Below are 72089 nucleotides of genomic sequence, written 5' to 3' on the forward strand. Positions count from 1 at the left end.
TTGGCCGGCAGGCGCCGTTCTCTTGCACAAAGGACCCTTTTTTCGATTTCAATCTTTCCAAGAAGATTTCTGTAAAATCTCATGGGCTCATTTGTAAATCTAAAACTAAAACTTTGAAAACTAATCTATTAACTTTGAAGACGCAAAACAACTCACAGAAAAATCCTAAGAACACAAACTAAGATGTTATGGACTCCTTAAGTTAAGATCTACAACTTTGTAAAAAGATCTTAAAGTATTTCCACATAATTTTACCTGAAGATTTAAATCAATTTTAAATATCTTTTAATTATTCCAAGAGCTTGAAGAAAGAACTGCTCATGAAATTTAGATGGTAGCTTCAGTGCTAAGAGTAAAGTCTTTCACAAAAATTTCATGCTCTGAATCCAATCACAACTAGTTGTTTCGAGTCCTTTTGTTATATGCTAGATCCACTCAAACTAGAATTTAATCTCTATTTCTTGCATAGGAAACATCTGCAAAATTTACAATAAACTACTCATGCAAGTAAGTTTGTTTCGTAAAAAGTTGAGCACCAGTTCTTGCATGGTTTGTTCTATACAAATAAATCTTGATCCTAGCATTAGCCATTTAAAATATATTTTCATGATTAACCTGCTAAATAAAAATGGGTAAAACGTTTACAGTGAGTTTGTACTTAAGTAACGAGCTCTGCATAAAAATCTCAACTGCAGAAACTACCTCTACGAGTAGTTTTGCTTAAACAAAACTTATTGTTAAAAATGGCCGTACGACATGACAAAATCACTCGCTCACTTAATGAACTCAGTTACTCCAGATAAGTACTTGATAAATGACTACCCAGGAAAAAGAAAATAAAGTGCTCGACTACTTAACTTTAGTTTTGTTGAATGAATACTTCCTCGTGAAATCATTATATCTTGTATCAGTAAAACCACTCATACATGTGCATTCATATAGATTCGACTACTCTCGCCGACGAGATCTATGATCTGGTGCCCGAGTCCAAGAGTGAGCAGCGCGAAGCTCAGGTTAATCTAACAGAAGTCGCTGAAGACCCGAACCAACGTTCAGAAGAACTCCTGACTAGTTTTGCCTAAGAAGGCAAGCTCAGGTGCATGATCCTAATATTTAATTAATGCAACTACTATTCCTTTTTACCTATGCATTTAAGTTCAGAGGAGTTGATTGGAACCCTAGATGCATGATCCTAGGCACCAATATATTGAATACTAGAATTGAAAGTCCGAGTAGATGCTTTGCTAATAGATCGGATTACTCCATTTGAAGTGCATGGTAGCCGGTTCATCTTTATGGATGATGGTTAGTGCACTTGAGCCGGATTAATTCGGGCGGTTCTGCCATAGCTGGTATCAAAGCAAAAGGTGTACACCCCAGTATGCAACAAACCTTGAAAATAAGTTTTCTAAAACTTGACCATAAAACTCTTATTTGAAAAATGCGTTGGACTCATTAAGGATTATATCTAGTTTGTAAAGCCCTATGGGAATGTGGGAATATGTCTAGGTGGCAATATGAATTAGGATATCTATGTGAGTTTTCTATGCTAACCGCGAGTACGATAGGATAAGAACGAAGAGAGCTTGACTAGTTATTATAGGGAGAGACGTACTAAATTAAGCCACTGAATTAACTCCGTAAGACCAAGTTAATGGCCACTGTGAAGTTGTGAGGACGGAAAGGTCATGCATGCTGCATATCCTTAAATTCAAAAAAAATTGAGTTATGGACGAAATGGGCAAAATCCACCCCCAAAACAGCTAAAATACTAACCAAAGCTCATTTTGATTCCTGTGATTTTCTGTCCGATCTAAGAAAATCAATTTATTAACCATAACAAATGACCTTATCTATAGGAGTTCAACCCGAAAGTTGTTGAAAATTGAGTAAATAATCTCCTGTTAAAAGTTGGTAATTTTTGGCCAGATAGATTTTTCCTAGGTTTACAAAACACTAGCCCTTGGTTTTCTAGAATTTCCAACTGGACAGTAAGATAGAAATATAAGGATATAGTTATCTTAGAGTCTGATCTAGCTTTGGGTTTGACCAGCAAAGTTGTACACGAGTATCTTAGGTATGCTCTGGTAACTTTTGAGACTTTTTGCACATCACCTACAGAAGTTATGCTCAGTTTTGTGCACTGTCCAGAATTTGTTTATTTGGTTGAGCATCAGTTTTCGTTATCTCACCCTTTGAACTTTTGAATCAGATGGCTGATCTGGTTCTTATGGTGGTTGATGAGAAAGGACATGCACACTCAGTGTGCCTGCATTGGGAGGGCTTCCCCTGCATCTTGTGGGGCGTGTTGAGCGCCGCTGGGTACCCGAATCCGCCTCTTTATGTGGGGTAGGAATTCATGGAGACGGGTGTCCGTCGGTGCCATGTGTGCATGACCATTTTCCAGCACACACTCAACCCCGCGTGGCTCGCCATTGAGACAGAAGTAGTCGGACACCGCCTCATTGACTCGTGGGAGGCAGCAGCAATGAAGGCGCTTACCACATTTTGTGAGCAGCACCCATTGGAGGTGATCTTGGCTCCAGCTGGTCTGTTTCCGGCAGTTGGCGAGAGTGACCCTCTGTGGGTGGACAGGTTGGCACATCTAGGCCACTTGGTGGATCTGGTTCCAGTCGAGACCATAGTCTTTTCAGTCCAGTGAATGAATGCACTCTACTGACTGTAGGCACTTTAGAGTAAGGGAATGGCACAGGTGATAGACCTTGCTTAGTCCTTCCAGTGGGCAGTTAATTTGAGGGATGAGCAGGTGCAGGACTTGGTTGAGGAGATTGGTGATCGAGATGCTAGAATTGGCCAGCTTGAAGGCCAAGTGCAGACACTAGAGACCACCGTGGGTGAGCACGAGGCAATGATCGAGTTCTTGGAAGAGCAGATCCATGACCACAACATCGATTTGGAGGATGCCAATGGACATATCGACATGCATCATGCACAACAGGCAACCCTTCACGTCCACCGGATGTGATGGACATTGACAGTGACGAGGAGCCCAAGGAGATAGAGGGTGTCTCTGACCTTGATTATGATGTTGTAGTCCCACAGCGTGCACAGATGGGAGCTCACTCCCCCGCGCGTAGCAAGTCGTCTGTCAACAACCTTGAGGACTACTAGGCGACGACTTCGGAGTACTTTTATATATACTCCTCTTAGTGTAGCCTAACTTTTTGGACAGGTGGTAATAGGCTAGCTTAGAGATGAGTACCACCAGATATATGGAATGTAGCCTAGCAGCTAGAGCACTCGAATTAGGTAGGCTTTAATGAAGGATTGGATGTATGTGAATATTGGCAGGCAGTTGGAAATCAATGTTGCAATGGTCGGATGTGTGGCTCAAGTAGTCGGGAATATAGTCGACGTATCGAAGAAGTAGTCGTATTAGTCGAAGATACAGTAAAAGTAGACCATGGTGTAGTCGTAGTAAGCGGAAGTATAACTTAGGCAGTCGGGAATGCAGTCAAAGCAGACATGGATACAGTGTAGTCGAAGTTGTAGTCGTGCTAGACAGAGGTGCAACTGAAGCAGTCGGAGGTATAGTCGTAGTAGCTGAAGATAAGGTGGAAGCAGTCGGATATGCAGTTGAGGTAGTTGAAGATACAGTGTAGTTGAACTGTAGCCGTAGCAGATGATGGTATAGTTCAAGCAGTCGAAGATGTAGTGGAAGTCGAAGTAAATGTTGTCAAAGCAGTTGAAGATGCAGTTGATGGTGTAGTAGATGTTGTCGAAACAGTCGGCAATATAGTCAAAGAAGACGTATGGTAGTCGATGTAGTCGATGAGGGAGTCATAGCAGTCGACAGTTGTGGTCCTAGTATACGGAAATGCAGACGAAGTAGTCAGTGATGCAGCCATAGTAGTTGGATTAGTAGTCCTAGTAGTCGAAAATGTAGTCAAAGACGGAGTAGTCGGAGGTGTTTTGAATGCCACAGTTTTAGGCCACTAAATTTCTTAATCACCACCAACCTTTGAAAGAATTTAGATAAAAAGAATGTGAGTTATGAAATTTCTCATAACCAGACGCAGATCGCACACCCATTTGTATCAACCCTATCAAGTTCTACATTTTCCCGTACTATCTTTTTGAACCATGGGAGAATTATGAAGCTTTTGCTGATATTAAACCTCCATGTTTGAGATGGTTGGGGCAACCCATGGAAATCCTGATGGGTTCGGAGTGAGCAACAGCAGGTCGCAGCAGACGCCGCCACCGCCACCACCACCTAGTCTGGTGGATGTGATGGCCGCTCAAACCGAGTTACTCCGACAGATTGTCCAGGGGCAGCAACCCCATCATCAGCAGCAGGGTGTGCACAATGCACCCCAACCTCAAGTTGCTGGTTACTCGAAATTCTTTGGAGCGCAACCCCCTCTATTTAACAATATGGAGGAACCATTAGATGCAGACGCTTGGATTCGTACCATTGGATCCAAGTTTGCCTTATTGACACTGCCATGTTTTGAAGCCAATAAAGCTCGATTTGCCGTGCAGCAGCTTCGTGGTACTACGCGTATATGGTGGGACAACTATTTTGCCATGTTTCCGGCGGATCATGTTGTCACTTGGGACGAATTCAAGAATACGTTCCAAGCCCACCATATCCCTAAAGGTCTCATGGAAAGGAAGTTGAATGAGTTTCTAGCTCTTACTCAGGGTACCCGCACTGTACTTCTATATGCTCAGGCGTTCAACAACCTTTCTCAGTACGCGGGTTATCATGGTGACTCGGATGCCAAGAAACAGGATCATTTCTGTAGAGGTCTTAATACCAAGCTGAAGGAACGTCTAAATTCCATCAGAACGGACACATACAATGAGCTGGTTAATTTGGCAATCACCCAAGAGGATTGCATTTTGGCCCATCTTGCAGAAAAGAAGAGGAAGGCTTCAGCTGGACCGTGCTCAGCCACCAAGGTATCGTTTAGTGCAGAATGCAGCACCTAAAGCTCTTCATAATGCCCCTCAGCCAGGACATTGGATTATTAGGCCCCCTCAGCAACAGGGTGTGGCAAGACCCCCTGCTCCATAGCCAAATGGTCCAAGGCTGAATATACAGCAGCCACCCCGCTAGAGTAACACAAAGCGATGTTTCCATTGTAGGAGTTCTACTCACTTTGTTCGAGATTGCCCTTAGTCCAGACAGCAAGCTCAGGGCCAAGGCTGCAATACCAACACCAGAAATCAGGGCAAGAAGCAGACTATTCAAGTCAAGCGAGGACGGATCAATTTCACCACCCTTGCAGAGCTTCTTGATGGCGCACCAGTGATGACGGGTATATTTTCTATCCACTGCAAGCCCGCTGTTATATTATTTGACTCTGGTGCATCGCATAGTTTCATTAGTGCAAAATTCGGTGCAAAAGTGGGTTTGGATTTCTGTCACACAATAGGGTCATACATGGTAGCTACACCAGCTGGTAATATTGCTTCAAATCAACTCATAAGAAATGTGCCAATTAAATTGGGTAGCAAAATCATCAAAACCGACTTGATTCTTTTGGCACTTGAAGGCATCAATATTATTTTGGGAGTAGATTGGATGACTCGGCATGGAGTAACCTTAGATCTTCCCTCCCGAGCCATTGAAATCAATTCCCCAACCCAAGGAGCTACCACTCTATATTTGCCTTTCCGAGAATGCACAAATTCATGTGCTCTCATTGAGGTCCGCTCTGAAATAGAAGGAATTCTGGTGGTACGTGAGTATGCCGATGTTTTCCCGGATGACTTACCCAGCATGCCACCAGATCGAGATATAGAGTTTGTCATTGAACTGCAGCCAGGCACTGCACCTATCTCTAAATGACCCTATCGAATGCCACCCAAGGAATTAGCAGAATTAAAAATACAGATGCAAGAACTTCTTGACAAAGGTTATATGTTCAAGTGCCTAACCTTGGGGTTGCCCAGCCCTATTTGTGAGGAAGAAAGATAATAGTTTGAGGTTATGTGTAGACTACCGGCCTCTCAATGTGGTGACTATCAAAAACAAATATCCACTTCCTCGCATTGATGTTCTTTTCGATCAGTTGTCTGGAGCAAAAATCTTTTCCAAGATTGATCTTCGTTCTGGATATCATCAAATCAAGATTCAACCATGAGATATTCCAAAGACTGCTTTCTCCACTCGATATGGACTATATGAGTAATTAGTCATGTCTTTGGGTCTCACAAAGGCTCCTGCCTACTTCATGTATCTCATGAATTTGGTTTTTATGCCGAAGCTTGACAAGTTTATCGTGGTTTTCATTGATGACATTCTTATCTATTCTAAGGATAAGGAGGACCATGCTAAATATTTACACATTGTTCTCCAACGCCTCAGAGACCATCAGCTATATGCTAAGTTCTCCAAATGTGAATTCTGGTTGGATAGTGTGAAATTTTTAGGCCATACTATCTCCAGTAATGGTATCTCAGTTGACCCCAGTAAAGTTCAAGAGGTGATGGATTGGAAAAATCCCACTTCCGTTCATCAGATTTGTAGTTTTCTTGGTTTAGCCGGTTATTATCACCATTTCATTCCGGATTTCTCCAGAATTGCTAAACCTATAACCGAACTGTTGAAGAAGGGAGTAAAATTTGTGTGGCATGAAGACTGTAAAAAACCTTTCCACACTCTTCGTGAACACTTGACTACAGCCCCAGTCTTTGTGACATTCAGGTACTTAGGATTAAAACACACTAGATGCTAGTAGAAAGTATGTATGTTTGATCTTTTGGATGTGTGCTAAGACTTGAATGCAAAGGGAAAAGGGTATTTGTGTAATTCTGGAAAATTTAGGTCCTTTGGTGCAAAATGGGTGAGAATGGGAGGTAAAATCAAAATATATGAAGGTTGTTTTGCAAAAAGTCAAGAACTTACTTTTAAAACCGCAAATAGAGGTGAAACTACCCAAAGGATGCAAGTGTAGTGTAGATTTTAAATAGGATTTCTTTAAAGTTTAAACTTTTACCAAGTTTTATATTAAATTCAAATCCTTAACTCTTTTGAAGCTGAACCTTAAAGCAAAGTTGTAGATCTTGTTGAACTCTACACTTTTGCTGTTGGGCACATTTCCATTTGAGCTATGGTTTGAAAGTTAACTAGGCTTTGCAGTGGAGTCCCTGCACTTTTGGGAATTTGCAACTAAGTCCCCCTTCATCTACCTCCAGTCCCCTCTCTCTGTTTTTCTCTCTGCCCGACCCCCGCCGCCCTCACCGGCCATGTGCCAAGCACTTGCTGCCCCCGCGCCGCTTCCCTCTGCGCCACATGCCGCCCCAGCCACCGCGCCGCCGCTCTCCACCCTGCGCTGGACCCCTCCCTGCTTCTCCACATCACGCCGCCATCGCCGCGAGCCGCCACGCCTCCTGCCGGTTGCCAGCAGCTGCTCCCGCGCAGCTGTGCCTTCTTCTGGACCTTGAGCACGTCCTGGAGCTCCTCATGAACTTACTCTTGCACTTGCACACGCCCATTTTGCCTACCTTTCTTCTACCCGAGCTCTCCACCTCACCGAAGCACCGCCGCAGCCTCGGCTCACCGTCGACAGCCGCCGCTGCCGCTTCCCACCCCTGATCCAGAGCTCTAGCAGCACCACAGCAACCCACTGAAGCTCACAAGCCCGCCCAATTTCATTCTCCAGCGCTAGATCGCCCGGACCACAGCGCCGGTGAGCTCGAGCTTCCACCGCCACTCGGCCTCGTCATCGTCCCGATGATCTACTGCCTCTTAGCCTTGGCCAAGCACACCACTAGCACCACGTCATCGCGTAGAAGCTGTCTAGCCACTTCCCCGCCGCTCTCCTGCCCTCCGGCCACCGGAACGCCGTCGACGTCCCTCGGACCTCAGCCGCCCACCTCTGTTCGCCGTCGACCCGCCACCTCGGCCCTTCTCTTCCCCAACACCGGCCACCCCCGTGACCGCCGTGAGCTCCTGAACCTTTTCCCCCACTTGCCCCTCGCCGCCGGTGAGCCCCCTCGCCAGAATTTGATCGGCACCGATCGGTTTTCCTGTGTAACCCGGCTAAGGACCCAATTGCAAGGATTTGAATCTTTCCAGGGGCCTTTCTGTTGGAAATCAGTACCCACTCTCTAATTCAAATCAGCCAATTTGTAAAATCCATAGGAATTTGTAGAAAAATCCAAAAATTACCAAACTAACTTTGTTGTATTCCAGAAGTTTAGCTCTACAACTTTTGTTAGTGGAGTTCAGTTTGAAACCAAATATTTTTAGAGTTAATTTAAAGATTAACAAAAGGGTATCTTGTGTGTAACTTTTGCATGTTAACTTTATTTCTTATGAATTTTGGTGAGTAGCTTGTTTAGGGTATAAGTGATCTTGTGTGAAAAATTCACCTATATTACTGAAACCTAGTTTGAATTAATTTAAACCTATGCAAATCAAGCTAGAAATAGTTTAAATTTATTCCAGCATGTTACTAAGGTTTTCATGCTTAGATCTTTTTACCATGTGATGTTCTGCAATAGAATAGTCCATAGTAAATATTTTGGGAATTTACAACATTGTTTTGCTTAAGGTTTGCATTTAAACTTGAAATTTGAACTTAGCTCAAACACTTTAGTTTCTGTTTTCAGAAAATTATGAAAAATTCACAGTAAGCTCATCCACTAGAAGATAGCTTACCCACAAAAATTTAAGGCTAGAGCCTTTGTGGATTTCGAAATAAAAATCAAACTTGTTGACTTAATTCTATTAAATCAAGTAATTTGATATTGAATTAAAGTATACTTAGTGAATTTGAATTCAAATCTCCTGTTTTATGAAGTTATATTTATCAATTGGTTGGATTGCAACTTTATTGTGAAATAAAATACTTAACTCAAGAACCACCTAATTTAAATTATTGCATATCATGTAGAGTCAGCGACAGTCGATGACGGAGACTACGAGCTAGTCCGGGAAACTGAGCAAAGGATTTCTAAAGATCCTGCGAATGTCGTCAAGACTTTAACTGAAGCCCCGAACCAAAGTTCAGAAATCCTTGACATCACTGACCCTAGCCCCGCTCAAGAAGGCAAGCTCCGATGCATAATCCAGTATTTTAAATTACTTTACTTATACAGTTTTATCTTTATATATCTATAATATGCATTAAGTCTAGGAGTTGAAATGGAACCCTAGATGCATGAATCTTAGGAACCTTTGTATTGTGCCTGAGTCCTTATCGAATAGATGCTCTGCTAATAGGACCGGCAGAAGTCGGGTGATTTCCGGTCACTCGCGCGATATAGGAATTGAATGTTTACTATTCTGCAATCACTATAAGGATGATGGACGGGGTCATGTGCAGTATCATGACATGAAGGGTTACCCCATCTGTGTCGATAAAAGTTGATAAGGTCGCAGCGTGTGGTAGTGGTGGTTAAGCGTTTGAAAGTACTAGCCACATGCCATGAAATATGGAAAGCGGTAAGCCTAGTAACCAATCGGCCCGAGGAGTGGACATACCTTCCACCACTCGTAATTTGGTTTTTCTCACGCACCGACGTGCGGGAGTATGTTCCGCACAGCGGACAGGAGTATGGTCATGTAGTCGCGCTACAGACGTACGTCCTGCACATTGGATGTGCGTATGGTCCTACAGTCGCTTGTGGTGGCCTTGTTCCACGAGTTAGAATGAAAGGCAAACAATTGCTTCGGAACGATCTTTGGATGTTCCAAGCGTGTGAGTTAGGTTTACCCTTGCAAGGTTTGGAAATTCGATTCAGAATCGTCTATTTCTCGCGGAGATTGAGACTGCTTATTCCTTCTGCCACATAGAGTAAGAACAGTAACTATTGTTGGAATAATCTTGATGGATACTAATCTCTACCTTGTTTGTCTAGTATAGGTGCTTACCTAGAATGGTTAATGAAACTAGAATTTGAAAGCTAAAACATGGAAGTTAGATCATACTCTTTGTTGCTTTTCAGCAAAAAAAAAACCAGAGCCTCTCAAATCCTCCATGGTCTAGTTATGGGCTAAGTATACCCGATTCCGGTTAAGTCTTGCTGAGTATTAGTATACTCAGTCTTGCTAGTCTATTTTTTAGGTATGACCTTTGAGAACCCCACGGATGGTCCAACATGGCCAATCTCTGTTCCGTTTGGCTGGTCCGTGGAGTGGGATCCATCCCCGGCTGGCAGTGACCCTCCGGAATGACACCATATTTCGGGCTGAACGTGGTGTCAACCTCCACGACGTGTGTAGTCGCGTGTTTATTTCTTCCGCTGTAACTCTACACAAGCTTGCATAGCTTGTGGTTTTTAAACAATGTTTGTATAAGTATACTTAAGTTTGAAATGGTTTGTTATAATGTTTAATATTCTGTGAATTAAAAGTTGGTGAGCTGTTGTGCGATTGTAAACTCGCCTTCATGCGAGGTAAACCTGCTTCGATCCTGTTGAACCGTGGTTGCATCGGGTGGAGACCCGACAGACCAATGGGTTGTTCCGTTTGAAGTGCATTGAGTTAGTGTCGGTTGTATAGCGATGACTAGCGCACTTGAGCCGGAATAATTCAGGCGGTTCTGCCACAGTCTTAGCTCAACCTGACAATACCAAACCATTTGACGTTTACTGTGACGCTTCTAGTACAGGTTTAGGTTGTGTGCTTATGCAAGACAATTGGGTTATTGCCTATGCTTCACGTGCACTTCGGCCCCACGAAAAGAATTACCCAACCCATGATCTTGAGCTAGCAGCTATCATTCACGCTCTCAAGATTTGGAGGCACTACCTTATGGGCACCCATTGCATCATCTATACCGATCATAAGAGTCTCAAGTATATATTCACACAAGCTGACCTGATTATGAGACAGATACGATGGTTGGAATTAATCAAAGATTATGATCTTGAGGTTCACTATCATCCAGGAAAAGCTAATGTAGTAGCGGATGCACTCAGCCGCAAAGCTCATTGCAATTGCCTATCTGCCACATCATACAATGAGATGTTGTGCTCTGAAATGCGGAAACTTAGATTTGAAATGATTTCTCAGGGAACTTTGAATCACATCTCTATTGAACCACTCTTCATGACCGTATCATCATGGCACAATAACATGATGAGGGTGCTAAGATCATCAAGCAGAAACTATCTCAAGGCGAGGAGAAGTACAGATGTTTTCATTAGGATCATAAGGGAATTTTATGGTTTGAAAGTTGCATTGTCATTTCGAAAAATCACGAACTCCGAAAGCAAATTCTTGATGAAGCACATCTTTCCAAATTCTCTATTCATCCAGGTAGTAGCAAAATGTATTAGGACCTTAAACCAAACTTCTGGTGGACCAGGATGAAGAGGGAAATTGCCCAATATGTTGCAGAGTGTGACACTTGTCAGCGAGAGAAAGCTAGCCACTTAAAAGTAGCTGGTACACTTCAACCTTTGCCAATACCATCCTAAAAATGGGAAGACATCAGTATGGACTTCATTGTTGGTTTGCCCAATACATCTCAGAAACACGATTCTATATGGGTTATTGTAGATAGGCTTACAAAGACTGCTCATTTTATTCCCGTACACACCACTTATAAGGCCAAGAGATGCACTGAGATATACCTGGATCGTATTGTTTGTCTACACGGTGTCCCAAAGACAATCATTTCTGATCGCGGCACTCAATTCATAGCATGCTTTTGGGAACAATTGCAAGAATCCCTTGGTACCAAACTAATCTGAAGCTCAGCTTATCATCCTCAGACCGACGGCCAAACTAAAAGAGTAAATCAAATTCTGGAAGACATGCTTAGAGCTTGTGTCATTCAGTATGACAAGAATTGGGATAAATATTTACCTTTAGTAGAGTTCTCATACAACAACAGCTATCAAGCGAGCCTAAAAATGACTCCATTCGAGGCATTGTATGGTCGAAGGTGTCAAACTCTATTGAGCTGGTCACAAACTGGAGAGCGCAAAGTGAGAGTGATCCAAGAAAATCTTAAAGCAGCCCAATCTAAATAAAAGAGTTATTTTGACAAGAGGAGAAAACCCTTGAAATTCGACATTGGTGATCATGTCTACCTTCGGGTTTCACCAACCAAGGGTGTGCAACGTTTGGAGTGAAAGGAAAGTTAGCCCTCATTATGTTGGTCCGTATGAAGTCATTGAAGAATGTGGATCCTTGGTCTATAGATTGCGACTTCCTTCACAGCTTGCATCCATTCATGATGTTTTTCATATCTCTCAACTAAAGAAATGTGTTAGAGTTCCTACCAAAATTATTGAACAACAAGAAATCACGGTGGATCCAGATCTCTCTTATGTTGAGCAACCCATCAAAATCCTTGACCAGAAGGAAAGAAGTACCCGAAGGGCGGTGATTAAAATGTATAAAATTAAGTGGAATCATCACACTGAAGAAGAAGCCACATGGGAAACTGAGAGTTATCTCAATCAAACTTTTCCTGGTTTTCTTGGTTCCATCCAAGTACACACTTTCCGCACTTAGTTTTTATCCGAATCTCAGGATGAGATTCTTTTTAAGGGGGTTGGCTGTGACACCCTAGGTGTCTAAAAGACTAAACAAAAATCCATAACATGAAATCAGGTACAAAAGAGCAAGAAAAGTAAAAAACAACCTATTAAAATCTACCTTTCAAGCAAATGAATATGTGTACATGTATATATGCATATACATATGAACTCTTGCAAATAAACCCTTATAATTTTCAAAGTTGATCACAAATGACTCTAAAATTTTAATGGCACTTCTATCATAACAAGAGCAACAAAAGTCTAGTTGAACTTAAGGGCTAACAGTACAAAAATTCACATGAAATTATGTGCCATTTAAATACTTGTTTTTGGGCCTTCCCCTGCGGCTCGAGCCCAGGCCACCATTCTCCCCCTCGCGCCTATAAAAGCCCCACCAGAGGCCCCTGAGCTCAACGCCCCAACACCAACTCCGGCGAGCAGTCACCAGCACGTGGACGCACCACTCCGCCCCCACATTGTCCAAACCAACCTTCCCACCATCTTCCCTGCCTCACACGGTAGCTGAACGGCCGGTACCAGCGCAATCTTCCTCACCGGAGCGCCACCACCACCACCCGCACCCGGCGCACTCTTTGTGCCACCGTCGGCAAGCCGCCTCGGTCCAGCCCTTTCCCACCTAAGGCCTCAAACAGGTGCGGTTTGTTCCCCTCTTGCCTCTCCCACCTTCGCCCCTCACCGCCGGCAACCCTAGTCGTCGAAATTTGGCCGGCGGTCGCCGTTCCCCTGCACAAAGGACCCCTTTTTTTATTTCAATCTTTTCGAGAAGATTTCTGTAAAATCTCAGGGACTCATTTATAAACCTAAAACTAGAACTTTGAAAACCAATCTATTAACTTTGAAGATGCAAAATAACTCATAGAAAAGTCCTAAGAACACAAACTCAGATGTTCTAGACTCCTTAAGTTAAGATCTACAACTTTGTAAAAAGATCTTGAATTGTTTCCACATAATTTTTAGCTGAAGATTTAAATCAAGATAAAATTTGGATGGTACCTTCAATGCTAAGAGTAAAGTCTTTCATAAAAATTTCATGCTCTGAATCCAATCACAACTAGTTGTTTCGAGTACTTTTGTTATATCCTAGATCCAGTTAAACTAGAATTTTAACCTCTGTTTCTTGCATAGGAAAAATCTACAAAATTTACAATAAACTACTCATGCAAGTAAGTTTGTTCTGTAAAAAGTTGAGCACCATTTCTTGGATGGTTTGTGAAAGATATCTAGGCCCCTTAGTGGGTTTTGGGGGTAGATGACAAAGCACATGTATATTTAATCATGTTATCAAGCATGTGTGCAGGTGCTAAGGGTGTTTAAGCAAAGCATATTACGAAGCATGACTCCTCAAAAGGGAAAATGAAAAATGGTGTTTCAAATTTACTTGAAGAGTAGATTTTATTTTGAAATTGAGTGTAGGAACGCCGTACTATAGACTTATGGAATGACTAGAATGCAGTTATTCTGCTAAAAACTCACAAGGTAAAAGAAACAAGAGAGCTTATTCTGATAACAGCAAAGTCTGAAAATCGGAGGGCTGTTATAGATCTTGAGGATGAAACGATAAAGGCCGAAACATTACATCCTAAGGCTGCTGGTATGACCATTTCAAGGCTGTACTAGTGACTAACAACACTCTAGACATCCTTAAAACAACAAACCATGATACTCATTCAATCAAATCAAGGGATATGCATGCACATGCTGCGCGTCCTCACAACTCAAAATCATTGCCAAATATGTTTGGACTTACGTGATTAGTTACGATGGCACAATATGTTCGTCTCTCCCTATAATAGCTAGTTGAAAATTTCTTATTCGTCTTAGCCTATTTAACCGTGGTTAGCGTACCTGCAGAAAACCACAATATATATGAACCTTTCATGCCAGCACTCATGAAAGCATTCTCCAACATTACTGTTCACTATAGAAACAGCATCTGTATAATTACCGCCGTACAGATGACGTTAACATACGTTATCGAAACAATGTATTCACAGGGGTACCGCAAAATGTGGGGGTATGAACAGCGATTGTGACAGTTCATGTACTTGTAAACTAGGCACATAAATTGTTAGTGTGAAGTATGTGTTTGTTAGTGTAAAGCTTGTGTATGTTTATGTGAAGTTTTTGAAAATTTAAAGTGCAAGTAAAAAGGATATTTTGTAATTACAGAAAAACCTAGGGTTGTTTTTGCAAAATGTATTTGGATGGGAGGTAATCTCAAAATAAGTGAAGGGTAGTTTTGCAAATATGTTTTTCTTATTTTATCCCTTGTAAAAATATATATTTATCCAAAAGCTTCATTTGAAATGTATGTGTTGAAGTGTGTAAAAATTTTGGGGTAAAGTGGTGAAAATAAGGGTATTTATGTAATTTTATAAAAGTACAAGTCCTTTTATGCAAGTATTTGATTTACAAAAGTAACTTTCAAAATTACTTAGGACTAAAGTGTAAAAGGTGCAAGTCATTATGATATGTCTATCTAATCATTATGACGAGTCTATCCCATCATCATGACGTGTCATAAATTCTTGCATTTAGGTCCTGAATATTATAAAATTTTACTCTTTAGGACAAAAGTAATTCAAACCCAACTTTTGTTCAAAACTTCACGTATAAAGATATAAGTTTTGAGTTTTTGAACTTGAGCCCTAAAGCAATATTGTAGAGTTTGAAAAACTCTCCAACTTTCATTTTGGGCATTTCTTCATTCGGGTTTTAGATTGATGGAAAATTTGACTTTACAGAAAGGTCCCTGTGATTTTCTAAATTTACACATAAGTCCTTGGGGAATTTCATTCCTCCTTCTTCTCTGTTCTTCCTCTCTCTCTCTCTCTCCCTTATCCTCTTCTGGCATCTCTATCTCTCGCGGGCGGTGCCTCTGTCCTGGGGTACTTCCCCTGCCTCCCTTCCTCTTCTCCACCAGGCAAGCGGCGGCTGGCATGCAGGGCGCTCCTGCCCCGGCGGCAGCAGGCGGCTCGGGCTCCAGGCGGCGCCAGAGCGAGGTGGGCGCTCGCACGGCGCGGGCGAGCCCGAGGCGGCGGCGCAAGGCGCCGAGCGGGCGGTTGCGGCTCGGCGCGGGGCGGCTTGGCCCGGAGGCCGGCGGCGCTGGCGGGCGGCTCGGGTGCGTCACGGGCGCGGGAGCTGGCGCGGCTGGGGCGGCCGCGGCTCGGCGCGGTGGTGGAGCGGCGGCGCGCGCGAGCGGGAGCCGGAGCGGCGGCGCGCAGGGCGGCTCAGGCGCGCGTGAGCTGGTGGCGGCGTGTGCTGGTGTGGCGCGGTGTGGATGCGCACAGGTGCGGTGCAGGAGCGGGTCCGGCTGTGCGGGCCATGGCGCGCTGGTGGACCGGATCGTGCGTGAGCTGCAGGGAAGCTCCGGTGGCCATGGTTGAAGTTAGTTAGGGAAGTGGTGTGCGTGGCGCTGATCTGCATGGGTGAGGCCGTGTTGTCCGGACGAGCGATTGGCTCATGGCGACGTCGAGCGGGTCCTGCGGATCATGGCGTGGAGGCTAGCTCCTGGCCGTCATTGCGGTCGGGGCGTTCGCTGCTGGAATTACTGTGCATCTCCTTCCTTGCATTCGTGCGCGAGTGATCAGGAGAGGGAGAGTTCCTGGCTGTGTCAACATGTTTCCCTCACGCAAGCACAACAGCAGCACAATGACGACGACGACCCCACATCCGGCGACCCCGTCGTGTCCCTCGCCACGACTGCAACGAGCTGCAGCAGATGGAACTCGCCATCACCGGTCATCCCGACACCGCCGATCACTTGCTGGATAACAACCACACTAACCAGGAGCTGTTCCCGAACTTCGTCGCCATCTCATCTGCAACCAGGAGGATTAGCTGCAAGGTGAAACCAAATTGTTGCCTTCCTCGCCCAGAACTTGTTTGACAATATGCCTAGGCCATGCTACTGTCCGGCGCCGCTGTTCCTGACAAGCTAAACTGCAAGCCGCCATCACCGCCGGTGAGAAACCGAAGGCCTCTCTGCGAAACTCTTTTATTATTTCATGTGTGCAAAGCAGCTAACTTGTAAAATTCGTAGGAAATTGTAGAAAAAAATCATAAAAATACCAAACTAGTTTTGTTTGAATCCTTAAGTTATCCTCGACTACTTTTATATAGAAAGTTTAAGCTGTATGTGTGTAGTTTTTGATGTAAATTAAATACTAGGAATTGAGTGTTTTAATTGTATCTCGTGTTATGTGCATGTGTTATGGCTGATTTTTGGAACTTAGGTTGTATGTGATGCAATGTTTAGATTTTATTAAGGATATTTCTATTAATAATTATATCTGAAATTTATACTCTAACTTCCTTTTCGCATGCGTAACCCATAGTAAAAATATTAGGCTTAATATTAGGCTATACACTAAATTATGAAGTTATGCTTATTTTCAAAGAAAATTCATGAACAATAGCTCTAGTTCATGAAAAATTATGAGAATATTTTGAGGTGTTATTCCTGAGTAGTGTAATATGTTCACAAATTCTCAACTCATGATCAAGTGTAGGACAACTAAAATAAATAGAACTTGATATAATAATACTATATTCCTAATTAATCAAAGTAGGTCCATAATTAATGATAACCTAGAGTTATTAAAGATAATTAGCTAGTCAAATAAATAAAGTTATCGAATGTAATTAGTGTGATTAAGTAAGATAACCAAATATGCTACATAATGTAGTTAATTTAAATGTTTGGCGTAAACGACCATGTTACCTAATGTAACTAGGAGGTTTACTTAATACTCGGTAAATGATTGCCCAGTAAAAGAATGAATGATATGATTGGTAAATATAATGTTGTTTATTTTGCATTGTTGATAAGTCTGGTAGTATTAGCTTATAATTTAGTGGTATTAAACCAATTTACCTAAAAAGTATGCATTACAACTTGTATGCCATATTGATGTGATAGATCTGTGTGATGTTTAGTAATCCCTTTCACACGAGTGCTCATGCCTTTGCTCTGGTTTTGATTGCAATCTTGTTAGAGCCCCTTTCTATATAAAGATCCTGGTTATGCCTGGTGTATCGACTGCTTAGTCAATACACCTTTGTGCTGTGCTTCAGTAATCGACTACTAGCTCAGCCGATTTTTTTTTGGTAGACATGACCCGGGCATATGCCTTTTTGGCTGCGGGTCTATAGGACCTCCATGGGCTATATGCTTACCAACCACACGCCTTCTTTAGCTGCACATCTATCAGCACAAACCTATCAACCACATCCTCTTCAGTCTAGTTCCGCACTTGTGGTTCCATCAGCCTAGACCAAGTGTAGTGTTCTGTTCCGCCTAGTTCTTGTAACAGGTCTAACTTAGATAACCCCATCGGCTGTACGTCACTCAATTGTTGTACTGACGTAATCAAGCCGATGCAACCACAGCTAGTTACCAAGGATAACACTTAAGCACATCTCATTTAGGCACAGCCAGTGCAAAGTAGAACAATCAGCTACACGGCTGATATGCCCCAATAGATATAGGAAAACATTAAGGCTGAAGGCCGGCTACACAGCTGACCCACCAGTCGGTGGAGTATGCCAAGACACAGACCATACGGATGCATAGTTTGACTAGTCTACCAATATACCATCGGCTAGTTACTCGCACTAATCGACTAGCATGCCAATTCACAGATCGACTAGAACACGTACACAAATCAGCTCAGCCAATGTTCACACAATCAACCAGTTTTGTTAAAGCATAGATCGGCTATGCCAATACGCACGTGATCGGCTAGGTATGCCGATACCCACATAGATTAGTTAAGACACAGCTGCTTTAGGAATCACCCCTCTGTTAGAATGATCGAAGCTTTCATCGATCAATTAGAAAACCGACGCACCTCTCAATCGGCTACACCGGCCAAAGTACACAACCCTAGATCAATAAGATAGCACAATAGACACGCCTCTGTTAAGCACGACCAAAGCATATCTATTGGCTAAACCTCTGTTGTCCCAATCGGCTCTGTCATAATCTTCAAAAAATAGCCGATTCTAATTAGTTGTTCCTCCTAAAGCTCTACCCAAGTTAGTCTCTAATCTTTTTAATTGTTATATGAGTGGTATGTTAAATGAGTGTTGGATTGCAACTTTATTGTGAAGTAAGATAGTTTTATGTGCACACTTTGAATGTAATGTTGCATTGCATGTAGATACGACTACTTCCGCAGACGGTACCTACAAGATCTTCCAGGAGTTTGCAGAGGATATTCCTGAAGACCAAGCAAACATCACCAAGGGATTAACTGAAGCCCCGAACCAAAGTTCGAGAGATATTGACATTTCTGACTTCAGCCCCAGCCAGCTGTGGCAAAACCAACCTGAATTATACCGGCTCAAGTACGCGAGTCCACTCCTGAGGGCTCCAACGTGCTTCAAACAGTATAATCCCTTGGCCTGTCGGGTAGCGTCCCGATAAACCACCGATACAGGATCGAATAAGGTTACCTCACACGAAGGTGAGTCCAGAGATACAGTCACCATCATATTTTACATCACAGGGGATTACATTACAAGAGTTTTCTAAAAGAAGTACGAAGTTTCAAGCTTAGAGAAAACATTACAAACTATTAAAGCTATGGTTTTTGGCAGCGGAAAACAAACGCGACGATTTACCACACGTTGTCAAGACGGATGTCATGCTAAGCCCGGGCACGACATCACTTGACATCACCAATGTTGGCCAGGGATGGATCCCATTCCACGGACCAACCATCTGGAAGAGCACAGGGCCATGACAGGGGAAGAGTAGGGTCTTCAAAGGCTTTACCTGAAAAACATAAAACTAGCAAGGCTGAGTATACTAATACTCAGCAAGGCTTACCCGGGATTGGGAATACTTTAGCCCATAACTAGACTCATGAAAGCTTGAAATGGCTTTGGGTTTATTTTCAGCTGAAAAGCAACTAAGAGTATAACCTACTTTCAAGTTTTAGCTTTCAGATTCTAGCTTGAGTAGCCATTCTAGGTAAGCACCTATACTAAACAAGCAAGATAGAGATTATTATCCATCAAAATTGTTCCATCAATAATTACACTTTTTACTCGATGTGGCAGAAGGGATAAGCAGTCTCAATCATCGTGAGAAGCGGACGATTCCTGAATCGAATTCAACCTTGCAAGGTAAACCTAACACACACGCTTGGAACATCCACAGATTGTTCCGAAGCAACCGTTTGCCTTTCATTCCGGGTCATGGATCAGGTCCACCACAAGCGACTGTAGGACCGTACGCACACCAATTATGCAGGACATACGTTTGTAGCGCAACTACAAAACCCATATTCCTGTCTGCCATGCAGAACGTACTCCCGCATGTCGGTGCGTGGGAAGAACCAAATTACGAGTGGTGGGAGGTATGTCCACTTGCCGGGCCGATTGGTTACTAGGCTTACCGCTTACCATATTTCGCGGCATGTGGTTAGTACTTTCAAACGCTTAGCCACCACTACCACACATTTTGACCTTAACCACTTTTGACAAAACAGACAGGGTAAAACTTCAGGTCATGACATCGCACATGACCCTGTCCATTATCCTTATAGTGATTGCAGAATCGTAAACAAGCAACTCCTATATCGCGCGAGTGACAGGAAATCACCCGACTTTTACTGGCCCTATTTAGGCCCTGTTTGGTTTCGCTTATCTGAGAATCGCTTATCTGAGAATCAAGATTTTCTGATAATCCGCTGTCTGGAGAATCTGTTGTCTGAAGAATCTAGGGTGTTTGGCAATCCTGATTATTTGTACTGAATTGTCTGTTCTGACTGTAAAATGACCTATATGCCCCTGAGTCATGTAATAGCTCATTTTGATAGAATTTCTGTATCATTTTCAATTCTAAGTATATTATTAGTATAATTATAGTCATAAAACACATAATAATGATAAAATAAACTAATAAATAATAGTCATGATGAACATAGATTAATGAGTTAGCGCTTACAGTTAGTTTATCTTTTCTGTTCTCCTAGCCCATTTTCAATTTATCCTTGAGCCTAATTCGATATCCTAGGCTACCGCACAACACTATCGACCCTGACACATCAAACATCAATAGCCACAGTGATTCACCAAAGTGCTACAAAAATTTGATCTTTCACGCTTCGTCGGACCACTAACCCAGGAGCTATAACAAAGGATTCGATATGAGTCCAATTTTGGGGGCAGCATTTGATAAAAAAATAAAAAATGGAAAGATTTACTAGCAAAAGAGATCTTCTCAGTGGGGATTATTAGGTTCGCAGAAGGCCACGCACCCCCGTGGATGAGTTTGGTGGATCGGGAGGAAGACCCGGAGGAGAAGTCCTCGCGCTCCACGAGGCCAACCCGAAGTCCACGGGTGGCGGCATCGAGCGCTGCGCCGCATCCAGTTGCTCCTCCGCCGCCGACGAGCACGTCAAGGGGCTCCGCGGGCGTGGACCTGGCCAGCGCCGCGCGCTGCGCGTCGCGAGGGGGCGGCGCGACCCCCGGCTGGGCCACGCGCTGCCACGCGGCGTCGAGGGCCGTGGCGGAGGGTTCGGAGGAGGCAGCGAGGGCCACGGCAACGGCGGAGGAGGCGGCGAGGGCGGCGCCCGCACGACGGAGGCACCACGCGGCCATGGCGGCGCCTGGACGGCCGGACGCGTGGGTCTGCTTTGTTCGGTTGGGATCCTGGAGATGGGGAGGGGCGCAGGGGGGCGGGAGCCGGTGCAGAGGAGGCCGGCGGCAGGGAGAGGCGCTGGCGCACGGGGTGGGGAGGTGAGGGAGGGGTAGCGGAGGAAAATGCGTTCGCTTCCCTGCGAATCGAGGGGAAGGATGCCGATGAGAAAAAGCGGTCGCTAGTTGTATTTCGGATTCATGAAGAAGCAACGGTAGAAAAAATCAAGCTTACAGTCAAAGCGTTTGGCGGGATTCTCGCTTTTTTCCACCGAGAATCCGATTTTAAGCGAAACCAAACACGCCCTTAGTAGAGCATCTAGCCGATATGGACTCAGGTTCAATACATTGGTTCCTAGTATCAATGCATCTAGGGTTCCATTTCAACTCCTAGACTTAATGCAGGATATAATATATAAGTATAAGATTGCATAATGTAGTAATTTAATTACTGGGTTATGCACCGGAGCTTGCCTTTACTGGTGGGACTGGAGTCAGGGATGTTAGTATTATTATCTTCCGAACTTTGGTTCGGGGCTTCAGATAATCCCTTGGTGATGCTCACTTGGTCTTCAGAAATATCTTCCGCAGACTTCTGGAAGATCTTGTAGGTATCGTTTGCGGAAGTAGTCGTATCTACATGCAATGCAATATTACATTCAACATGTGCACATAAAACTATCTTACTCCACAATAAAGTTGCAATCCAACATTCATTTAATATATTACTCATAGAACAACTAAAAAGATCTGAAACTAAACTTAAATGGAGCTTTAGGTGGACAATTAACTGAAATCGGCTAGTGGTTGAAGATTACAACAGAGCCAATTGGAAGCAATAGGGGTTTAGCTGATAGAATTGGTAAAGAAGGATACACAGTATTAGGAAATCTGCTGATTTCTGTTTAGAAGAGAAATCGGCATGAGTAGTTTCTTTATATGAGCAAAAGAGATTAACCGATTTGGTTTCACCTAAGGTTAAAATGGCTGATAGAGGTAGGAATATTAAAGGTACAGTGTTCCAAGGATAGAACAAGAAAGGATATTGCTGATTGGATTTAGTTATCAGCATGTTTTTGCCTAACTGATGGTTGGTGTATTGGCTTGCCTTAGTCGACGAGGGTGCATCAGGTTTAGCCAATTGATGCGCCTTGGTTGTGCCAAACAGGGGCGTGTCGACTGTGCTATCTTACTGACCTAGGGTTGTGTACTTTGGCCTGTGTAGCCGATTGATAGGGTTTCCTAATTGATCGACGAAGGTATCGATTATTTTAGCAGAGGGGTGTTTCTTAAAGCAACTGTGTCTTAACTGATCTGTGTGAGTATCGGCGTACTTAACTGATCGCGTTCGTATCAGCATAGCCGATCCATGCTTTAGCAAAACTAGTCGATTAGTGAACATCGGCTGAACCGATTTGTGTACGTGTACTAGTCGATCGGTGATTTGGCCTTCTAGCCGATTTAGTGCATCGGCACATTTGCCGATTTACACATCGGGTAGAACTAGTCGAGTGATGTATCGGCATAGCTAGTTGACTAGTGCAAGTAACTAGCCGATGGTGTATTGGTAGACTAGTTGAACTATGTATCCGTACGATCTGTGTTTCAGCGTATTCAGCCGATTGGTGGATCAGCTGTGTAGCCGGTTTTCATCCTTAATATTCTCCTATATCTACTGGGGCATATCAGCCGTGTAGCTGATTGTCCTACTCTGCACTGGCTGTGCCTAACTGAGATGTGCTTAAGTGTTATCCTAGGTAACTAGGTGTGGTTGCATCAGCTTGATTATGTCAGTACAACAATTGAGTGATGTACAGCCAATGGGGTTATCTAAGTCAGACCTGTTACAAGAACTAGGTGGAACAGAACACTACACTTGGTCTAGGCTGATGGAACCACAAGTGCGGAACTAGACTGAAGAGGATGTGGTTGATAGGCTTGTGCCGATAGATGTGCAGCTAAAGAAGGCGTGTGGTTGGTAAGCATATAGCCGACGGAGGTCCTACAGATCCGCAGCCAAAAGGCATATGGCCGATAGGGTCATGCCTATCAAAAATCGGCTGAGCTAGTAGCCGATTGCTGAAGCATAGCACAAAGGTGTACTGACTAAGCAGTCGATACACAAGGCATAACCAGGATCTTTATATAGAAAGGGGCTCTAACAAGTTTGCAATCAAGACAAGGGCAAAGGCATGAGCACTCGTGTGAAAGGGCTTACTAAACATCACACAGATCTATCACATCAATATGGCATACAAGTTGTAATGCATACTTTTAGGTAAATTGGTTTAACACCACTAAATTATAAGCTAATACTATCAGACTTATCAACAATGCAAAATAAACAACATTCTATTTACCAATCATATCATTCATTCTTTTACTGGGCAATCATTTATCGAGTATTAAGTAAACCACCTAGTTACATTAAGTAACATGGTCGTTTACGCCAAATATTTAAATTAACTACATTAAGTAGCATGTTTGGTTATCTTAATTAATCACACTAATTACATTCGATAACTTTATTTATTTGGCTAGCTAATTATCTTTAATAACTCTAGGTTATCATTAATTATGGACCTACTTTGATTAATTAGCAATATAGTATTATTATATCAGGTTCTATTTATTCTAGTTGTTCTACACCTGATCATGAGTTGAGAATTTGTGAACATATTACACTACTCAAGAATAACACCTCAAAATATTCTCATAATTTTTCATGAACTAGAGCTATTGTTCATGAATTTTCTTTGAAAATAAGCATAAATTCATAATTTAGTGTATAGCCTAATATTAATCCTAATATTTTTACTATGGGTTACGCATGCGAAAAGGAAGTTAGAGTATAAATTTCAGATATAAATATTAATAGAAACATCCTTAATAAAATCTAAGCATTGCATCACATACAACAAAGTTCTCGAATTTCTAAGTAATTGAACAGTAAAGAACTCGAGGTTTTTACACAGAGCTACACATGGGACATACAACCTAAGTTCCAAAAATCAGCCACAACACATGCGTATATCATGAGATACAAATAAAACACTCATTTCCTAATATTTAATTTACATCAAAAACTACACACATACCGCTTAAACTTTCTATATAAAAGTAGTCGAGGATAACTTAAGGATTCAAACAAAACTAGTTTGGTATTTTTATGATTTCCTACAAATTTTACAAGTTAGCTGCTTTGCGCACATGAAATAATAAAATAGTTTCGCAGAGAGGCCCTCGGTTTCTCACCGGCGGTGATGGCGGCTTGCAGGTTAGCTTGTCAGGAACGGCGGCGCCGGACAGTAGCATGGCCTAGGCATATCGTCGAACAGGTTCTGGGCGAGGAAGGCAACAACTTGGTTTCACCTTGCAGCTAGTCCTCCCGGTTGCAGATGCGATGGCAACGAGGTTCGGGAACAGCTCCTGGTTAGCGTGGTTATCATCCAGCAAGCGATCGGCGGTGTCGGGATGACCGGTGATGGCGAGTTCCATCTGCTGCAGCTCGTTGCAGTCGTGGCGAGGGACACGACGGGGTTGCCGGATGTGGGGTCGTCGTCGTCATTGTGCTGCTGTTGTGCTTGCGTGAGGGAAACATGTTGGCACAGCCAGGAACTCTCCCTCTCCTGATCACTCGTGCACGAACGCAAGGAAGGAGACGCACAGTAATTCCGGCGACGAACGCCCCGACCGCAATGACGGCCAGGAGCCGGCCTCCACGCCATGATCCGCAGGACCCGCTCGACGTCGCCATGAGCCAATCGCTCGTCCGGACAACGCGGCCTCACCCATGCAGATCAGCGCCATGTACACCACTCCCCTAACTAACTTCAACCGTGGCCACCGGAGCTTCCCTGCAGCTCACGCATGACCCGGTCCACCAGCGCGCCGTGGCCGCAGCTCATCTGCCGCCTGTGCCGGGCCTTGGCGACACACGCCATGCACACACAACTGCTGCTGGTGCGCTCGTTTATGCAAGAGCACGCACGCACGCAGTACACACACACACGTACACCTAACATGCTAACAAAAACGCAACTCACACACACTAACAGACGCACGCACACTGCTAACACTCCCATGTCCAAATTATTGCTAACACAGAGGGGGAAAAAGAGCAGGTGGAGGTGCTAGGATGCCGGGGTGCTTGCGGCTGCATGCCCTGATTTGCTTTGCTCGGTGAAGAGAAAATCAGAGACAGGGAGAGAGAAAGAAAAAGAGCTGGGTGGTCTGCTCGGCTTGGCTTGAGCAGGACAAGGAAGAAAAGGAGGGGAAGTAAACAGCGCTGGGAGAGGATAAGGCCACGGTGGAGTTAATGGCCGTGCGTGGGTGACGCCGCGGCCGTGGCAGGGGCAGCGCAGAGCCCACAGAAAAGAAATAGAAGAGGAAGCAAAGCGGAATGCAGTCAGGGACTTTTATGCAATTACAGAAAATACAGGGACCTTATTGTAAACTAAGTTTTCCCACTATTCTAGAGCTCAAATGAAAAAGTGTTTAAAATAAAAGTTGTGCAACTTTTCAAATCCTACAACTTTATTTTAGAGTTTAAATTCAAAAACTCAAAGAATGAAGTGTTAAATTAAAACCTTGGTCTAAAATCAAAATTATAATATTTTTATCCTAAAGGGTGTAAATTTCATAACATTTAGGACCTAAATGCAAGTATTTATGACATGTCATGATGACTGGATAGACATGTCATGATGACTGGATAGACTTGCACCTTTTTACACTTTAGCCTTTAGTAACTTTGAAAGTTACTTTTACAATTCACCTTTTTACACTTTTCAACACATACATTTCAAATGAAACTTTTGGATATATACATATTTTTATATTATTTTATTATTATTATTTTATTATTTTATTATTTTTTACAGGGGATAAAGTAAGAAAAACGTGTTTACAAAACCACCCTTCACTTATTTTGAAGTTACCCCTTATCCAATTACATTTTGCAAAAACAACCCTAGGTTTTTCTGTAATTATAAAAATACCTTTTTTATGTGCATTTAAATTTTTAAAAGCTTTACTTAAACACACACAAGCTTTACACTAACAAGCACATACTTCACACTAACAAATAATGTGCCTAGCTTACAAGTATATGAACTGTCACAGCCTTCCCCCCTAAAAAGAATCTCATCCCGAGATTCAGGACGAAGGACTCTTAAGGGAAGAGAAGCAAATCACCCATCAAAAGCGGCAGGAAGCAATCACACCGGAGAAGTAAAAGCTGTTGGAGTATGACGAGATGAGTATAACGAGAGCATGGATAGATTGTACATGTATGAGCATAACGAGAGAAGAGAGAGAAAGGTGATCAAGTCCTCATAGAGCTAAGATCACAATATGAGGACGATAAATGTCGGCGACATTCATCACAAAACTTATGGATAGCAAGTGAGGATAGTACGAGAGACTGATAAGTGATGTTTGAAATATTCCTGCTCAGAGTTTATTACCTGAATGATTTAGATGATGTTGATTGCAAAACATGCCTATTTATACCGATGCAATCAAGGGATAATGATAAAATGCTCCAACTCAGAGTGCAATGCTCGATATATAACCATGAACATGATGCACTATTGAGATGTATGATTACAATGATGGTGCAACACAAGGATGGAGGGTTCCATGCACGACTGAAATGGTGCATGTGACACAATGCCCTTATCATGATGCTGGCCAAATGATGCATACACTATGATGCTAGGATGACGATGCTTGTGATGTATGCACGTAAGAAATGCATAAAGTATGATGCATATCGTCATGAGTTAATGACGCACATGACTCGCACCCTACAACCGTTTTCTCGTAACTAACACCTGGGTAGTTCTATATCCTTGAGTGAGGATCAAAAGTTAGGACACTAGTAAGGTTGCATAAAAAGAGATTGCAGTGAGTTACGTCACATATACCTAGGCACCAATGCGCTCCTAATGGCTCAATCATGTGGCTGCAGCACACGGCATCATGGTCATGTGATTAAACACCACCACAAAAGAGGAATAGCAACCCCGTAGTGCCAACAACAACAAGATAGACTAAGGAAACCGAAGACAACCCGAAGTTGTACTGGAGACATACCCGTTAGTCAGTCTACGAACTTTCGATGACAATGCAACACCATGCACTGACTCATACTTTTGATGGTATATGTTATGATGCATGACTTTTGTCGGGAAAATTGTATTCAGAAAGTAATTATTGTCATAAATCCTTTTTAATTTATCCAAAATCATCTGAGCAAAAACTGAAGGTGCAACTTCCAGATGTTGTAACCAGAATAGCCCACAATATAAGGTACAACATCAAGAGAGGATAGATGAATTACTGAATGATGGATTGAAGGATTTGACGATAATTATCAAGGTTTAACCATCAAAGGAAAACCTCAATGCTTTTGCCAAAACAGATTCAGAGTAGGATCAAGGGTTTGATTTGGCTGTCAAGCTAAGATTGGTGATAAGGTCCAAACATGACCCAACTCACTTGATTCGCAAAAGACTTTCCAAACTCTAAGATAGCCTAGAAGATTACGTTGACTCCTACAACACAAAGTCGAGACTAGCATTCAGATACAAGCAACATATCTTAACACAACAATGTAACAAGCAAGGCAATCAAATCCATCCAAGATAACATGATGCATGCACGTACTACACGTCCTCACAAACAAAAATAACTGCCAAGTAATCTTGGTCTTACGTAGTTAATTACGGTGGCATCATATAGATACGTCTCTCCCTATAATATCTAATCGACAGATCTTAACCGTTCAGAACCTATCGAATCATGGTTAGCATCCCTGCAGAAAACCACAATATATATACCGAACCTTTCATGCCACCATGTCATGGAAGCGTCCCCAATCATTACTGTTCACTATAGAAACAGCATCTGTACGATTACCGCCATATAGACAACGTTAACATACGTTATCAAGATAACGTATTCACGGGGTACCGCAAAATGCGGGGGTATTGCTGCTCATACCCTGTACCTAACTATATACTCCCAATGTAGTCAACCGAAGTTGGTACATTAGCAGCATCTCAAGTAGGCCACTGCTTGAGAAACAGCGTTCGGTTCGCATCACCGAGGGAAGGGCTAACTCCCCAGTTAGCTGAGGATCCTTACCTCCTTACCTCATCGTCGAAGGTGTCGTTACAGAAAGTAAAGTTGGGTTGTGCATGAATTTAAGTTTTGACAGAGAAGTAATACTGGTAGTTAGGGTTATATATATACTATAGCCACCTCTATTTCCCTCATAAGCATTACCCTAGGGCTTTACGTACTAAGCACAATCCTTAACGAATCCAACGCGGCTTTGCCAAACATTTTGTTGGTCAAACTTTTATACTGAAAGCATTTTTTAAGGTAAAATGTATCTCCAGGGTAACCTTATAGCTCTGATACCAGCTGTGGCAGAACCAACCTGAATTATACCGGCTCAAGTACGCGAGTCCACTCCCGAGGGCTCCAACGTGCTTCAAACGGTATAATCCCTTGGCCTGTCGTGTAGCGTCCCGATAAACCACCGATACAGGATCGAATAAGGTTACCTCACACGAAGGTGAGTCCAGAGATACAGTCACCATCATATTTTACATCACAGGGGATTACATTACAAGAGTTTTCTAAAAGCAGTACGAAGTTTCAAGCTTAGAGAAAACATTACAAACTGTTAAAGCTATGGTTTTTGGTAGCGGAAAACAAACGCGACGATTTACCACACGTCGTCAAGACGGATGTCATGCTAAGCCCGGGCACGACATCACTTGACATCACCAATGTTGGCCGGGGACGGATCCCATTCCACGGACCAACCATCTGGAAGAGCACAGGGCCATGACAGGGGAAGAGTAGGGTCTTCAAAGGCTTTACCTGAAAAACATAAAACTAGCAAGGCTAAGTATACTAATACTCAGCAAGGCTTACCCGGGATTGGGAATACTTTAGCCCATAACTAGACTCATGAAAGCTTGAAATGGCTCTGGGTTTATTTTCAGCTGAAAAGCAACTAAGAGTATAACCTACTTTCAAGTTTTAGCTTTCAGATTCTAGCTTGATTAGCCATTCTAGGTAAGCACCTATACTAAACAAGCAAGATAGAGATTATCATCCATCAAAATTGTTCCATCAATAAATACACTTTTTACTCGATGTGACAGAAGGGATAAGCAGTCTCAATCATCGTGAGATGCGGACGATTCCTGAATCAAATTCAACCTTGCAAGGTAAACCTAACACACACGCTTGGAACATCCACAGATTGTTTCGAAGCAACCGTTTGCCTTTCATTCCGGGTCGTGGATCAGGTCCACCACAAGCGACTGTAGGACCGTATGCACACCAATTGTGCAGGACATACGTCTGTAGCGCGACTACAAAACCCGTATTCCTGTCTGCCATGCAGAATGTACTCCCGCACGTCGGTGCGTGGGAAGAACCAAATTACGAGTGGTGGGAGGTATGTCCACTTGCCGGGCCGATTGGTTACTAGGCTTACCGCTTACCATATTTCGCGGCATGTGGTTAGTACTTTCAAACGCTTAGCCACCACTACCACACATTTCGACCTTAACCACTTTTGACAAAATAGACAGGGTAAAACTTCAGGTCATGACATCGCACATGACCCTGTCCATTATCCTTATAGTGATTGCAGAATCGTAAACAAGCAACTCCTATATCGCGCGAGTGACAGGAAATCACCCGACTTTTACCGGCCCTATTTAGTAGAGCATCTAGCCGATATGGACTCAAGTTCAATACATTGGTTCCTAGTATCAATGCATCTAGGGTTCCATTTCAACTCCTAGACTTAATGCAGGATATAATATATAAGCATAAGATTGCATAATGTAGTAATTTAATTACTGGGTTATGCACCGGGGCTTGCCTTTACTGGTGGGACTGGAGTCAGGGATGTTAGTATTATTATCTTCCGAACTTTGGTTCGGGGCTTCAGATAATCCCTTGGTGATGTTCACTTGGTCTTCAGAAATATCTTCCGCAGACTTCTGGAAGATCTTGTAAGTATCGTTTGCGGAAGTAGTCGTATCTACATGCAATGCAATATTACATTCAACGTGTGCACACAAAACTATCTTATTCCACAATAAAGTTGCAATCCAACATTCATTTAACATATTACTCATAGAACAACTAAAAAGATCTGAAACTAAACTTAAATGGAGCTTTAGGTGGACAATTAACTGAAATCGGCTAGTTGTTGAAGATTACAACAGAGCCAATTGGAAGCAATAGGGGTTTAGCTGAAACAGTGCCGGGTAATAGCCTGCTGGAACATTTCGGGGCGGAGCTCGGGGAACTGGGTTCTGAATCAACCGATACCTCGAAGGTTGTAACTTCGAAGGTCCAGGCGATACTTTCTGCCTTTTCTCAGCACGATGGGCTGAAATACAATCTTCTTGGGTAATGGCCATGTTGACCAATTCATTGAAGTTGTCAGCCCTGACCAGATTCAAGCGTTCCTTCAGCTTGGTGTTTAGTCCGCGACGAAATCGATCTCTTTTCTTAGCATCCGTGTCAGCATGATAGCCCGCGTACTGGCACAGGTGATTGAAAGCCTGTGTGTATTGAAGTACAGTGCGGTTTCCTTGGGTAAGTGCCAAAAATTCATTGAGCTTTCGCTCAATGAGTCCTTCCGGGATATGGTGCGCTCTAAAGGCAGCCTTGAATTCTTCCCAAGTGACAACATGTCCCTCCGGTTGCATAACATAGTAGTTGTCCCACCAAATGCGAGCAGTACCACGAAGCTGTTGGGCTGTGAAGAGAGTTTTGTTTGCTTCGGAGCATGGGACGGAGAGTAATGCAAACTTGGATTCGATGGTACGGAGCCAGGCATCTGCATCAATGGGTTCTTCAGTCTTATGGAAGAGCGGGGGCTGCGTACTGAAGAAATCCTGATAACCAGCCGATGGATTTTCTTCACGTCCACGTTGAGGAGAACGGAACTGATGTTGCTGGGCCTGCACTAGCATGTCCAGGAGTTCGGTCTAACGGGCCATCACTTTGGCTAGATTTGGTGGTGGCGGAGGTGGTTGTTGTGAACCACTAGCCTGGTCTGGTCTGAATCCCTCCGGGGTTCCGCGCGTAGCGCCAACCATCTGAAATATAGAAGTTGTCCATTAGCATTCACCAATACTTGCTTCTACTTTCAGAAATCATATGGTACCAGAATAACACATACTGAAACAGTGCCGGGTAATAAATCCAAGTCACAAAGTATTAACTCAACAATCCAAACAGCAACTCAGATTTACATTATCACTGAAACTTATTCCATTTTATATTACGTTGTTCCTTACTACAAACCAAACCGTACATAGGTTTGCCACATATACTACAACAAGTGGCTCGCAGGTCATCTAACTACTCACTCCCATGTCTCACTATGTTACACTATATACACCTAGGATGTCGTTAACTCAAATGAACTAAAGGTCATCAAGGTTGCCCATGGATGACTGACTGTCGGAAGAGGAATGATGGGGGCTAAGAACAGGATCTCCATGCTCAGAATCGATCCCGGAGACTCCTTCAACTTCTTCTGGTTCTTCTTCTTCACTCTCAAACTCATCAACAACAGGCTGCACTGATTGCTCGTGAAGCATGTTGATATGGTCAATAGCTTGGCCAAGATTAAGGTTGAGCTCATGAACTTGCTCCTGGAGAAAATCAATGACAGTGTCGTGCTGAACAATAAGAGCATCGCTCTCTACAATCTGATCCTCTCGATGCTGAATGGTTTCTTCCCGCTGTGTAATAATCTCTTCCTTGGCAGTGACAGTGGCTTGGAGTTCCTCAATCTGCGTATTCTGCCGACCAATCTGAGTACGATACCCTTGGGCTATGTTGGTCGGTCGATATATACCGTGCTGCTGAAGTGTCTGGTAGCGGTACTGTGCATTCATAAATCTGACTGCAGTGCGTAGAGTCTCTCCGGCCAGATTTCCCAGTAAGTGATCACAGTATGTTATCCTGAAAGTCCATTCTGGGTCACGAGAATCCATTGCAGGAAATAAGCCGATAGGATATCCTGCAACTTCATTAGGATGTTGATCGCAAAAGATGTGGATAGCTTCCATAGCTGCCGCTTCAAAAGTATCAGCGAGGTGATGACCAATCATATTAACTTCAATAGGCTGCCACAGAGATAAAGTAGGGTGCGGCGGAATAGTCATCTTCACTCTGCACCGAGGAACACCTTCTTCATCATACTCTACTCCATCATAAGGTGGAGGCTTGGTGTAGCCAAACATCTGGAGGGACTCCCACAAAAGACGAGGAAAACCCTCCAAATGCAAGGCATTGGTGTGAGCATGTCCTATGGAATCCCAAAAGAACCTTGGAAGCTCTGCCATCTGAAACAAGGATTCAAATGGTGAGATTACAAGTTTTCAACCATACACCTTGAGAAGACTGCGGAAAAATGTGAGTTAGACTTGTGGAATGACTGGAATGCAGCTATCCGGCTAAACTCACAAGGTAAAAGAAACAAGAGAACCTATTCTGATAACAGCAAAGTCTGAAAATCAGAGAGCTGTTATAGATCTTGAGGATGAAATGATAAAGGCTGAAAGATTGAACCCTAAGGCTATCGATATGACCATTTCATAGCTGTACTAGCACCTAACAACACTCTAGACATCCTTAAAACAACAAACCATGCCACTCATTCAATCAAATCAAGGAATATGCATGCACTTCCTACGCGTCCTCACAACTCAAAATAATTGCCAAATATGTTTGGACTTACGTGATTAATTTCGGTGGCACAATATGTTCGTCTCTCCCTATAATAGCTAGTCGGATATCCTTATTCGTCTTAACCTATTTAACCGTCGTTAGCGTACCTGTAGAAAACCACAATATATATGAACCTTCCATGCCAGCACTCATGAAAGCGTCCTCAAATATTACTGTTCACTATAGAAACAGCATCTGTACAATTATCGCCGTACAGACGACATTAACATACATTATCAAAACAACGTATTCGCGGGGGTACTGCAAAAATGCGGGGGTATTGCTGTTCATACCCTGCGCCTAACCATATACTCCCAATATAGTCAACCGAAGTTGGTACATTAGCAGCATCTCAAGTAGGCCACAGCTTGAGAAACAGCATTCGGTTCGCATCACCGACGGGAAGGTTAACTCCCCAGTTAGCTAAGGATCCTTACCTTCTTACCTCATCGTCGAAGACATCGTTACAAAACGTAAAGTTGATTGTGCATGAATTTAAGGTTTAACAGAAAAGTAGTGCTGGAAGTCAGAGTTATATACATATACTATAGCCACCTCTAATTCCCATATGAATATTACCCTAGGGCTTTACGCTCTATGCACAATCCTTAACGGCACCAACGTAGCTTTGTAAAATAATTTGTTGGTCAAATTTTATACTAAAAATATTTTTAAGGCCAATCATATCTTCAGGGTACACTTGTTAGCTCTGATACCAGCTATGGCAGAACCAACCTGAATTACACTGGCTCAAGTACGCCAGTCCTCTTTCAAGGGCTCCAATCGTACTTCAGATAGTGTAACTCCTTGGTCTGTCGGGTAAAGTCCGATAAACCACCGAGAGCAGGATCAAACAAGGTACCTCGTACGAAGGCGAGTCCAGAGATACAATCGCCATCATATTTTACATCACAGGCATTTATATCACATGAGTTTCCAAAAGTAGCATGGGTTCCAAATTGATATAATTATTACAAACCAGTTTAAAGATTCAAGTTCACGGCAGCGGAATTTCAAGTACGACAACTATACACGTCGCTAGTACGGACATCATGCTAAGCCCTGGTATGACATCACTCGGTATGATTAGTGTTGGCCGGGGACGGGTCCCACTCCACGGACCAACCATCAGGCAGAGCATAGGGCCAAGGCATGGGAAGAGTAGGGTCTTCAGAGACATTACCTAAAATAAAATCATATTGCAAGGCTGAGTACTCTAATACTCAGCAAGGCTTACCCAGAATTAGGTATACTTAGCCCATAACTAGACCATGAAGGCTTTAATGGGGTTTTGGGTTTTGTCTCAGCTGAAAAGCAACAAAGAGTAGGTCCTTAATTTCATATTTTAGCTTTCAGGTTCTAGTCCTTTAATCATTCTAGGTAGGTACCTATGACTACTCAAGCAAGGTAGAGTCTTTTTAAAGCATACCTCAGTATTACTCATCATAAGATTGTGCTTGTTACTCTATGTGGCAGAAGTATTAAGCAGTCTCAATTTCCGTGAGAAACGGACGATTCTAAATCAAATTTCAACCCTTGCAAGGTAAACCTAACTCACACGCTTGGAACACCAACAGGTCATTCCGAAGCAACCGTTTGCCTTTCATTCTGGGTCGTGGAACAATGCCACCACAAGCGACTGCAGGACCATACGCACATCCAATGTGCAGGACATACGTCTACAGCGTGACTATATGATCGTATTCCCATCTGCTCTGCAGAACGTACTCGCACACGTCGGTGCATGTAAACATAAAATAAAAGTCGAGTGGTGGGGGACGAGTCCACTTCCCGGGCCGATTGGTTACTAGGCTTGTTGCTTACCATATTTCACGGCATGTGGCTAGTACTTTCAAACGCTTAACTGCCACTACCACACACTACGACCTTAACCAAATTCATCAACACAGACGGGGTATCCTTCCTTTCCATGATACTGCACATAACCCCATCCGTCATCCTTATAGTGATTGCAGGATCGTAAACAACCAATTCCTATATCGCACGATTGACAGGAAATCACTCGACTTCTGCCGGTCCTATTAGCATGGCACTAGTCGGACTCAGGTTCTAATATTCAGTATATCGGTTCCTAGGAATATGCAACTAGGGTTTCCAAACAACTCTAAGAACTTAATGCACAAGTATATATATAAATGTAGATTGCAGTGTAAATAAAGTAGCGGGTCTATGTCCGGGGCTTGCCTTCACTGGAGAGGCTGGGGTCAGGGACATTAATAAATTCTTCCGAACTTGGGCTTGGAGCTTCAGTTAAATCTTCGGCGACGTTCCCGATGTCTTCCAAGACTTCTACTCCGGTTTCCGGGAGAATCTGATAATCTCCGTCGGCGAGAAGCGTCGAGTCTACATGTGATGTAAATGATGCAGTTTAGAAAATGCATAGACTTTTATTCTATTTCACAATAAAGTTGCAGTCCAACGAACTTAACATTACATACTAGCAAACAACACAATTTCCCTATACTGGGCAGTCATTTATCGGGTATTAATTAAACCACCTAGTTACATTAAGTAACACGGTCGTTTACCCCAAACATTTAAACTAACTACATTAGGTAGTATGTTTGGTTATCTTAAATAATCACACTAATTGCATTTAATAACTTTATTTATTTGACTAGCTAATTATCTTTAATAACCCTAGGTTATTATTTAATTATGGACCTATTTTGATTAATTAGGAATATAGCATTATCATATCAAGTTCTATTTATTCTAGTTGTTCTACACCTGATCATGGGCTGAAAATTTATGGACATGACACACTACTCAAGAGCAACCCCTTAAAATATTTTCATAATTTTTCATAAGCAAGAACTAGCATAAATGAATTATCTTTGAAAACAAGCATAAATCCATAACTTGGCCTATAGCCTACTACTAATCTTAATACTTTTACTATGGATTACACATGCAAAAAGGAAGTTAGGGTATAAATTTAAGATACAAACACTATCAAAAGCATCCTTAAATAAAATCTAAATGTTCCATCAACATACAACAAAAGGTACTCGAATTTCTAAGAAATTGAGCAGTAAAGAACTTGAAACTTTTACACAAAGCTACACATGGGACATACAACCTAAGTTTCAAAATTCAGCTACAACACATGCATATAACATGAGATACAAATAAAACACTCATTTCCTAATATTTAATCTACATCAGAAAATACACACATACAATCGAGTTTAACTTAAGGATTCAAAAAAAACTAGTTTGGCATTTTTCTAAATTTTCTACAATTTTCTACACATTTTTGAAGTTCACAGCTTTTGAATTGGGGGGGGGGGCGGGTTCTGGAATCTTGCAGGGAGTCCCTTAGAACTTTTCAAATCCTTTCAAATAAGCCCTTGGCTCGTCGGGGAAGAAGAGCAGGGATGTCGCCGGCCAAATTTCGGTGAGGGTCGGCGTCGGGGGGGGGGGGGAGAAGGGTTGGCCCACGAGCATCAGGAGCTCAAGGCGCATCCAAGGGTGGGCTTGGGAGGAAGAGGGGGTGATCGGAGGCAGGGTTCCCACGGCGGCCGAGGCGGCGGCGAGGAGGAGCTCGTCGGCGAGGGGCTTCCCGGCGAGGAGGGTGGCCAAGCTCTGGTCTAATAGCTATAGCAGGAGGAGGGGAAGCTTTTGGGGTGGTCGGATTGGACGGAGAAGGGGTGGAGGTAGGGGTTCGACGGCGACAGGAGCTTACCGGCGAGGAGGGGAACAATGGCGAGGTGGTTCCGGTGGAAGTCCGGCCACGAGAAGTGGCCTGGGAGCTTACTGTGCTGTGGTTGTAAACTCGCTTTCATGCGAGGTAAACCTGCTTCGATCCTGTTGAACCGTGGTTGTATCGGGCGGAGATCCGACAGACCAATGGGTTGTTCCGTTTGAAGTGCGTTGAGTTATTATCGGCTGTATAGCGATGACTAGCGCACTTGAGTCGGAATAATTCAGTCGGTTCTGCCACAGTTGGTATCAGAGTTGTAGGTTTACTCTTATAACTGCAGTAGCTCTTAAAAAGTGTTGTCAGGATAAAATTGGCCAAACAAATGAGTTTACAAATCGCGTTGGATTCATTAAGGTTGGTGCTTAGAACGCGAAGCCCTAGGGAATTATATGGGAATTATCAGGTGGCTGCTAATATAAATATATGTATAGTCCTGTTCTAACTCGCAGCACTACTTTCTGTTAAAACTTAAATTTGTGCACAACCTAACTTTACTTTGTGTAACGACACCTTCGGTGGTAAGGTAAGAAGGTAAGGATCCTCAGCTAACTGGGTAGTTAGCCTTCCCGTCGGTAATGCGAACCGAACGCTATTTTTCAAGCAGTGGCCTACTTGAGATGCTGCCAATATATCAACTTAGATTGGTTATATTGGGAGTATATGGTTCGGTGCAGGGTATGGCGATCGCTGTTCATACCCCCCGCATTTTGCCGTACCCCCGTGAACACGTTGTTTAACGACGTATGTTAACGTTGTCTGTACGGCGGTAATGGTATAGATGCTGTTTCTATAGTGAACAGTACTGTTTGGGGACGCTTTCATGTCGTGCTACCATAAAAGGTTCATGTTATATATATGTGGTCTTTTGCAGGTACCCTAACCACGATTAATAGGTTAAGACGGATAGAACTTATCGACTAGTTATTAGTGAGAGACGTATGGGTAATGCCACCGAAATTAACCGCGTAAGTCCGAAGATATTCGGCAGTTGTTTTTGGTTGTGAGGTCGAATAGAGCGTGCATGCATAATCCATCATCAAATACACGAATGCAATGTATGTTTTGTTCTATTAAGGACGAATAGCGTGATGCTTATCTCTAGAATGGGTTAATAGGATTTTCGTGGTAGCTCTAAGTTGAGTACCTTAAGCATCCATCTGATTTCCAGTCTTTGCTATTATCAGAATTGATTATCTCATTCTATTCACCTTGTGAGTTCTCAGCAGGGTAAACATATCTCACCATTTGCATTCTTGTTGCAGATGGCAGCCCCTTCAAATGTCTTTTGGGATCCGGCAGGGCATCTCCACACAAATGCCTTACATTGGGAGGGTTTTCCTCATCTTCTTTAGGAATCATTACGTTAGTTCTGCTATACCGAACCCCCACAGTATGACGCAGTGGAATACCAGGAAGAAGGTGTCGAGTCAGAATGACTATTCCTCAACATCCCTTTCGCTCCCAATGGCAGCCTATCGAAGTTGACGTGGTAGGTTATCATATAGTCGATACTATTGAGGGAGCAGCTCTGGAAGCCATCTACCTTTTCTGCAATCAGCATCCAAGGGAAGTTGCAGGACAGCCTATCGGTCTATTCCCTACAACAGATCCTAATAATCCTGAGTGGAATCTTAGGATAGTACCTTAAAGTCATAGGTTGGAAGGTTCAACGGAAGAAGCGCTTCAGGGTACTATCCGGTTCATGAATGTTCAACATCACTATCAACTTCTACTACATCGCGGTATGGGTGAGTTGATCAGTATCGCGCAAGGTAACTTCAGGAATACTGACCGACAAGTCACTCAGATTGAGCAGCTTCAAGTCTTGGTGACAGAGAAAGATGAAATCATCGCCGCCCGAGAGGAGACTATTCATCACCGGGAAGATCAAATCAACGAGAGTGACGCAATGATCACCCAACGCAACACGATCATTGAGTTTCTCCAGGAACAAATCCACGACCTCATCCTTGAGGTTGATGATGCCCATGCTCAAATCAATGAACTCCAACAGCAGCCAGCACCTCCTGTTGTACCAGCGCCCGAAGTCGAAGAAGAAGATCCAGAGGAAATTGAGGGAGTTTGAGACCTCGATTCTGAGCATGGAGATCCTGTTCTTAGTCCCCATCATTCCTCTTCAGGCAGTCAGTCATCCGTGGGCAACTTCGATGACTTTTAGTTTTGTTGAGTTGGTGACATCCTAGTTGTAGTTAGTGTAGAAAGATGTGACATAGGTAGTGCGTAGTCTACTTAGGTCTAGAGCCACTTTTTGTATTATAGGTGGCATGTGTACTTATGGAACGGCTTGTAGTAGTCAAAGCGCCCTGATGTAAGATTGTAAGGACCACCAGTGTTTGCGTAGTAATCTAAACCTCGAGTTTTACCATCTTGCCCAATATCCTTGCATCTGCATGAATTGATTGAATGGAGCATGTACATACCTTTTTGGCAACTGTGTATCATCTGAAATTAGGAGTAAGAATATGTTGATAATGATGGACATCTCCTTTGTTTTAGATGGTTGGAGCTACTCGCGGAACCCCGGAAGGTTTTCGGGCAGATCAGACCAGCGGTTCCCAGCAACCGCCACCGCCACCTCCAAATCTGGCCGAGGTCATGGCCCGACAAACAGAACTTCTCAACCAGCTTGTGTAGGCTCAAATGGGCCAATATCATTACCAATCCCGAGGCCGAGAGGAACCTCCATCGGCCAGTTATCAAGACTTCCTCAGTACCCAGCCTCCACTATTCCATAAGGCGGACGAGCCTCTTGACGCTGACGCTTGGCTTCGTACCATCGAGTCCAAGTTCACCTTATTGTCTGCCCCATGCACAGATGAGAACAAGGCGCTCTTTGCAGCCCAACAACTTCGTGGCACTGCCCGCATCTGGTGGGATCATTATGATGCCATGCAGCCTGCCGGCCATGTCGTCATTTGGGACAAGTTTCGGACCGCTTTTCGAGCGCACCACATCCCCAAAGGACTCATTGAGCAAAAGCTCAATGAATTTCTGAATTTGACTCAGGGAACCCGCACTGTCCTGCAATATGCACAAGTCTTTAACCACTTGTGCTAGTACGCGGGATACCATGCGGACAATAATGCCCGCAAACGAGATTGTTTTCGTCGAGGCCTGAACATCAAACTTAAGGAACGATTGAATTTGGTAAAGGCCGACAATTTCAATGAGCTGGTCAATATGGCCATCACCCAAGAGAACTGCATCTTAGCCCACAGAGCAGAAAAGAAGCGGAAGGCACCCACTGGACCCACAACGGTGCAACCGCCTAGATATCAGTTGGTCCAGAACATCGCTACTCGAGCACCGCCTCGAAGTAACTTGCCTGGCAGATGGGTAGCCAGACCATCCCAACAGGCTCGATTCAATCGACCACCGACATCACAACCTCAGGGGCAAACAACAACAGGGTCCACGGCCGAGCTTTCTGCCAGCCAACCAAGGAAACAACAACTATCGTTGTTTCAACTGCGGAAGCCCGTCCCACTTTATCAAGGATTGCCCCCAACCTAGAAGATCCTTCCAAGGGCAAACCTCCAACACGAGCAGCAAGGGCAAGGGCAAGAAACAAGTGGTCCAGGTCCGCCAGGGAAGAGTGAACCTCGCCACTCTCTCCGAACTCCCCGAGGGGACACCAATAATGACGGGTACTTTTTCTATCAACCATCAACCCGTGATTATTCTTTTTGATTCTGGTGCCACCCATAGTTTTATCAGTACAAACTGTGGAATTAAGCTAGACTTGGATATCTCTCCTACAAATGGGGCATATAGGATAGCAACTCCTGGTGGAAAAATCTCATCTAACCAAATCTGTAGAAAGGTACCACTTCAACTGGGTAGTTATTTGATAAAAACGGACTTACTCCTACTAGACCTAGAAGGAATGGATGTTCTTTTAGGTATGAATTGGATGACCTAGCATCAAGTGTCATTAGATATCTCTTCCCGAACCGTGGAAATAGATTCATCTGAGCATGAACCTACCATTCTCTATCTTCCACAACAGGAGTATATAAATTCTTGCACTTATGCTGCGACTAGGATCAAGTTAAAGGATATCCCTATCGTTTGTGAATACCCAGATGTCTTCCCAGACGATTTGCCTGGAATGCCCCCGGACTGAGATATCGAATTTATCATAGAACTCCAACCCGGTACAGCCTCCATCTCTAAAAGACCTTATCGTATGCCTCCTAATGAGCTTGCTGAGTTAAAAATCCAACTCCAAGACCTCCTTGATAAGGGTTTCATTCGTCCGAGTGCATCACCATGGGGTTGTCCAGCTCTATTCATGAAAAAGAAAGACAATAGCCTAAGTCTATGTGTAGATTATCATCCTCTCAATGCGGTAACTATCAAAAACAAATATCCTCTACCCCGCATTGATATTCTCTTCGACCAGTTAGCCAGAGCTAAGGTATTCTCTAAAATTGATCTTCGTTCTGGTTATCATCAAATTAAGATCAGGCCGAGTGACAATCCAAAAATAGCCTTCTCTACCAGATATGGACTCTACGAATATCTGGTTATGTCATTTGGTCTCACCAATGCTCCAGCATATTTCATGTATCTCATGAATTCTGTCTTCATGCAAGAACTCGACAAATTTGTTGTGGTCTTCATTGATGACAATCTGATTTACTCTAAAATCCAGAAGATCATGCGAAACATCTTCATGTTATTCTTCAGTGATTAAGAGACCACCACTTATACGCCAAATTCTCCAAATGCGAGTTCTGGTTAGATACCGTTAAATTTCTGGGCCATACTATCTCCGGTAACGGTATATCCGTTGACCCCAGTAAAGTACAAGAAGTGATGGATTGGAAACCTCCAACATCAGTCCATCAGATCCATAGTTTTCTTGGTCTAGCCGGCTATTATCGTCGCTTCATTCCTGACTTCTCCAGAATAGCCAAACCTATGACCGAACTACTAAAGAAAGATGTTAAATTCTCTTGGGATCAAAAATGCGAAGAGGCATTCCACACTCTTAGAGACCATCTTACGACTGCTCCAGTCTTAGCTCAACCAGATTTGTCAAAACCCTTCGACATCTATTGTGATGCTTCAGGAACCGGACTTGGTTGTGTGCTTATGCAGGACAACCGAGTAATTGCATATGCATCACGAGCACTCAGGGTTCATGAACAGAACTACCCTACCCATGATCTTGAACTCGCAGCTGTCATTCATGCCCTGAAGATCTGGAGACATCATTTGATGGGTACGAAGTGTCATATTTATACTGACCACAAAAGTCTCAAGTACATCTTTACACAAAGAGACCTGAATATGAGGCAAAGACGCTGGTTAGAACTTATCAAAGACTATGACTTGGAAGTACATTATCATTCAGGCAAGGCCAATGTCGTTGCGGATGCACTTAGTCGCAAGGCACATTGTTCTTGTTTATCTGTAGAAGCTTTCAACAAGGTTCTTTGTTGGGAAATGAGAAAGCTTAATCTAGAAATCATTCCCCAAGGTGACTTGAACCATCTCTCAGTTGACGCCACGCTTAGGGATAGCATTGTTCTAGCTCAACAACGCAATAAAGGGGTCAGAATCATTAAGCAGAAGATAACACAAGGGGAAGGGAAGTATAAGTGTTTCCAAGTAGACCCAGAAGGAGTTTTGTGGTTCAATGAACGTATCGTTGTACCTAAGGACCATAAGCTCCGTAAACAGATATTGGATGAAGCCCACCTATCCAAATTCTCTATGCACCCTGGCAGTATGAAAATGTACCAGGATCTAAAACAAAACTTCTGGTGGACTCGTATGAAACGAGAAATTGCCAGGTATGTCTCAGAATGTGATATCTGCCAAAGAGTCAAAGCCAGTCATCTAAAAACTGCTGGTATTCTTCAACCTCTATCTATTCCCTCTTGGAAGTGGGAGGATATCAGTATGGACTTTATTGTTGGCTTACCCAACACTTCTCTGAGGCATGACTCCATTTGGGTAATAGTTGATCGATTGACCAAGACTGCACATTTCCTTCCTGTGCATACTACATATAATGCCAAAAAGTATGCCAAGATCTATCTGGATCAAATCGTTCGTCTTCATGGAATACCTAAGACGATCATTTCTGATCGTGGAGCACAGTTTATTGCTCGATTCTGGGAGCAACTGCAATATGCTCTTGGAACTAAACTAATCCGAAGCTCCGCGTATCATCCTTAGACAGATGGATAGACCGAAAGGGTAAATCAAATCTTGGAAGATATGCTTAGAGCCTGTGTCCTTCAATATGACAAGAACTGGGACAAATATTTATCGTTGGCAGAATTCTCTTACAACAACAGCTATCAAACTAGTCTCAAAATGGCCCCGTTCGAAGCATTGTACGGTTGCCGATGTCGAACTCCTTTGAGTTGGTCACAAGCCGGCGAGCGTTATAGTTTCAAGTCGGAGACTTCGTCTATCTTCGAGTATCCCCTACCCGAGGTGTTCAAAGGTTCGGCGTAAAAGGGAAACTTGCTCCTTGTTATGTCGGACCCTTTGAAATCCTTGAAATCTGTGGACCCGTAGCTTACCGTCTTCAACTTCCTCCTCAATTAGTAGCCATCCATAACATCATCCATGTGTCCCAACTTAGGAAATGCGTCAAAGTTCCTACTGAGATCATCGATTCCCAAACTATCGAAATCGAACCTGATCTAACCTATACGGAACATCCAATCAGAGTATTAGACACTAAAGAAAGAAGCACTAGAAGAGAAACCATCAGAATATTCAAGATTCAATGGAACCATCATACGGAAGAAGAAGCAACATGGGAAACCGAATCTTATCTTCGACATAATTTCCCACACTTCTTTCAAATCAACCTCCAAACTTGATCATCCAATTCCGTCTTGTTCCGGAATCTCGGGACGAGATTCTTTTTAGAGGGGAAGGCTGTGACACTCAGGTACTTAGCATTGTCACCCACTAGATTTTGTTATGAAATTGTGTGCAAAATGTGAAGAAAGTATGTTTAAAAATTTAAATGATAAGGAAAAAGAGTTGTTTTATATAATTATAAATTAATAAAGGTCCTTTAGTGTTAAATACATGAGAAGGGGAAGTGGAATTCAAATACATAAAGGTTGTTTTGGCAAAAGTCAAAAACTTGTGTTTAAATCGCAAATAAAGGTGAAACTACACATAGGATGTAAATGTAGTGTAGCTTTTAAATAGGATTTATATAAAGTTTAGAAACTTTGCTAAGTTTTATAGTAGTTTCAAATATATTGCTCTTCTGCAAATGAACCTTAAAGAAAAGTTGTAGATTTTGAAAAACCCTACACTTTTGCTTTTGGGCCCATCTTCATTTGAGCACTGGTTTAAAAGTTACTTGAACATTATAGTGGGGTCCCTATCCTTTCAGAAATTTGCAAATGGGTCCTCCTTCGTCTACCTCCCCTCTCCCTCCTCTGTTTCTCTGCCCGCGCGCCGCCACCGCTCTGCCGGCCATGTGCAGCGCCCCCGCCGCCCCAGCGCCGCTCTGCACCAGTCCACGTGCCCTCTTCTGCCTCGCCGCCACCTTCCCAACCCCGCACTGGCCACTCCTGCTTCTTCCATGTCGCACCGCCGCTGCCCATGCCGCCACGCGTGCTGCCAGCGTCGCCAGCTCCTGCTCGCATGCGCAATGCCCCTCCTGGCCTTAAGGCATGCTCAGCTGTTGCTCTACGACTTGCTTTACTCCCCCGAGCACCCCAGGCCACAGCATTTCCTCTTCCCCGAGCTCGATCCCTCACCGGACCTCCGCCGCCACCACTCCCCACCATCGACAGCCACCCCCATCACCTCCGGACCCTGATCCAGTGCATCAGCAGCATTGGCTCGACCCACAGAAGCTCACTAAACCAACCAATTTCCATTTCCTCCACCAGAACAACCGGACCGCAGCGCTGACGAGTTGCTGTTCCGCCGCCCGTTCGGCCTCGCCGTCGCCCCACCGTTATAGAGCCCCCTAACCCCGGTCACGAGCACCAGCAGCACCACACCAACCCGTAGAAGCTCCTCGACTACTTCTCCGCCACCCTCCAGCATCCCAGCTCGCTGAACGCCGCGCCGCCATCGCCACCGGTAAGAACCCGAGCCACCCTACCGTCGACCGCCACCTTCTGACCCATCTCTGACCAAATTGGGCACGGGGAAAGCATCCCCGCACACCCGTGAAGCTCATGCGTGCCCTATCTGCCCATGTTCGCCGGCCCCTCATCGGGAACACTGCCGCGCCGTCACGGCCGCCGCCATCCCTCATCGCCGGCCATGCTCCGTCGCTTGTCTTGGTGCACATCACCCACCCGTGAGCACAGTAGATCATGTAGGTCGTGTAGGACTAGTTCTTCTCCGGCCAAACCCTCATCACCGGCGAGAACACGCCGGTCAGACACCACGGCCGTCGTCTTCCCCTAGCAAGGACCCAATTGTAATCTAGGTTTATGTATTAGGGTCCCATATGCAAGAAACCAGGGGTCTTACTGCGAAACTCTTTTATTATTTCATGTGTGCAAAGCAGCTAGCTTGTAAAATTCATAACAAATGGTAGAAAAATCCAAAAATTACCAAACCAGTTTTGTTGGAATCTAGAAATGTAAATCTAACACTTTTGTCAATAAAGTTTGGTTTGAAACTAAATGCATTTTGATCTAATTTAAACTCAAAGTAAAAGAGTATCTTATGCATAACTTGTGCATATAAACTTATTTTCTTGTAATTGTTGGTATGTAGCTTCTTTAGGTCATGTGTGAGCTAGTGTAAAAATTTCATACTTAGTACTATTTTGTAGTTTAAGTTCCTTTAAATTCTTGCAATTCAAATTTGAAGAAGTTTGAATTTAATTAAGCATGTTCCTAAGGCTTCTATGTTTAAATCTTTTTACCATAACCTAATATATTGATAATTAGTTCATAATTAAATTTTTGAAACTTTATAGTTCTATTTACCCAAGATTTGAATTTAAACTTGAAAGTTGAATTCAAATTCAAATGCTTTAGTCTCTGTTTCCAGAAAATTATGAAAAATTCACCATAAGCTTATTTATTGAAAATAAACTTATCCACAAAAATTCAAGGTCAGAATCTTTATAGTTTTCAAAATAAAAATCAAATTGGTCGAATTACGTCAAAGTAATTCCATTAAAATGACATAACCTAAGTATAGACAGTAGTTGGAACCCCATCCCTTGTTACATGAGTTTGTGTTCATTAATTTATTGGATTGCAACTTTATCATGAAATAAAATCTTTAACTCAAGCACCATCTCACTTAAATCATTGCATACCATGTAGAATCGACGACGCTCGACGACGGAGACTACGAGCTAGTCCTTGAACAAGACCAAGGGTTTTCTGAAGATCTGACAAACGTCGCCGAGAATCTAACTGAAGCTCCGAACCAAAGTTCATAAAATTTTGACACTCCTGCCCCCGACCCCACTCAAGAAGGCAAGCCCGATGCATGCCCCAGTATTACAATTTATTACAATTTTATTTATATATTATATATCTTGCATTACATCTAGGAGTTGAAATGAAACCCTAGTTGCATAAATCCTAGGAATCCAATGTATTGTACCCGAGTCCTTATCGCATAGACGCTCTGCTAATAGGACCGGTAAAAGTCGGGTGATTTCCTGTCACTCGCGCGATATAGGAGTTGAATGTGTACTATTCTGCAATCACTATAAGGATGATGGATGGGGTCTTGTGCAAAATCATGACTCAGAAAGGTTACCCCGTCTGTGTTGATAAAAGTTGATAAGGTCGCAGTGTGTGGTAGTGGTGGCTAAGCGTTTGAAAGTACTAGCCACATGCCACGAAATATGGTAAAGCAGTAAGCCTAGTAACCAATCGGCCCGAGGGGTGGACATACCTCCCACCACTCGTAATTTAGTTTTTCTCACGCACCGGCGTGCGAGAGTACGTTCTGCACAGCGGACAGGAGTACGGTCATGTAGTCGCGCTACAGATGTATGTCCTGCACAATTGGTGTGCGTACGGTCCTACAGTCGCTTGTGGTGGCCCTGTTCCACGAGTCCGAATGAAAGGCAAACGGTTGCTTTGGAATTATCGTTGGATATTCCAAGCGTGTGAGTTAGGTTTGCCTTGCAAGGTTTGGAAATTTGATTCAGAATCATCCATTTCTCGCGGAGATTGAGACTGCTTATTCCTTCTGCCACATAGAGTAAGAAGTGTAACTATTGATGGAATAATCTTGATGAATATTAATCCCTACCTTGCTTGTCTAGTGTAGGTGCTTACCTAGAATGGCTAATCAAGTAGAATTTGAAAGTAGATCATACTCTTTGTTGCTTTTCAGCTGAAATTAAACCTAGAACCTTGCCAATGCCTTCATGAGTCTAGTTACCTGACTAAGTATACCACGAACCGGGTAAACCTTGCTGAGTATTAGTATACTCAGTCTTGCTAGTCTATCTTTCAGGAATAACCTTCGAGAACCCCACGGATAGCTCTGCATGGCCAACTTATGTTCCGTATGGCTGGTCCGTGGAGTGGGATCCGTCCCGGCTAGCAGTGACCCTCCTGAGTGACACCAAGCTTTAGGCTAAGTACGGTGTCAACCTTCACGACGTGCGTAGTCACGTGTTTATTTTCCTTCACTGTGAACTTGGACAAGCTGTGTAGCTTGTCGTGTTAAACACTGTTTGTATAAGTTTACAATAAGTTTGAAAAGGGTTTGTAATAATATCTGTGTTTCTGTATATTAAAAGTCAATGAACTGTGCTGTGGTTGTAAACTCGCCTTCGTGCGAGGTAAACCTGCTTTGATCCTGTTGAACTGTGGTTGTATCGGGTGGAGACCCGACAGACCAATGGGTTGTTCCGTTTGAAGTGCATTGAGTTATTATCAGCTATATAGCGATGACTACCGCACTTGAGTCGGAATAATTTAGGCGGTTCTGCCACAAAAACGGGTAAGCCTTGCTGAGTATTAGAATACTCATTCTTGCAATTTAACTATATTTCAGGTAATCCTCCTGAGGACTCTGACTGCCTATGACCTGGCCCTGTTGTCACACCCGGTTTATAAAGAACATAAACCAAGTAGTCACATATGCGCCAGGATCAAGTCACGCATATATACAACAGAATCATCAAGATATCACAACACATATCACGAATAAAAAATAATATAAATCATAAATGAATCTTTATTACAACCGAATCAAGAATTGGTTCAAGAAATGCGGAAGCGTAAAATGTATACATGAAGAACAGGGCGCCACAGGGACGTCGGCTGGGAGACAACGCCTAGAAATCATCGAGTCCGCTGATGTAGTTCTCCACGTCGCCTGGTACTGAGCAGCAGTCGAAGATATCCCAAGGAGAATAGAAGAGTAGAGGAGGCAAGTGTGAGTACACAACTTGTACTCAACAAATATAACACAAACTATGAGGCTCTAAGATTGGCTGACTCAACTACATTAGCTTTTAATATTGGCAAAATTTTATTAAAGCTATTTGCTACAAGTGGATGAATTACCATGAACCCACGTTGCATAAGAAATTAATCAGAACTGATTATGAACTACTGAGAACCCATACCAAACCATCAAAGGTAAACCCCACTAATCGGACGGAGGATCTGGGCTGCTCATGACCGTGAGCACGGCTAGTATACCAGTTTCACACTCTCGAGAGGTTGCACAACTTTACCCACAAGTCATGAGCTACGCTAGTTGTCCATCACACTTCCTTAGGTGAGATGACTAGCAAGCACACTACGAGACTGTTACAAAGGATCACGTTAGTAAGGTGTAACCGCTAAGGTTTCTGGATCAGCGATGATGGGGCCCACCTCACGGGGGTACAAGCACACAGCACAGTCCAAGCCGGAGGAGCAGGAAGCTTACCACCCCTCTTGCCCCGCAGGTAAGTTACTCCCAAACTAAAATTACCTAATTAGTAAGTCAAGACTGTCCCATTCCAGTCTTGTGGTTGCGCGGTTGTCCTAGGTTGTCGCTCTATGAACCGATCCTTATGGAGAGTAGCCAACCAAGCACTAAGCACCGTGCTGGCCCCCTAAACCATGTTTCTAATAAAAACATATTTTAACGAGACGTGAGCCGCTCAAGCACACAGCACAGAGGGCCACTCTCAGAATCAAGTTGCATATACCATTAATCAAGTTTAATTAAAAAGAACTGTTAAATGTGAGAGCGCAGCACCTAGCACAACTAACCAAAATGCAACCCAAGGTATATATATATATAAAGGATAAGCTGGCTAGGAAATCCTTATAGGCGTACAGAATTATAATGCGGTATGAAATTGTATTTAAAAGTGATAGGATGTTAATGTTATACTTGCCTTCCTCAAAGTTCTCATGCTGCTGCTCAAAGGCTTCTGAAGATAGTGGCTCCTGGTACTCCTCCGATGGCTCAACGTCTACTCACGAACGAAACGTCCAAGCATGGTCCACATAAGCACATATATGCAACCAAGGCAAAAGATAAGAAACAGTACAACAATACAACAAAACAGCACACAAAACTAAGATAAATCTATTCTACGCGTTACAACGATTGCGTGAGCGCGAGAACCACCTAAAACGGAGCTAAGACGCGAAAACTAGGGTTAAAACAAGGTCCAGGGGCTTTTCTGCAAGAAAGCAGGAAGTTCCAGGGGGTTCTGCGCAAAAACTAGGGACTTAAACCTAATTAAAGGTTAGACCAAGGGTCTAACACGCAAAAACACCGGTGATGGACGGCAGGTTCTATTTCTAAAGAATCCAGGGGTCTAAACACTAAAGACTGGGCTGATCTGCAAATACTTTTGAACGGCGCCGGACTGCAGGTTGATTTCGGGAAAACCCAGGGGCTCTTTAACAAAATAGCCAGGCCGAACCGGTACGCATCGATCTGATCCGCTGGATCATGATCTGACGGTCCGGACCCTATCCATCTGCGATCTAATCTTGATCATCCGCTGCGGATCGGGCGGCTGGCGGGGTTTGTGTGACAGTTCATATACTTGTAATGCTAGACATATATTTGTTAGTGTGAAGTATGTGCTTGTGAGTGTAAAGCTTGTGTGTGTTTGTGTGAAGTTTTTGACAATTTAGAGTGCAAGTAAAAAAGGGTATTTTTGTAATTACAGAAAAACCTAGGGTTGTTTTTGCAAAATGTAATTGGATAGGAGTTAACTTCAAAATAAGTGAAGGGTAGTTTTGCAAATATGTTTTTTTTACTTTATGTCTTGTAAAAATATATATATTTATTTATCTAAAAGTTTCATTTGAAATGTGTATGTTGAAGTGTGTAAAAATTTTGGGTAAAGTGGTGAAAATAAGGGTATTTATGTAATTTTATAAAAGTATAAGTCCTTTTATGCAAGTATTTGATTTACAAAAGTAATTTTCAAAAGTTACTCAGGACTAAAGTGTAAAAGGTGCAAGTCATTATGACATGTCTATCCAATCATTATGACGAGTCTATCCCGTCATCATGACATGTCATAAATGCTTGCATTTAGGTCCTGAATATTATAAAATTTTACTCTTTAGGACAAAAGTAATTCAAATCCAATCTTTGTTCAAAATTTCACGTGTAAAGATGCAAGTTTTGAGTTTTTGAACTTGGGCCCTAAAGCAATTTTGTAGAGTTTGAAAAACTCTCCAACTTTCGTTTTGGGCATTTCTTCATTAGGGTTCTAGATTGTTGGGAAATTTTGCTTTACAGTCAGGTCCCTGCAGTTTTCTGAAATTGCGTATACGCCCTTGGAGAATCCCACTTGGCGCGCAGGGCGGATTCAGACGCGTGAGTCGCAGCGCGATGCGGGCCAAGGACGCGCGCGGTTCGGACGTGTGCGGATGGAGGTGAGGTGTGGCGGCTCGGGACCGACCCGCACGAAGGGCAACGAGGCCGCGCACGATGATAACTTGGCAAGGATGGCCGCGGAGGGACCTGCGATGCGGCAAGGCCGAGGCGAGTGCGGGTCCGGCAACAGGAGGAAGAAGAGTAACCATGCAGGGCAACGGCGTGCAAGACGGCAGCGTCTAGCGCATCGCGGTGTCTCCGCTGGACGCGCTCAGGCCGCAACCGAATTGGTGTACAGGAAGGTTGCACGTAGTGCAGGAGGTGCTGCAGCGCGTTGATTCGGGGCGGACCCGCCTACGGGGCAGTAGAGTCGCGCGTAGAGAACGTCGAAGGCCGTCAAGGAGAAGGCAATGGACGAAGTCAGGTGGCACTGCGGACTGCTCGTGGGGAGTTTGGAGGTGGCCAGGTACGAGCAGACCTCGATCCTAGCGGAGGCGGAGAAGCGCTTATGGCGTGGCGAACCGGAAAGAAAGGCGGCGAAGCGACGGCGAAGGTCCGAACGGATTTGGACTAGCACGTCCGCGGAAGCGAGCGAGAGTGTTCTACCAGTGGCCGACTCGGCTCATTTCTGCAGGCACGTGCGTATGCAAAGCAACAAACCACGCGCAAGCAAGTTGGAGGCCGATGGTGTGGAAGCAGAACGGGAGCGGCGGCCTTGCGAATGGTTGCGCAAGTATGCCGGCAGTACACGCACCGGAGCAGTCAGGTCAAGGAGGATTTCTTCTTATGCAAGCAAGGATGTTCGGTCGGCCATGCTTTAGCATCGCATGTGCGTGGGCAGAGGAAGTTCAACTCGTGAGCAGGAAAAAACCCCTGAGGTTCGCGGAGGAGTTGGCATAGCGAACCAATCCGGATCCAACATCTCGTCCCATGATCCACGACATCCAACAGTTCTTACCCTCGTGGATCGCTCAACCGCTATCAACACGAATCACCATGGAGACTACTCCTTCGGTCATCTTCCACCCACTGCAACCCTTCCCGGCAAGCTTCTTTGTCACCCACGGAATCTCGTCACCGTCGAGCTCTTCTTATCGCCGATCTTGTTCGCCACGAGAATTCGCTTTCTACCCGTTCTCCTTTACAACCAAGGCTAACCCAAGGTTTGCCCTGATTCACTAAATCTTACTAATGCCGGCGACTCCTTTGCTGGAATATCGTCGTTATCTTTTTGTTTTCTGTTTCCCCGACCAGGGACTTGATTGCTTTGATTTAGAAAGTTCTAGGGTGTTCTTTGTAAAATTTCCAAAGCTTTCTTTATTTCAACTCAGTGAAGTTCTACATTTCATAGATTTTCGTAAGAAGTTCATAAAAGTACAAAATCAATTTTGTTTGAATCCTTGGGTCAAAATCTACAAGTTTTAATGTTGTGATCTTGAGTTGAAAGTTTTTGATTTGTGGTCTAGGTTAAATATTAGAGAATGTGTGTTTTATTTGTACCTTATGTGATATGCATGTGTTGTAGCTGAAAGGTAAATCATAGGATGTATGTCTTAAGTAGAGATGTGTGATATCTAGTTAATCCTTTCCCACAGGTGCTCATATCCCCGCCATCAAGACATTGTTCTCGTCTTGATTGCAATCTCCTTAAGGCCCTTTTCGTATAAGGATCCCTGTTAGTTCGTGTGTATCTACTGCTTAGCTTATACATCTTTGCAGCGAAGCTTCAGCGGCGGCTATCAGCTCAGCCACTAAGCATCCGTTTCCTTTGAATCTATGATGTTTTCGTGTAACCGCTGCCAGCCGATGCATTTCTTTTGATATGCTTCTACCCTCGGGTGGTTAGCTGGTACGGTTGTTATCTTTCTGAGATCGGCTACTGCCGATACAATTCTTTTGTTCTGTTCTACATCGGCTGCACATAGTCGATGCATCGGAGATGCACACACAATCCTAGAATTCTTGCTATCGGCCGATCTAAGCCGATTCTACTTGTTTTCCATATCGGTCAAATATGGCCGATCAATCCTTAGTTTCTCCCATACTTATCCACACACTTCTATCAGCCGATTTATCGGCTGAGAAATAGGCTATATATCTATCGGTCACATACCCTTAACCACACTCCAATCGGCTGTACGTCACTCAATAGTTGTGTTGACGTAATCGAGTCGCTACAACCACACCTAGTTACCTAGAATAACACTTAAGCACATCTCAGTTAAGACACAGCTGCTTTAGGAATCATCCCTCTGCTAAAGTAATCGATGCTTTCATCGATCAATTAGGAAACCAATGCACCTTTCAATCGACTAAACCTCTGCTGTTTCCAATCGGCTCTGTTGTAATCTTCAATGAGTAGCCGATTTTAATTGGTTATCCACCTAAAGCTCTATCGAAGTTTAGTTTCATATCTTTTTGATTGTTATGTGAGTACTATGTTAAGTGAATGTTAGAATGCAACTTTATTGTGAATTGAGATAGTTTTATGTGCACACTTTGAATGTAATGTTGCATTGCATGTAGATACGACTACTTCTGCAAACGGTACCTACAAGATCTCCCAGGAGTCTGCAGAGGATATTCCTGAAGACCAAGCAAATGTTACCAAGGGATTAACTGAAGCCCCGAACCAAAGTTCGGAAGATCTTAACTTTACTGACTTCAGTCCCACCAGTAAAGGCAAGCCCCGGACATATCCCACTATTTTAATTACACTGCAATCTATATCTATTTACGTATTCTATGCATTAAGTTCTTAGGAATTGCTTGGAACCCTAGCTGCATTCTCCTAGGAACCAATGTGTTGGATACTAGCACTTGAGTCCGACTAGCTGCTATGCTAATAGGACCAGTAGAAGTCGGGTGATTTCCTATCACTCGCACGATATAGGAGTTGTAATGTTTACATTCCTGTAATCACTATAAGGATGATGGACAGGGTCGTGTGCTGTATCATGACCTGAAGGTTTACCCTGTCTGTTTTGTTAAAAGTGGTTAAGGCCGAACCATGTGGTAGTGGTGGCTAAGCGTTTGAAAGTACTAACCATATACCGCGAAATATGGTAAGCGGTAAGCCTAGTAACCAATCAGTCCGGCAAGTGGACATACTGACCACCACATGTATTTGGTTCTTCTGGTTACTTGATTTGACGTGTGGGAATACGTGTTGCAAGGGCAACCAGGAGTACGGGTTTTGTAGTCGTGCTGCAGACGTATGTTCTGCACACATTGGGTGTGCGTATGGTCCTGCAGTCGCTTGTGGTGGTCCTGTCCACGACCCAGAATGAAAGGTAAACGGTTGCTTCGGAACTATCGTTGGACATTCCAAGCGTGTGAGTTAGGTTTACCTTGCAAGGTTGAATTTCGATTCAGGAATTATCCGCCTCTCACGATGCATGAGACTGCTTATCCCTTCTGCCACATCGAGTAAAAAGTGTAATTATTGATGGAACAATTTTGATGGATGATAATCTCTATCTTGTTTGTTTAGTGTAGGTGCTTACCTAGAATGGCTAATTAAACTAGAATCTGAAAGCTAAAATTTGAAAGTAGGTTATATTCTTAGTTGCTTTTCAGCTGAAACTAAACCCAGAACCTTTATAATGCCTTCATGAGTCTAGTTACGGGCTAAAGTATACCCAATCCCAGGTAAGCCTTGCTGAGTATTAGTATACTCAGCCTTGCTAGTTTATGTTTTTCAGGTAAAGTCTTTGAAGACCCTACTCTTCCCCTGCCTTGGCCCTGTGCTCTTCTAGATGATTGGTCCGTGGAATGGGATCCGTCCTCGACTAACACCAATGATTCCGAGTGATGTCGTGCCCGGGCTTAGCATGACATCCGTCTTGACGACGTGTTGTAATCATCGCGTATGTTTTTCCGCTGCTAAAAACCATAACTCTAACAGTATGTAAGGTTTTCTCTAAGTTTGAAACTTTGTACTACTTTTAGAACTCTTGTAATGTAATTCCTTGTGATGTAAGATATGATGGTGACTGTATCTCTGGACTCACCTTCGTGTGAGGTAACCTTATTTGATCCTGTGTATTGGTGGTTTATCTGGATGTTACCCGACAGGCCAAGGGATTATACCGTTTGAAGCACGTTGGAGCCCTCAGGAGTGGACTCGCGTACTTGAGCCGGTATAATTCGATTTGGTTCTGCCACAGCTGGTATTAGAGCTATAAGGTTACTCTGGAGATACATTTTACCTTAAAAATGCTTTCAATATAAAAGTTTGACCCACAAATGTTTGGCAAAGTCGCGTTGGATTCGTTAAGGATTGAGCTTAGTACGTAAAGCCCTAGGGTAATGCTTATGAGGGAAGTAGAGGTGGCTATAGTGTGTATATATATATATATATATATAACTCTAACTACCAGCATTACTTTTCTGTCGAAACTTAAATTCATGTCCAACCCAATTTTACTTTCTGTAACGACATCTTCGACGATGAGGTAAGAAGGTAAGGATCCTCAGCTAACTGGGGAGTTAGCCTTCCCGTCGGTGATGCGAACCAAACGCTGTTTCTCAAGCAGTGGCCTACTTGAGATGCTGCCAATGTACCAACTTCGGTTGACTACATTGGGAGTATATGGTTCGGCGCAAGGTATGGTGATCGCAGTTCATACCCCCGCATTTTGCGGTACCCCGTGAATACGTTGTTTTCACAACGTATGTTAACGTTGTCTGTACGGCGGTAATTGTACAGATGCTATTTCTATAGTGAACAGTAATGATTGAGGACGCTTTCATGACATGCTGGCATGAAAGGTTCGGTATATATATCTTGTGGTTTTCTGCAGGAATGCTAACCACGATTCGATAGGTTCTGAACGGTTAGGATCTATCGACTAAATATGATAGGGAGAGACGTATTTATATGATGCCACCGTACTTAACCACGTAAGACCAAGATTACTTGGCAGTTATTTTTGTTTGTGAGGACGTGTAGAACGTGCATGCATCATGTTATCTTGGATTGATTTGATTGCCTTGTTTGTTAAATTGTTATACTAAAATGTGTTGCTTGTATCTGAATGCCGCCTAGACTTTGTGTTGTAGGAGCCAACGTAATCTGCTGGGCTAACTTAGAGTTGAGAACGCCTTTTGTGAATCAAGTAAGTTGAATCATGATTGAACCTTATCACCGATCTTAGCTTGACCGCTAAATCAAACCCTTAATCTTGCTTTGAATCTGTTTCGGCAGAAGTATTGAGCTTTTCCTCTGATGGTTACACCTTGATAATTATCGTCAAATCCTTCAATTCATCATTCAGTGATTCGTTTATCCTCTCTCGATGTTGTACCTTATATTGTTGGTTATTCTAGTTACAACATCTGAAAGTTGCACCTTCAATTTTTGCTCAGATGATTTTGGATAAATTAAAAAGATTTATGGCAATAATTACTTTTTGAACACAATTCTCCCAGCAAAAGTCATGCATCATAACACCTACCATCTTTGGTCAGTGCATGGTGTTGCATCATCATCGAAAATCCATAGACTGACTAACGGGTGTGTGCCCAGTACAACTTTGGGTTGTCTTCGGTTTCCTAAATCTATCTTGTTGCTGTTGGCACTACGGGGTTGTTATTACTCTTTTGTGGTGGTGTTTAATCACATGACCATGATGCCGTGTCGGAACCTAAGGCCTCATGTGCGCTGCAGCCATATGATTGAGCCATTAGGAGCGCACTGGTGACTAGGTATATGTGACGTAACCCCACTGCAATCTCTTCTTATACAACCTTACTAGTGTCCTAACTTTTGATCTTCGCTCAAGGATATAGGACTACCTAGGTGTTAGTCATGAGAGAACGGTTACAAGGTACGAGTCATGTGCATCATCAACTCATGCCTCATACTCTATGCATTTCTTACATGCATACATTGCACGCATCATCATCCTTGCATCATGGTGTATGCATCATTTGGTCAGCATCATGATAATTGCATTGTGTCATATGCATCATTCTGGTCGTGCATGAAATTCTCCATCCTCATGTTGCACCATCATAGTAATCATACATCTCAACAGTGCATCACAATCATGATTATATAACAAGCATTGCACTCTAAGTTGAAGTATTTTATCATCATCCCTTGATTGCATCGGTATAACTAGGCATGTTTTGCAATCAACAACATCCGAATCATTTAGATAATAAACTCTGAGCAGGAATGTTTCAGACATCACTTACCAATCTCTCATACTATCCTCACTTGCTATCCATGAGTTTTGTGATGAATGTCACCGACATTTATCATTCTCATGTTGTGATCTTAGCTCTATGAGAACTTGATCACCTTTTCCTTTTTTATAATGTCAAACTCATCCATGTACAATCTATCTATGCTCTCGTCATACCTATCTCGTCATACTCCAACGACTTTTACTTCTCTGGTGTGATTGTTTCCTGCTATTTTTTATGGGTGATTTGCTTCTCTTCCCTTAAGATTCTTTCGTCCGAATCTCGGGACGAGATTCTTTTTAGGGGGGAAGGCTGTGACAGTTCATATACTTGTAATGCTAGACATATATTTGTTAGTGTGAAGTATGTGCTTGTGAGTGTAAAGCTTGTGTGTGTTTGTGTGAAGTTTTTGAAAATTTAGAGTGCAAGTAAAAAAAGGGTATTTTTGTAATTACAGAAAAACCTAGGGTTGTTTTTGCAAAATGTAATTGGATAGGAGTTAACTTCAAAATAAGTGAAGGGTAGTTTTGCAAATATGTTTTTTTTACTTTATGTCTTGTAAAAATATATATATTTATTTATCTAAAAGTTTCATTTGAAATGTGTATGTTGAAGTGTGTAAAAATTTTGGGTAAAGTGGTGAAAATAAGGGTATTTATGTAATTTTATAAAAGTATAAGTCCTTTTATGCAAGTATTTGATTTACAAAAGTAATTTTCAAAAGTTACTCAGGACTAAAGTGTAAAAGGTGCAAGTCATTATGACATGTCTATCCAATCATTATGACGAGTCTATCCCGTCATCATGACATGTCATAAATGCTTGCATTTAGGTCCTGAATATTATAAAATTTTACTCTTTAGGACAAAAGTAATTCAAATCCAATCTTTGTTCAAAATTTCACGTGTAAAGATGCAAGTTTTGAGTTTTTGAACTTGGGCCCTAAAGCAATTTTGTAGAGTTTGAAAAACTCTCCAACTTTCGTTTTGGGCATTTCTTCATTAGGGTTCTAGATTGTTAGGAAATTTTGCTTTACAGTCAGGTCCCTGCAGTTTTCTGAAATTGCGTATACGCCCTTGGAGAATCCCACTTGTCCTTCTTCCCTGCTCTCCCTTATCCTGGCGCCTTTCTTTTCTTTCTTATCACCGGCCGCTTCCCCTTTCTCTCCCTGTTTCTTTCCCTCTCTCTCCTTGGTGCGCGGGGTGCTGCTCCTGGCGGCGCGGCCCCAGGCCAGGCGGAGGCGCGCGGGCGAGCGGTCCCACGCGGGCCCGCGGGCAGCAAGCGGAGGCGCGCACGGGGGCGGCTCGGCTCGGCTCGGGCGCTGGCGGCCCAAGCGCGCGCGGGCGGGGCAGCTGGCGCCGGCGCGCGAGCAGGGCGGCCGCGGCTCGGCGCAGACGCGCTAGGCGCGGCCCAGGCGGAGGCGCAGCGGAACCGTGGCAGGCCCAGGAGCGGGGTGAGGCCGGCTCGGTGCTGGCGGGCTGGATGCGCGCGCGGCAGGCGGGCCGGCGGCCAGGTGCGCGGGCGGCAGCGGCGCAAGCGGAGCGCGCGGGCGGCGCGCTGGCACAGGGAGTGCTGGAGGCTCGGGCAGCAGTTGCTGGCGCAGCAGGCGGCTTGGCGCGGTTCGGGAGACGCTGCGCGGGTGCGCGAGAGCTGGTGGGTGACTGGAGTGGAGCCGATGAGCGCGGACGCAGGGAGTGGGCGCGGCGTGGCCAGTGCCAGAGCGGGAGCAGCGCGAGCTGGCGGCGTGGAGCAAGAGCGTGGAAGTGCTGGTGGCAGACGCAGGCGCACGCGAGGTGGAGCAGCGCGCGGCTCGGAGCGAGCGCGCGACGTGGGAACAGGCGTGTGCGGGCACTAGCGCTGGGTGAGCGCGGGAGCTGGGCAGGAACAGGCGTTGGAGCAAGCACGGTGCAGATGCAGGCGGCGTAGGCGTGTGAGCGCAAGAGCAGGACCCGAGCGGAGGCGAACGGCCCGGAACGAGCAGTGGCGCAGGGCGGATTCGGACGCGTGAGTCGCAGCGCGATGCGGGCCAAGGACGCGCGCGGTTCGGACGTGCGCGGATGGAGGTGAGGTGTGGCAGCTCGGGACCGACCTGCACGAAGGGCAACGAGGCCGCGCACGACGATAACTTGGCAAGGACGGCCGCGGAGGGACCTGCGATGCGGCAAGGCCGAGGCGAGTGCGGGTCCGGCAACAGGAGGAAGAAGAGTAACCATGCAGGGCAACGGCGTGCAAGACGGCAGCGTCTAACGCATCGCGGTGTCTTCGCTGGACGCGCTCAGGCCGCAACTGAATTGGTGTACAGGAAGGTCGCACGCAGTGCAGGAGGTGCTGCAGCGCGATGATTCGGGGCGGACCCGCCCAGGGGGCAGTAGAGTCGCGCGTAGAGAACGTCGAAGGCCATCAAGGAGAAGGCAACGGACGAAGTCAGGCGGCACTGCGGACTACTCGTGGAGAGTTTGGAGGTGGCTAGGTACGAGCAGACCTCGATCCTAGCGGAGGCGGAGAAGCGCTTATGGCGTGGCGAACCGGAAATAAAGGCGGCGAAGCGAAGGCGAAGGTCCGAACGGATTTGGACTAGCACGTCCGCGGATGCGAGTGAGAGTGTTCTACCGGTGGCCGACTCGGCTTGTTTCTGCAGGCACGTGCGTATGCAAAGCAACAAACCACGCGCAAGCAAGTTGGAGGCCAATGGTGTGGAAGCAGAACGGGAGCGGCGGCCTTGCGAATGGTTGCGCAAGTATGCCGGCAGTACACGCACCGGAGCAGTCAGGTCAAGGAGGATTTCTTCTTATGCAAGCAAAGATGTTCGGTCGGCCATGCTTTAGCATCGCATGTGCGTGGGCAGAGGAAGTTCAACTCGTGAGCAGGAAAAAACCCCTCAGGTTCACGGTGGAGTTGGCATAGCGAACCAATCCGGCTCCATCGTCTCGTCCCATGATCCACGGCATCCAACAGTTCTTACCCTCGTGGATCGCTCAACCGCTATCACCACGAATCACCACGGAGACTACTCCTTCGGTCATCTTCCACCCACTGCAACCCTTCCAGGCAAGCTTCTTCGACACCCACGGAATCTCATCACCGTCGAGCTCTTCTTATCGCCGATCTTGTTCGCCACGAGAATTCGCTTTCTACCCGTTCTCCTTTACAACCAAGGCTACCCCAAGGTTTGCCCTGATTCACTAAATCTTACTAATGCCGGCGACTCCTTTGCCGGAATATGGTCGTTATCTTTTTGTTTTCTGTTTCCCCGACCGGGGACTTGATTGCTTTGATTTAGAAAGTTCTAGGGTGTTCTTTGTAAAATTTCCAAAGCTTTCTTTATTTCAACTCAGTGAACTTCTACATTTCATAGATTTTCGTAAGAAGTTCATAAAAGTACAAAATCAATTTTGTTTGAATCCTTGGGTCAAAATCTACAAGTTTTAATGTTGTGATCTTGAGTTGAAAGTTTTTGATTTGTGGTCTAGGTTAAATATTAGAGAATGTGTGTTTTATTTGTACCTTATGTGATATGCATGTGTTGTAGCTGAAAGGTAAATCATAGGATGTATGTCTTAAGTAGAGATGTGTGATATCTAGTTAATCCTTTCCCACAAGTGCTCATATCCCCGCCATCAAGACATTGTTCTCATCTTGATTGCAATCTCCTTAAGGCCCTTTTCGTATAAGGATCCCTGTTAGTTCGTGTGTATCTGCTGCTTAGCTTATACATCTTTGCAGCTAAGCTTCAGCGGCGGCTATCAGCTCAGCCACTAAGCATCCGTTTCCTTTGAATCTATGATGTTTTCGTGTAACCGCTGTCAGCCGATGCATTTCTTTTGATATGCTTCTACCCTCGGCTGGTTAGCTGGTACGGTTGTTATCTTTCTGAGATCGGCTACTGCCGATACAATTCTTTTGTTCTGTTCTACATCGGCTGCACATAGTCGATGCATCGGAGATGCACACACAATCCTAGAATTCTTGCTATTGGCCGATCTAAGCCGATTCTAGTTGTTTTCCATATCGGTCAAATATGGCCATTCAATCCTTAGTTTCTCCTATCCTTATCCACACACTTCTATCAGCCGATTTATCGGCTGAGAAATCGGCTATATATCTATCGGTCATATACCCTTAGCCACACTCCAATCGGCTGTACGTCACTCAATAGTTGTGCTGACGTAATTGAGTCGCTACAACCACACCTAGTTACCTAGAATAACACTTAAGCACATCTCAGTCAAGACACAACTGCTTTAGGAATCATTCCTCTGCTAAAGTAATCGATGCTTTCATCGATCAATTAGGAAACCGATGCACCTTTCAATCGACTAAACCTCTGCTGTTTCCAATCGGCTCTGTTGTAATCTTCAACGAGTAGCCGATTTTAATTGGTTATCCACCTAAAGCTCTATCTAAGTTTAGTTTCATATCTTTTTGATTGTTATGTGAGTACTATGTTAAGTGAATGTTAGAATGCAACTTTATTGTGAATTGAGATAGTTTTATGTGCACACTTTGAATGTAATGTTGCATTGCATGTAGATACGACTACTTCTGCAAACGGTACCTACAAGATCTCCCAGGAGTCTGCAGAGGATATTCCTGAAGACCAAGCAAATGTTACCAAGGGATTAACTGAAGCCCCGAACCAAAGTTCGGAAGATCTTAACTTTACTGACTTCAGTCCCACCAGTAAAGGCAAGCCCCGGACATATCCCACTATTTTAATTACACTGCAATCTATATCTATTTACGTATTCTATGCATTAAGTTCTTAGGAATTGCTTGGAACCCTAGCTGCATTCTCCTAGGAACCAATGTGTTGGATACTAGCACTTGAGTCCGACTAGCTGCTATGCTGATAGGACCGGTAGAAGTCGGGTGATTTCCTGTCACTCGCGCGATATAGGAGTTGTAACGTTTACATTCCTGTAATCACTATAAGGATGATGGACAGGGTCGTGTGCTGTATCATGACCTGAAGGTTTACACTATCTGTTTTGTTAAAAGTGGTTAAGGCCGAACCATGTGGTAGTGGTGGCTAAGCGTTTGAAAGTACTAACCACATACCGCGAAATATGGTAAGCGGTAAGCCTAATAACCAATCGGCCCGGCAAGTGGACATACTAACCACCACATGTATTTGGTTCTTCTGGTTACTTGATTCGACGTGTGGGAATACGTGTTGCAAGGGCAACCAGGAGTACGGGTTTTGTAGTCGCGCTACAGACGTACGTCCTGCACACATTGGGTGTGCGTATGGTCCTGCAGTCGCTTGTGGTGGCCGTGTCCACGATCCGGAATGAAAGGTAAACGGTTGCTTCGGAACTATCGTTGGACGTTCCAAGCGTGTGAGTTAGGTTTACCTTGCAAGGTTGAATTTCGATTCAGGAATCATCCGCCTCTCACGATGCATGAGACTGCTTATCCCTTCTGCCACATCGAGTAAAAAGTATAATTATTGATGGAACAATTTTGATGGATGATAATCTCTATCTTGTTTGTTTAGTGTAGGTGCTTACCTAGAATGGCTAATCAAACTAGAATCTGAAAGCTAAAATTTGAAAGTAGGTTATATTCTTAGTTGCTTTTCAGCTGAAACTAAACCCGGAACCTTTATAATGCCTTCATGAGTCTAGTTACGGGCTAAAGTATACCCAATCCCGGATAAGCCTTGCTGAGTATTAGTATACTCAGCCTTGCTAGTTTATATTTTTCAGGTAAAGTCTTTGAAGACCCTACTCTTCCCCTGCCTTGGCCCTGTGCTCTTCCAGATGATTGGTCCGTGGAATGGGATCCGTCCTCGACCAACACCAATGATTCCGAGTGATGTTGTGCCCGGGCTTAGCATGACATCCGTCTTGACGACGTGCTGTAATCATCACGTATGTTTTTCCGCTGCTAAAAACCATAACTCTAACAGTATGTAAGGTTTTCTCTAAGTTTGAAACTTCGTACTGCTTTTAGAACTCTTGTAATGTAATTCCTTGTGATGTAAGATATGATGGTGACTGTATCTCTGGACTCACCTTCGTGTGAGGTAACCTTATTTGATGCTGTGTATCGGTGGTTTATCGGGACGTTACCCGACAGGCCAAGGGATTATACCGTTTGAAGCACGTTGGAGCCCTCGGGAGTGGACTCGCGTACTTGAGCCGGTATAATTCGATTTGGTTCTGCCACAGTTTGGGATGTGGGGTGGCGGCGATTGCTCGCCGGAGACAGCTCCTGCGGTGGAAGTTCGCCGGAGCTGGGCAATCTCGATGCTCCGGGGGTCAAAACTACTCGAGCTTCGGTCTGGGAGGTTCACGCAGCATGCGTGATCCACCCAGGGCTAAGGCGGGGCTCGGGGAGGGCTCAGGCAGCGCGCACGACGACGGGGGCGGATCGGCATGGCGGCGCATTGCCGGCGCGCGCGTTCCGGCCACAAGAGCGAGCCTTGGTCCATGACATCTAGCGCAAGACGACCAGGAGGATGATGTGGTGCTCACCGAGGGCTTGAACGGGCCAGAGAAGCTGCGCAGGCTGGCCGGCGACGAGTGCCGAGGGGCGGGGACAGGCGGCGGTCGCGGGGAGGACTGATGCAGGCGTCTCTGGGCTTCTTGTCACCGTGGGTCGACTCGTGGAGATCCTGCGAAGGTCCTACGGGGGTTAGGGAGGTCTGGGGATCACCGGCGGCGAGGAATCGCAAGGGCGGAGCAGGTACCGGCGGCGGTCCTCGGGCTCGATTCCGGCACGGGCAGGGCTCGGGGTCGAGGGTAAGAAGCGGCTCCGCTCTGAGCTTCGGTGCGCGGCGGCGGTTAGGGTTCCGGTGGCGGCGAGGGTAGGGCGCAGAGGGTTTAGGGTTCTGCTTTAAGAGGAGAACCGGGGTCTTGGCGTGCGGGCCCGAGCTGGATCACGAGTGGCCGGAGATCTCGGGTGGCCGGTGCTCGGGGAAGAAGGGAAAGAGGAGAAGAAACTGACGGGTGGGACCTGGACGTCAGTGAGAGAGAGAGCAGGCGTGCGGGCTGGGCCGAGCTCGGGCGAGCTGGGCCTCGGGTGCGTGCTGGGCCGTGGGGAAAAAAAAAGAGAGAAGGACCGCGTGGAGGGAAAAGAGAGGGGAGTGGGAGATGGGCCGCCGGGGAAAGGGGTTGGCCCAAGAGGGAGGAGGGGGAAGTTGGGCTGCAGGAAGGAAGGGATGGGCTACCGGGCTGACTTCTCTTTTCTCTCTCCTTTTCTTTTCTTCCTCAAACTAACTCAATTCTATTTGAATTCAAATGAGATTGGAATTCAAACTTAACCATTCAAACAAACAAAAGAGATGCACCAACATGAATGCACAAACATGTTGTCCCTAAAATAAATTTTATTTACTTGTGGTATAAAATTAGTTTAAATGTAAGATAAATCAAGAAAAACCTTAGAAATTTTATTTAAGCCAAAATAAATTCATTAAAATTTAGGAAATTTACATTAGGGTGTTACAAACCTACCCCCTACAGGAATCTCATCCTGAGATTCGAATAGGCTAGCTAGCAAAGAGATCGGGATATGTCTTCCTCAGCTCATCTTCTCACTCCCAAGTAGCCTCATCCTCCGTGTGATGGCTCCACTGAACACGGCACATCTTGATCTTCTTGTTCTTGGTAACTCTCTCGGTCATCTCCAGAATCTTCACCGGTTGCTCAGTGTAAGTCAGGTCCTCCTGCACATCCAACCCTTCTAGCGGTGCTTGTTCTTCTGGCACCCTCAAGCACTTCTTCAGCTGAGACACGTGGAACACATCATGCACTCCCGAGAGGTGGGGAGGCAACTCCAAGCGGTATGCTACCTCACCTTTCCGTTCCAACACCTTGAACGGACCGATGTATCGAGGGGCTAGCTTCCCTCTCACGTTAAACCTGCGGATTCCTCTCACCGACGAGACCTTCAGGTACACATGATCACCCACTGCAAAGGTCAGATCTCGACGATGAACATCCGCGTAGCTCTTCTGACGAGTCTGAGCGACCCTCAGATTCTCTCGTACCTGCTGCACCAACTGTTCTGCTTCCTCAACAATATTCGGACCGAACACCTGCCTCTCACCAATCTGATCCCAATACAGCGGAGTTCTGCACCTCCGACCGTACAGGGCCTCAAAAGGAGATTTCTTCAGACTGGCCTGATAACTATTGTTATATGAGAACTCTGCAAACGGCAGGCATTTATCCCAACTGGTACCATACTGAATAGCGCAGGCTCGAAGCATATCCTCCAACACTTGGTTGGTTCTCTCTGTCTGCCCATCTGTCTGAGGATGATAAGCGGTGCTGAAACGCAGCTTCGTATCCAACGAATCATGCAACTGCTCCCAGAACCGTGAAGTGAACTGAGACCCTCGATCAGATATAATCTTCTTTGGAACACCATGCAGACAGACGATCCTGGAGATGTACAACTCTGTGAGTCTGGCTCCGGAGTAAGTAGTGTTCACCGGGATGAAGTGGGCAACCTTCGTCAACTGATCCACTACTACCCATATCGAGTTGTACCCTTTCTGAGTATGAGGCAATCCAACGATGAAGTCCATAGTGATCTCCTCCCATTTCCACTCTGGAATCTTCAATGGCTGCAATAGACCTGCTGGTCTCTGATGCTCTACCTTGACACGCTGACAACTGTCACAGATAGCCACGTACTCCGCAACGGAACGCTTCATCCCATACCACCACAATCGTTCCTTGAGGTCATAATACATCTTCGTGCTACCCGGATGAATGGAATATGCTGTATCATGAGCCTCACTCAGAATCAGCTTCCTGAGATCCTCTACATTTGGCACACATATCCGGCCCTTGTACCACAAGGTACCCTGATCATCTTCCCTGAAATGAGGTGCTTTGCCAATCTTGAGCAGCTCACGGATCTCCTGCAACTTCTCATCATCTTTCTGATGCTGCCTGATCTCTGCCTCTAGAGTGGGTTCTGCCTCGAATGATGCACTCGAGGTGTGATGCAAGAAACCTAGACTCAACTGCTCAAATTCCGCGCATAACTCCTGAGGCATCTGAAAAGCCACGGCCATGTTAACATAGCTTTTCCTGCTCAGAGCATCCGCTACAACATTAGCCTTGCCCGGATGATAGTGAATCTCCAGATCATAATCCTTGACTAACTCTAGCCATCTTCTCTGTCGCATGTTCAGCTCACTCTGAGTGAAAATGTACTAGAGACTCTTGTGATCGGTGTAAATATCACACCTCTACCCAAACAAGTAATGCCTCCATATCTTCAGAGCATGCACAACTGCGGCTAACGCAAGATCATGAGTGGGATAATTCAGCTTGTGCTAGCGCAACTGCCGTGAAGCATAAGCTATCACTCTGCCTTCCTGCATCAGGACGCAACCAAGACCATCCCGCGAAGCATCACAATGCACTGTGAACCTCTTGCTCTGGTCTGGCAGAGTAAGGACTGGCGCTGTAGTTAACCTCTTCTTCAGCTCCTCGAAGGCCATCTGATGCTCATCAGTCCAGGAGAAATCCATACCCTTCTCTAGCAAGGAAGTCAAAGGCTTCACAATCTTGGAGAAATTCTCAATGAACCTCCGATAATATCCTGCTAAGCCTAGAAAAGAATGGACTTCCTTCACTGTCTGTGGTACCACCTAGTCAAGCACATCCTTCACCTTGCTGGGGTCCACAGCAATACCTCCCTTGGAGATGACATGACCGAGGAATGGAACCTCGTCAATCCAGAATTCACACTTGCTGAGCTTGGCATACAGCTTGTGCTCTCTGAGCCTCTGCATCACAAGCCTCAGATGTTTCTCATGCTCTGCCTCTGACTTGGAATATACCAGGATATCATCAATGAATATCACCACAAAGGTGTCTAGATAATCCATGAAAACCTTGTTCATCAGATGCATGAAGAAAGCTGGAGCATTGGTCAAGCCAAAGGACATGACCGTATACTCGTATAGCCCATACTTGTAGGTGAACGCCATCTTCGGGATATCCTCGGGACGAATCTTCAGCTGGTGATAACCCGAACGCAGATCAATCTTTGAGAATACACAAGCACCCTGAAGTTGATCAAAGAGATCCTCAATACGAGGCAATGGATGCTTGTTCTTGATGGTGACTGCATTCAGATCCCGATAATCGACGCACATTCTCTTTGCTCCATCCTTCTTCTCTACAAGCAATACAGGAAAAGCCCAAGGAGAGAAACTACGACGAATATAACCCTTGGCTAGCAACTCGTCGATAGTCTTCTTAACTTCCTCATGCTCAACGGGTGCCATACGATAGGGCCGCTTAGCAATAGGAGCTGTGCCAAGCAAGAGATCAATAGAAAACTCAATGTTGCGATCAGGCGGCATACCTGGTAAATCATCTGGAAAGACATCCGAGAATTCAGACACCACGCGAATACCATCTGTGGGTCTAGCCTCCATCTGACACAGAAATCCAGAGGGCTCCGAAGCACTGACTGTGACTTCCTGTCCATCTGGTGCTGACAAGTGGACAGTCCTCTGAGCACAATCAATCCTGACACCCCATCTAGCAAGGGTCTCCATTCCCAAGATCACATCGATACCCTTGGTGTCTAGCACCATCAGATTTGCACTGAACTCTACCCCCCTTATAACAACACTGACTCTGGGACAGAAGATATGAGACCTCATCTGCCCTCCAGGTGAAGATACTAACATGCACCTCTTTAATGTGCTAGTATAATACCATGATGCTCGATGAAAGACTGAGTAATGAAGGAATGCGTAGCACCAGTATCAAAAAGCATTGTAGCAGGGTGAGTATTGACCATGAACGTACCAATAACCACTTGGGAGCCTCAACCGCCGACTCGGCTGTCACGTGGTTCACCCTGCCCTGGGATGGCGCCTTGGGCTGGGCTGGGCATCCCTGCTGTCCAGACTGCGCTTTCAGGGGACAAATGTTGGCGTAGTGTCCCTGCTCGCCGCAGTGATGGCATGCCCGTGGGAATGCTGGAGCCTGCTGTCCGGCAGGAGGAGTAGGCACTCCCTGCCGCGGAGCTGGTGGAGCCGGTGGAGCGGAGCGTGCCGAAGGTGTTGGAAGCCTCTGGCCCTATCCCACCTGCTACTGCTACTGAGGACGAGGCGGGTACTGCTGCTGTTGCTGCTGGTACTGCGGACATGGCCTCGACTGCTGCTGCTGCTCTGGTACTGGTACCGAGGCCGAGTGCTGCTGCCAGTCGTAGCAGGAGCCATCTTCCTCTTCTTGTCCTCAATCTCCCGGCGTTTGCGCTCGGTGTTGAGAGCAGAGTCAACCAGATGGTTGAAGTTGTTGAAACGGTGGTTCATGAGTGCGTACTCCAGGTGATCATCTAGTCCCTCCCTGAAGCGCTCCTGCTTATTGCCATCATTGGCGACCTCAGCGGGAGCGTAGCGATCAAGCTGGAGGAAACGATCACGGTACTCGGTCACCGTCATAGCTCCCTGAAATGATAAGCACCGGAAAAAGAAAATGGAAATTACTCAGCGTTTCCAATTTCACAAAGATAAACAAGGGTGGGCTTGAGCTCAAAAAGAAATTGCGGGAAGATTTTACTCCAATTTACCTGCTTAAGCACAAGGAACTCCTTGTGCTTCATTTTCATCACTCCAGCAGGGATGTGGTGGTTCCTGAAGCGCTCCCGGAACTGGACCCAAGTGAGGGCGTCACGGTCCCGAGCTGGGTAGGACTCCCACCAATCGAGAGCTGAGCCTCGCAGCTGCCCTGCTGCGTACAGAACTCGCTCCCTGTCGTCGCACTGAGTGACGTCCAACTGGCGTTCCACCGAGCGAAGCCAGTCATCATCCTGGAGTGGATCAGCCGCATGGGAGAACGTCGGCGGGTGACCCCTCAGAAAATCCGCACGCCTATCGCGGGGCTGCTGCAGTGAAGGAGGTGGCGGCTGAGCGTGGATCTGCTGCAGTGTCTGAACAGTGTTGTTCAGGGTGGCCATCATCTGCATCTGGAGCTAGAAGAACTGCTCCGGTGTCAGAGGTGGAGGCATCGGCAGCGGCTGGTCAGTACCCTGGTTGTTCTGCCCCTGCTGGCCAGAACCGGTGCCGGTGCTCCTGGTGTTCACCATCTGTTTGCAGCAGAACGAACTTGATAAGAGACAGATATTGTAGGATTCTGGAAAGAAAACTCTGGCAGTATAACGTAGAGAGTAAAAAGCGTACAGTTTTTCCCCCAACGGTCTATCTTAGTTTTATTACTTAATTTAAGTTTGCATTAAAGTCGATTTGCATAAGCAAATTTAACTTCTAAACTATGCAATCAACCAAAAATCCAAATCAAACATTTTGCACAATCACAAACACTCAATATTCAAACGTTAGCCGAGTTTATCACACCACTCGACTAAAACAAACAGGCGCTCTAGCGTATTTTTCTTTTGCAGGGCATCTTGGCTTATGAGGACATACAGAAAATTGTAGGCCAACGTCTACGGAAGATAGCAGACTAATTCCTGGAAAATGCAAGAGAGAGTTAGCAAATCAAGGTTCAAAACTCAAGAAATAGAAGGAGAAACGAATGTTTGAGTTTTTGCGGAAACAAGGCAAGTGAGAAGACCTTAGACTCGACCATTTCTATCTAGGCTTTGTCCTACAGTCGACATGGCTCTAATACCAATTCTGTCACATCAGGTTTATAAAGAACATAAACCGAGCAGTCATATATGCGCCAGGATCAAGTCACGCATATATACAACTAAATCATCAAGATATCACAACACATATCACGAATAAAGAATAATATAAATCATAAATGAATCTTTATTACAACCGAATCAAGAATCAGTTCAAAAAATGCGGAAGCATAAAATGTATACATGAAGAACAGGGCGCCACAGGGACGTCGGCTGGGAGACAACGCCTACAAATCGTCGAGTCCGCTGATGTAGTTCTCCACATCGCCTGGTACTGAGCAGCAGTCCAAGATATCCCAAGGAGAACAGAAGAGTAGAGGAGGCAAGTGTGAGTACACAACTTGTACTCAACAAATATAACACAAACTATGAGGCTCTAAGGTTGGCTGACTCAACTGCATTAGCTTTTAATCTTGGCAAAATTTTATTAAAGCTATTTGCTACAAGTGGATGAATTACCATGAACCCACGTTGCATAAGAAATTAATCAGAACTGATTATGAACTACTGAGAACCCATACCAAACCACCAAAGGTAAACCCCACTAATCAGACGGAGGATCTAGGCCGCTCATGACCGTGAGCACGGCTAGTATACCAGTTTCACACTCTCGAGAGGTTGCACAACTTTACCCACAAGTCATGAGCTACGCTAGTTGTCCATCACACTTCCTTAGGTGAGATGACTAACAAGCACACTACGAGACTGTTACAAAGGATCACGTTAGTAAGGTGTAACCGCTAAGGTTTCTGGATCAGCGACGATGGGGCCCACCTCACGGGGGTACAAGCACACAGCACAGTCCAAGCCGGAGGAGCAGGAAGCTTACCACCCCTCTTGCCCCGCAGGTAAGTTACTCCCAAACCAAAATGACCTAATTAGTAAGTCAAGACCATCCCATTCCAGTCTTGTGGTTGCGCTGTTGTCCTAGGTTGTCGCTCTATGAACCGGTCCTTATGGAGAGTAGCCAACCAAGCACTAAGCACCGTGCTGGCCCCCTAAACCATATTTCTAACAAAAACATATTTTAACGAGATGTGAGCTGTTCAAGCACACAGCACAGAGGGCCACTCTCAGAATCAAGTTGCATATACCATTAATCAAGTTTAATTAAAAAGAACCGTTAAATGTGAGAGCACAGCACCTAGCACAACTAACCAAAATGCAACCCAAGGTATATATATATAAAGGATAAGCTGGCTAGGAAATCCTTATAGGCGTACAGAATTATAATGCGGTATGAAATTGTATTTAAAAGTGATAGGATGTTCATGTTATACTTGCCTTCCTCAAAGTTCTCCTGCTGCTGCTCAAAGGCTTCTGAAGATGGTGGCTCCTGGTACTCCTCCGGTGGCTCAACGTCTACTCACGAACGAAACGTCCAAGCATGGTCCACATAAGCACATATATGCAACCAAGGCAAAAGATAAGAAACAGTACAACAATACAATAAAACAGCACACAAAACTAAGCTAAAGCTATTCTACGCGTTACAACGATCGCGTGAGCGTGACAACCACCTAAAACGGAGCTAAGACGCGAAAACTAGGGTTAAAACAAGGTCTAGGGGCTTTTCTGCAAGAAAGCAGGAAGTTCCAGGGGGTTCTGCGCAAAAACTAGGGACTTAAACGTAATTAAAGGTTAGACCTAGGGTCTAACATGCAAAAACACCGGGGATGGACGGCGGGTTCTATTTCTAAAGAATCCAGGGGTCTAAACACTAAAGACTGGGCTGATCTGCAAATACTTTTGAACGGCGCCGGACTGCGAGTTGATTTCGGGAAAACCCAAGGGCTCTTTAACAAAATAGCTAGGCCGAACCGGTACGCGTTGATCTGATCCGCTGGATCATGATCTGACGGTTCGGATCCTATCCATCTGCGATCTAATCTTGATCATCCGGTGCGGATCGGGCGGCTGGCGTGGTTTGGGACGCGGGGTGGCGGCGATTGCTCGCCGGAGACAGCTCCCGCGGCGGAAGTTCGCCGGAGCTGGGTGATCTCGGTGCTCCGAGGGTCAAAACTACTCGAGCTTCGGTCTGGGAGGTTCAGCGCAGCATGCGTGATCCACCCGGGGCTAAGGCGGGGCTCGGGGAGGGCTCAGGCGGCGCGCACGACGACGGGGGCGGATCGGCACGGCGGCGCATCGCTGGCGCGTGCGTTCCGGCCATAAGAGCGAGCCTTGGTCCATGACATCTAGCGCAAGACGACCAGGAGGATGATGTGGTGCTCACCGAGGGCTTGAACGGGCCAGAGAAGCAGTGCAGGCTGGCCAGCGACGAGTGCCGAGAGGCGGGGATGGGCGGCGCTCGCGGGGAGGACTGATGAAGGCATCTCCGGGCTTCTGGTCACTGTGGGTCGACTCGTGGAGATCCTGCGAAGGTCCTACGGGGGTTAGGGAGGTCCGGGGATCACCGGCGGCGAGGAATCGCAAGGGCGGAGCAGGATACCGGCGGCGGTCCTCGGGCTCGATTCCGGCTCGGGCAGGGCTCGGGGTCGAGGGTGGAAGCCTCGGGGAGCTTCCTGGCAGAACGGCAAAGTTGCTACGAGCCTTGGCCGGGGCTGGGATGCACCGGAGCGGCTGGCCCATGACGGAGCAGAAGCGGCTCCGCTCTGAGCTTCGGTGCGCGGCGGCAGCTAGGGTTCGGGTGGCGGCGAGGGTAGGGCGCAGAGGGTTTAGGGTTCAGCTTTAAGAGGAGAACCGGGTTCTTGGCGTGCGGGCCCAAGCTGGATCACGGCTGGCCGGAGATCTCGAGTGGCCGGTGCTCGGGGAAGAAGGGAAAGAGGAGGAGAAGAAA

At 44.9% G+C, this 72089-nt stretch overlaps 1 protein-coding gene across 1 annotated transcript; it reads right to left on the minus strand.

The window, feature by feature from the left end:
• Positions 1 to 20476: 20476 nt before the first annotated feature.
• LOC112885394 (glycerol-3-phosphate dehydrogenase SDP6, mitochondrial-like) lies at positions 20477 to 21108 on the minus strand. The gene is made up of 2 exons (XM_025951025.1): positions 20766 to 21108; positions 20477 to 20544 (listed from the first exon to the last, which is right to left on the minus strand). Exons 1-2 carry the CDS (start codon positions 21106 to 21108, stop codon positions 20477 to 20479), a joined length of 411 nt encoding a protein of 136 aa, XP_025806810.1.
• Between the last annotated feature and the right edge of the window lie 50981 nt (positions 21109 to 72089).

The sequence above is a fragment of the Panicum hallii genome, chromosome 3, assembly GCF_002211085.1.
Source record: "Panicum hallii strain FIL2 chromosome 3, PHallii_v3.1, whole genome shotgun sequence".
NCBI classification, from domain to species: domain Eukaryota; kingdom Viridiplantae; phylum Streptophyta; class Magnoliopsida; order Poales; family Poaceae; genus Panicum; species Panicum hallii.

Bases quoted from the DNA above. Each gene is read 5' to 3' on its own strand.
- LOC112885394 (XM_025951025.1), bottom strand. From the start codon at position 21,108: ATGGCCGCGTGGTGCCTCCGTCGTGCGGGCGCCGCCCTCGCCGCCTCC. The intron at 20,545-20,765 runs GTGCGTGGCCTT...TTGATGTGTCAG, and splicing joins CACCAAACTCATCCACGGGG to GGTCGATAGTGTTGTGCGGT.